The 72089-nt window shown below is 38.1% G+C and overlaps 2 protein-coding genes across 5 annotated transcripts; one reads left to right on the forward strand and one right to left on the reverse strand.

The window, feature by feature from the left end:
* Window positions 1–7161: 7161 nt before the first annotated feature.
* On the forward strand, window positions 7162–14072 carry F3 (coagulation factor III, tissue factor). The gene is made up of 6 exons (XM_050901025.1): window positions 7162–7234; window positions 8405–8519; window positions 10612–10796; window positions 11203–11384; window positions 11505–11664; window positions 12877–14072. Exons 1-6 carry the CDS (start codon window positions 7162–7164, stop codon window positions 13014–13016), a joined length of 855 nt encoding a protein of 284 aa, XP_050756982.1. The 3' UTR covers window positions 13017–14072.
* Window positions 14073–25630: 11558 nt separating this feature from the next.
* ABCD3 (ATP binding cassette subfamily D member 3) lies at window positions 25631–57377 on the reverse strand. 4 transcript variants are annotated; one of them, XM_050901293.1, is made up of 23 exons: window positions 57218–57377; window positions 42972–43008; window positions 40493–40591; window positions 38791–38879; window positions 37802–37871; window positions 36830–36927; window positions 36038–36161; window positions 34995–35051; window positions 33654–33796; window positions 33224–33293; window positions 32710–32779; window positions 32485–32582; window positions 32314–32405; window positions 31674–31762; window positions 31525–31597; window positions 30412–30475; window positions 29920–29997; window positions 29761–29826; window positions 29569–29658; window positions 29227–29346; window positions 28690–28794; window positions 27252–27308; window positions 25631–26484 (listed from the first exon to the last, which is right to left on the reverse strand). In XM_050901293.1, exons 1-23 carry the CDS (start codon window positions 57331–57333, stop codon window positions 26407–26409), a joined length of 1983 nt encoding a protein of 660 aa, XP_050757250.1. In that variant the 5' UTR covers window positions 57334–57377; the 3' UTR covers window positions 25631–26406. The 4 variants fall into 4 exon arrangements, with proteins under 4 accessions (XP_050757250.1, XP_050757252.1, XP_050757249.1 ...); XM_050901295.1 differs by having other exon boundaries at window positions 31525–31591; window positions 31668–31762; XM_050901292.1 differs by having other exon boundaries at window positions 40493–40594.
* Window positions 57378–72089: the final 14712 nt, after the last annotated feature.

Genomic DNA, 72089 nt, shown 5'->3' on the forward strand with positions numbered 1-72089 from the left:
TGCATTAGCCATTTAAGTCTTCTAATATTTTCTTTGTTCCCTTAAAATAAAATTTCAAGTCTGACACTGGGGGTACAAATGCATTAATTTCAGTAAATATTATGTCTGATTTACATTACCGTATCTTTTTTTTTAAATAATGTCACTTTACAGTGATATTTAATTATTCAGTAAATTGTGAGCAATTATGCCAAGTTAAATAGATAATACATGTAGTGTTTGGAGTCATCTGATACAACAGAAATGTTTCTTCCCATTGTGATTTTATTAAAGAACAAGATACCACTTTAGTTGTATTTTTCTGAACAATATACCATTATTTATTTTCAAAATCCCTAAACAAAAACCTTTCTTTAATCACATAGAGTAATTAATATTTTATGAAATACAATTCTAGCTACCACTGGCATGCTTCATTTTCTGAGGAAAAGAGAAACACAAGGATATTAAGTTCCAGTGATTATGCTTATATATGTGTTCAATGAATTAATTGCAATACAAATGTAGAAAGCTCAAAATAAAGACTGTACTGTGACAGATACATGACAATCATTACAAATCAGCCATTTCCCATTGTACAGAAAACTTGTAAAATTTTAGAGGCTGCCTCCAATCAAGGAGGCAATCAATGCTGAGTTGTAGTAAGCTATAGTAACATACAAACTGCAGTGTGCAACACCGCTTAACTAATGTTCTTTAGGAAGGAGAAAAATGCGGTGCTATGAAGGAATAGAAAGATGACTGAAAGGACACAGCAATCAACCATCTGAAGCTGGAGAAGCAAAGCCATATCTACCTAATGTCATTATTGGTGCACAAACTGTAATCGAAAGTACATGATAGTGAAAATGTTCTCTATAACTCCAGTGCTAAATGGGAAATTTTGATACATATTTAAAAGTCAAACCTATGTTTGAGAAGCTCATTGACTCTCCTTGGGTGTGATACACATAAGCAGATTTGAGAAGTGGATAAATCATTTCAGAATGAACTCTCCTGGGCTGTACAACAGATGAGCTACACTGGCATAGCAGGCTAATTCTGTCTGATTACTAAATCCAGAATTATTCTCCTATAGCTAAGCTGATCCATTTTCCAATTATCTTTGATCTACTCATCCCCAAATCAGCAATAAAGGCAGCATCAACAAAGTAATGTAATGTCAAAGAACAGAGATGCAGGATATTAAAGAAAGTCTTAATTTAATTTTGCTGGCTAGCTTTAGTACAGAATGTTTTTTTGCTGTATCAGATGACTCCAAAAGAGAAAGCTATATTACAAGAGGATTAAACATTATAATAGCCAAGTCAAACAGAGTACGGTTTACCTTTGCCTCTCTCACAGTTCCTAAGAATGGGTTTAATGACAGCCTAGGGACTAGATTTGTTCAAATTGAAGCTTTGTTTATTTTACCCATCTAATTGCCTAACCTTCAAGGCATGCTCATACCAAATATTTGTAAAGAACACTGAATTTGACTACCACTACCTTCACTGAGAGGTTATATATGCTACATCTAATATTAAAAAGTCAGCATTTTTTAACAATTGGTGAGGAAGGGAAATAATTTTTACTAACAGTTACAAATAACTGCCTGGTAAAATTAATTGATTTCAGTTACTTAATTAAAAAGTCATGAGCCAAGACTGGATTCAATAGGAAAAAAGATGCTACCATTAACGTACATATTTTGAAAAGGATAATAAATGCATCACACATCATTCTGTGAGTAAGAAATGGGAAAGCAGCCAGTGATTTGGAGTTAACACCAAAGCAATGTCGACAAGAATTTTCAGTGTGGGAAAGGCTCAAAGCCTCCCTCCCTGGGACACCTCCCCTGCCTCCCAAGCAGGCATCGTTTCTACACCGGATCCCAGAGCCAATCCAGACCCAAAAACTGCCACAAGATTTGTTCTTTTGCTAGTGTCTGTTTTTAAAGTATCCATATGATAAGTGAGGGGATGTGTGTATGACTAATGTGGTAACAAAACAAGTTTTGAAAGCAGAGTATCAGAAAACCACACAAAGATTTGCTTCAGGATCTCTAATATCAATGAGAAATTCATATTGTACATGTGATTCCCCTGCAAGAAATATCTTTTGCTGATTTCAATTTTTATATCAATTTTGCTTATTCATTATTTTTTTCAACAAGTGAAAGGAAGTCCCATTAATGTCAGACCTGGATTTAAATTTTAAACTAGTTCTATCCCAGTGCAACTTTGCTATTTCCAGTTAAGCTACATGTGATTTTATAAAATCACAAGGTAGTTTTAGAATCATAGAATAATTTATAGTAGTTTCGGTAATAAGAAAATCAGAGATGCACAAGGAATTTACCACACTGGGACTTTCATTGGTGTGGAGACTTCAGGAATAAACACAACTACTTTTAGGTATAAAAGTTGATTCTTCACTCCATTACACTAGTTTAATGACATTGCTTACCACAGGGGTCAGTAAAATTACACTAATTCAGTTTCTGTGCATCAAAAAGGGGACTTGGTAACCAATTTTACATCATTATACAAATCCTGATAATTACAAATACTGTTACACAAATTTTGTCAATATAGCCATTTTTATATAAGCTCTGTTTGAAGTCTCTTTACTTTTTCTAACTTGATGTTCATTGGTGTAATCACCACCTGCAATTCACATTACAATTAGGGAAGATGCAGCTGTTTAGCAGCTATAAAAACAGGCCAGCAATAATCAGAGCGCACTGCAGAATTGCTCAGTAACCGGAGTACCTTTTGACCAGCGCGTGTATTTAATGAACTCTCACACTAGTTCTCACATCCACCCTCCATACCTTGGTGCAGAACATTAGTACAAATGAGTTGCTCAGCTTTTAAAGATTTATGAAGTATCTATGTACTGAATTTAATTTTCTATATTTTTCCTTTATCTTCAATAGAGACTTCCCATAGATAGATATTTTTCTTTGCTTAAAAAAAAAAGAAAGCATAATCCTGTGATTATGACACAAGAACAGAATTTAGTATAAAATCAAGACATTGTACATTCCTGACTTTACCATAGACTTTCGGCATATCCATAGAAGAGCTGGGTGAAAACAGTTTCCTCCCTATGTATAGAATGGGTGCAAAACAACCCACAGGTTGTATATAATCTAAATTAATTGATGATTTTAAGGCATTCACATGCACAGGCAGAAAGTGTTGATGTACACTTGCTCTCATTTCAAGACTTTTGAAGGGTCTTTTCATTTTAGAAAGTTGGTTGGAACTGAAAAAGATTGAAAGAACAAAGACCTAAGCCAGGTACACACAGTGTATGTTATTGAATTTCTCAGCCTATTTAATAGCACTACATACAGATATATTATACCCGACAAAACTGTTTCACTTACCAAATATATTAATTATAGTACTGCTAAAACACAATGTTTAAAAGGCAGTGGTATTTGTGAGTCTGTGTATGCATTTGTAAAACAGTATTTGATACAGCAACTCTGCAAGATAAAAGCTAAGATATTTATAGAAGCAGGTAGCAAGTCAGAGATTGGTCCCTAAACTTCTGTTTTATCTAATTAAATATAATTAATTGTATAAGTAAATTAATTACCCAATCGTATGGGTCACTGAGACAAACTAAACAAAGATCTGAAAAGTCAAGTGAAAGGAGAAATATCAGGAGCAATTTCATTTTGGAAAAAGCTCCCAGGGATTTCAAATCTTAATCACACAAGTAAATTCTATACTATTGGGCATGAAAATATTGCTGGCTTTTATGTTAGCATGGAATGATGAATGTTTTATAACTCTACAAAATTTCAAAACATTAATAAGTGTTACAAAATTTTACCTATAATCTTGCAAAACTATCAGCGTAAGGAAACTGATCTGTTACCAATGTCACCCGAGGCATTCCACTTCAATGTCAACAATTATATATGCTAGTACAGAAAACACGATGTTGAAATTGCTTTGCTAAGCAGGAAATTATTTTGTAGCTCTCTCTAAGCTAACCAGTTTAGAGATCTGGCAGATCATACGATAAAGATAAATACATGCATCTCTTTCAAAACAACTGGAGTTTCACAGATTTAGTTTCACTTTTCTCCTTGCTTTTCCCATAATTAATGTGTGGATTGGTTCCACGCTATACGTACCAAGAAAAGAAAATCTGTAGAATTTGCTCATAATCTGGCAAACCTTCCCAATGGTGAATAACCTTGATTCCACTAAGTTCACCAGAGTGAAGAAGTCACAGAGCAGAAGAGGTCATCTCCTAACCTAAAGCATGCAGCCAGGCTTGTGCTCTTGCATGTCTCCCACATATTCTAAAAAGTCACAGTAATATCCTGGCCTTCATCAATAGAAATGTCCCATTTATTTCAATATTTAAATAGATTAATCTGACTTGGTTTAGATGCCTATACTAGGAAAATATGGATTTCACCTTAGGAATGAAATTTTTCTCTGCTGACTGTAAAATGAGCAGAGGATGACTAAATTGGTTAGAGACATGTACAAAGTCGATGCTTACATTTTGACATTCCACTATGGGAGCCAAATTCTAAATTTCTAGACAAATTGCCAGAGCTCTAAGTCAGCATAAAGCTTGCCTGCACGTAGCAACATATATTTGAAATAAGGGGGAAAATTTCTGTCTTAAAAGAGCTGTTGAAATACCACTGAAGTGGGCAGGAAATGTGACCAGAATGTCACAGTTAAGTCACTAGCTGCTGAGCAGACTTCCAGCTCAGAGGCATCAGCCCATGTCAGGCAGCACGGGATTCCTCTCCTCTCCCACACTGGTTGATGCCTGGAGTCAGGCAGTGCCGAGCAGTTCTCATTCTTCAGTCAAATCTGCACCAAGACTTGGTGAAAAAGGAGAAAGAAGAGCAGAGGCGGCAGCAGCAGCAGTTCCTCACCTCAGTGCTTCTCCCTTGTCCCTCACGCCCTTCCCCTGCCAACCTGATCTAGCTACACAGTCCCCTTGGCATGCTGTCTTTCCCCCCAGCTTTCAAATTTTCCCTTCAACTTCCTTCCCTCGGAATGGCTAGCTTGGTAAAGTTACTCTGTTTCCTCTAACCACACAATGCCCCCCAAGCCCTGCTTGACTGCTTGATCCATGCACATCCTTTTGCTCAGGCTTTGCTTCCCACCACTCTGGGAAACTGGTGGCCTCCTTCTCTCATGCCACAGCATGGAGCAGGAGATCTAAAAGCCTAGCATTAGTGAACACTGGAATATCTTGCTGGAAATTGCAATAAGGCAACACCGGTGAAGCTGGTTATTCTGGACAGGGTCTGGAGGGTTTCCCACCTATCTCAAGTATGGGAGGTCATGACAGAAAGGTGGGAGTGAGAAGGATGGGCAGGAGAAGGGGATACTGAGATCATCTCCATAAAAACTGGAAACCACTGCTGATGCGCTTTCCATCTTTTGTGACTGAACTACAAGGAAATTAACTGGAATTAGAGCCTAAAGGTGATTTAAAGTTTTATATAAGCACCTCTTTTCTTTAAACAAGTGAGTATTGTTTCTCTTTGTAAAGTCCTCTGGAAATTAGCTATGATCTTATAAGGTCACAATCTTGAAAATCTAGTCACACAAGCTTTTTGGCTGATGTAATGCTGACATACAGCTGCATAGAGACAGTGCTGAAATTTGGTCAAAAACGAGGCAGGAAAATTAGAAGGCGTATGGCTGGATTTTAATGAAGGTATGCGGATAATTTAAAAATCCAGGGTTTAGGTGCACCTCGGAACACACTATATGAATTCTAATGCAGACTCTGGTTGAAATGGATATTGTAGTTTGGTCCATATGTATTTATTCTGCATTGTGAGGCAGAACTGATTGCTTGCATCTACGTATGTGTCAATCATGAAAATTAAAGACAATTAAATATGAAACTTCCCCATTAGTTTTCTCCTACCTGTATTTTCCAGGTATAAAACATTGTACAAATCAGCATCAAAATAAAAAGAAGAGTCAGCTTAACACTGTAAAATGCATCTATGCCCCTTAATTACATAATAGGTGCTACTGTATAGTCTGTTTCCCACCTTCCCCGCAGAAGAATCATGAGCTAAGTGCGAACACAGCTCCCTCTAGAGCTTGAGTAGTAGGCGAAAACACAGTACGCAAATCCGCGGCTCCAAAAGCTTGGTTTAAGTGCTTAGAAAGGCAGCACCGTGAGAAAGAGCAATATATACACCAGAGAGGCCAAGGAGCCTGTCACAAAGGCTGCAGGCTGAGATTCAGAAAACCTTCTGTCAGAGACAGATTCTCTGTTACCTGTGAAAATGGCATACCTTTCCAATGTAATCTTGTAGGAAAAGGGTTAACAGGTCCCTGGTTTATGGGGGAGGTGAAGTACAAATCCCCGAACACTTGAACCTTATTTGCTGTCTAGTATGTCAGGTGAGCCTTGACAGGGTTCACGTATGCATGTGCATGGAGAGAGAGAATAGAGGATGTGAGCTAGCTGAACAGTTGTGTCAAACGTTTTGTGTGGTGAGGCAAGAACTGACATATTTAGCCCTTCGGAATTTACAGGATCTAAGTTAATTAACCCAACATCACTTCCGCAGGATCAGCTGCCCTCCAGGGCAGTCACTTCCGAGCCAGGGTGGTGCTAGCACCCCTCGCCCTCGACGAGCCAGCCAAAGGTCTGCAGGGGTTGAAGCTGGTTGTCAAGTGCTGCCGAGTTTCACCAATATTCCATCCTATGGCCCGGAAGCGAGGAGTGGTACAAGTGTATGGGGACACCGAGAGGGCGGGGGGACACCGAGAAGGCGGGGAGACACGGACCGCGGGCGTGTCCAGGTGTGCTTGCACATCCAGGTGGGCCTGCGCCCGGGGACACGGTGCCGGAGCTGGAGCCGCCCGGGGGACATGCCGCCCCTGCCCTCAGTGCCCCTCTCCTTACAGTGATGCCAGTTTCCTCGAAGATCCCCTCCGCCGCTTGCTCAACCCGGCGATGCCTAACCGCTTCCGCCAGCCCCGCTCCCGCTCCCCATGACCCCGTCCGGGCCGGTCACCCAGCCTCCGCCTCTCCCACTGCCTGCCTCGCCGGGCTGCCCCGCCCCTCCTCCCACAGATATAAGCCAGCGCCTCCCGCCCCGTCGGCAGCTCACCGCGCTCAGGCTCGACAGGACCCCGCCGGATCGCTCCCCCGAGGATGCTGCGCGCCGTCGCCGGAGGACGGACTCTGCTGCTGAGCGCCCTGCTGTGGCGCCTGGCCGCCGCCGCCGGTGGGTGACGGCGGGCGGGCAAGCCGGGAGGGCCGCTGGCTCGGGCGGACGGGACAGGCGGCGGGGCTCGGTCCCTCTGACAGAGAGACGCCAGAGCCCGAGGAGAGCCGCCCCGCGCCGGCGGCTGTGGCGGGAGCAGCGGCTGTCGCGCGCGGGGCGGTTGGGGGGCGGCGGCTGTCGCGCGGGGGCTGTCGCGCGGGGCCGTGGCGGGAGAGCGGCACTCGCCCGCGGGCTGTGGCGGGCCCCGGCACCGGCCCGGCTCTGCTTCAGCACCCGGACGGCGGAGCACTCGGGTCGCCAAGGGCTGGTTTCTTCTGGGGGGGTCGTTAATGACCATAGCCGGGTCGGTGCTGCGGAGCAGGGGGGAATCTCAGGGGTCGGCAGTCGCACGCAGCTGCTGTCCTGCAGTAACAAGGAGTGATCTGCAAGATTTCTTTCCCTTGTCCCCAGTTCCGAGCTTGTCGGAGAGGCAGAGAAGGTGGTATTTAGAAAATAATTAGGATATCGCTCAGTGAAACGCTTGATTTCCAGAGGTTACAGAGGTCGTGTGGGGTTTTCCACTCCAGCTTCCTTCCAGGCAGTTCCCCGAAGCAGCTGTGGTGTCCGCAGGGACAGCGGGGTCGCGGGTCACCACGGCCTCCCTTCCGCTTGTGCACGGGCCACGAGTTCATCTGGGGGTAGTCCCTCTCAGATGTAAGCGTGTAGGGCAACCACTGATTTTTAAAGACTTTATCTTCCCAAAATAAATAAATGGGGAAACTTGGAGCTAAAGCCTTCTGCAGCAGACACAGCCAGGGATGATTTTGAACTACACTGCATTTGTTTGGTGCTTGGACATTCTCATGAGTATCTTCAAGCTTTTGTAGCTTCTTCAGAGGTCTTAGATCAAAAAGGAAACATTAGACAGAACTCCTCATAAGTTACCTCAGCAACCTGGGAATTACAAGAGGGAAAATAATTTTCTTCTCGTATTTCTCGCTTCTGCCAGGACACATTCCTTTAGTAAGACCAACATGAGCCCAGAGGGCAGGACCAAGCCCTTTTCCCCAAAAGAACATTTCCAAGTAGCAATTAACAGCAACTGCTTCATTTAACTAAACGGTGACTGCAGGGAACCAGGAATTACATATAATATGACTGATGGCACTCTTCTCTTTTCTGTATTTAAAGGCAATCCAGAACTACCAACAGCAGTTAATATAACTTGGTCTTCAATCAATTTTAAAACTATACTACAGTGGCAACCAAAACCATCAGGTTACTTCTATACAGTAGAAGTACACGGGTAAGTAGATAACACCAAGGTGTGGCCATTAATGGCAGTTGAAGAAGATGCAAATAGACTGTGTTTGAATATTTCTGAGACTGAATATAACAGGAAAAGAGCCCAAACGTGAGGATTTAGGAAAATTGCCAGCCCAGCTGTTAATACTTCTTTGTTTCCAACTATAAGAATCTCTGATTCAGGCTTCGGGTTTTGCCCACTTCAGAAACAGAGAGTTGAGCTTTAGATCAGTATTTCAGTTCTGGGGTTCGGTGCAGGTGAGCTGCACTGGAGATCTAGGCCAGGATACTTTGAAGAAGTTGACACTCAATCTGACATACCATGTATTAGATAGAACTTCACCTTTTTATGTCTTTCAAGGTGTCTGGACTGAGTGTTTCGTCTTTAGTCTTGGGAGGTGTCTGATAAATATGAGTCTGCATTTTATTCTAATTGGTGAATCACCGTAAATGAATAATTTGTCTTGCTGGGTAATACTGAAAATTGCCTTTGTTCGTCTACCTCTGTCGAGACTTCCTCTGTCATCACGCTTCATGTAAACTATGAAATATTGTGGACATAAAAAGTAGCCAGCTTATGTGAAGTGGCTAACACTTCTTTCAATAATGCAGAAAAACTTCCATGAAGTTCAGTAATAAATCTGTGCTGTTCTTAGCTCCCATATTAATTCATAGACCATTATTAACATGCCCCAAAGGGAAACTGCATCATCAACTCTCCTACATATTAATGAAAATACAGTACTGTAGTCTCCTCTGTCTGTAAAACTGGCATAGAAATGAGAGCTCTCTCATGACTAATGGATGGAACACCAGTGCAACGGCCTAATGTGCTCTTCTATTCTTTAAGGGAGTGATTAAATTAATAGACTTAAAAGCACACACTTAGCAGAATGAATTTTATGAAATGTATGAATCTGGAGTTTCTTTCCAGCCATTTGTGCTTGCAAAAAATTGAAGTCTGTTTGCCCAAGATTCAGTACAGAATCAGGTATAGCTCTGATACAGAGGCACTTCTTTAAACAAGTCACTCTTATGGATGAAGTGTGCTTAAATGTTTGCTTTCTCATCTATGTACATTTACAGAGTATATTTGTTTGATCACAAAGATCAAATCTTCTCTGTCCCTATTCAGGGCATCTGTAGGACACTATCACTAACTGAGCTGTGACATCATAAGAAATCTGGTGAAGTGGGAAGGGAGTTCAGGCATCTTTTAAATAAAAGTTGACCTACTTGGAGGAAAACTCATTTGTTAATTTCCAGTCAGCACTCTTGCTCTCAGCTGAGATCACACAATTTTTCTTTTCCTTAGTTCACCACCAAGAACAGGGAAAAGAATTGAAGCAGTAATATCTAATCTGTTTTTCCATTCCTTCTTATTAGGAAGTAAAATGGGGAATTAACACTTTTTTCCTGGTTTCATTAGGAAGGTCCTCAAGTAAATGGACCTGCTTTCTATCATTTAAAAATCAAGAGAATTGCATAGGTCATGTTTTTTTCAATATTTTTCAATTGTAATTCTGCAATGAAAATTGCTGCTTCTGTCTGATTCTTAGTGACATTTGCACCTGCATAGATGCAAACACAAGTGACATACATGAGGAGACATTGTTGTCACATTAAACAATTAATATTGGTGTCAACAGAGCTTCCTAGGACAACTGATGTTTCTTAAGGCAATAGTTTTCAGATGCATCAGGGATAACACTTTCAAGTGATTTATGCATCTTCCATTTTTTAAAATAAGTCAACTGCAGAATAATCCAAAATCAGAACTACTTATGGTTTCTATTCAATTCATATAAAATATATGAATTTTTAATTCACATATGTATCCAATAACATATTTCTATAATTAATACGGCTCATATTTGATTTACTTGATTCTACTTTGAATTGTGAAATATAGCTGTACAGGATAGTGGTTTTTGAGGTTTTTTCTTCTCCTTTTCAGCCTAGTACACCTGCAAGACTGTTCCACTGGATGAGGGAAATCTATAGAGTTTGAGGGGAAAAAACGTTTTTTAACATATCTAGATATGTAAAAATCTGGTTGGAAAGTGTTGACGCTTCTTTCTTCCTCTTTTCAGACAGACATCTGACACCAAAAAAAAATGCATACTGACAGCAGAAACAGAGTGTGATGTTACTGATGTGCTCAGGAATGTAAGAGAGACCTATACAGCACACATACTGTCTGTAACATCCTCAGGGATGGATAACTTTGAAGAACCACCTTTTGCAGTCTCTGAAAAATTTACACCTTATAGTCAGAGTAAGTAGGATTGCCAATTAAATCTTATCATAAACTTCCTTTCAAGATTACTTCCATTGACTTAAACAAGGTTTAGATTGGGCCTGAAGGTTTTTTCTATAGATTCTTACAGTAGCCATACTGATATCTGAGAAGAAGACATTCAGGCATAAAGCTTTCCCTGTTGTAGGGGAGTGTGTAAAATTTTAGTTACCATTTGTTTCTCACTGCAGTGAGTAGACCGTTTTATTAACATTGTGTACTAGATGAGGATACTTGTTAATAATCCAGAATTTCACTGTACCACTTTGGCTCTGTAAACTCATAATAGATTTGAGGAGGGAAGGGAGCAGAGGGAGGAAGAAAAAAGGGCATGTTGTGTAGAAAAGATTATGCCAGTTTTTTAATTCTAAAAATGCTTGTTTAGCGGTTCTCGGAAAACCGGAGATACAGAATTACACACAAAAAGGTTCCAAACTGAATGTTGTGTTCCAAGATCCACTTACACCATATACATTTCCCAATGGAAGCTTTCAAAGTATTCGAGATATTTTCCAACATGACCTGGAATACAAACTCTATTACTGGAAAGATCAAAGTTCTGGAAAGGTAAGGTCTGACTACTTTTTACATATTCTGTAGCTTTATTATAGCTACACAATTTCTGCTGCCTTAAGAGCTAACACTTTTGCAGAGAATGCTTTCTTGAAATATTTTTTTCCTTTACAGAAAGATGCAACAACAAAAAGCCATAAATTTGAAGTAAGCGCTGACAGCACAAAGAACTATTGCTTCTACGTACAGGGAATCATTCCCTCCCGCAGAGAAAACCGTAATGGTCAAGAAAGCATGGTGCTTTGTACCAGTGTAGGAAGAAATCTCTTAGATGGTAGGTATCTGGTGAAGTTTGTCATACAGTCTTTAGCATTCTAACAAAAAGACACTTCAATTCTGAATATATTTTTATACCTCTTTAAATTGTGATGCCTAAGTTACAAAATAAACTATTTGCTGTGTGAGAGGACACAGAGTGAACATGGAAACTCATGGGAAGAACTCACATTAAGTAAGGGTCCATGATCTTTAGCTAGCTGAGGTTGGTTTTAGGGTTTTGCTAAACTGTTTTGATTAGTTTTAAGTTGTCTGAGTTGATGACTGGTCACTGAGGTTTCAGATCTCATCACTAGCCTTCAGCTTCATTTTTTTGTTTTCTGATTGTTGTCCTCAGATCCCTCCAATAACAGGTCCCATAGTAAGTGCTTGAAGGATTAGCTCTAAAACATAGGAGTGCTGGAAACCTACGTAACAGGCATTTCCATTGACTTGTAGTTTGAGCTGAACTTCAGTTATTATCTCAAAAGCAAATTATGAGACTAAGACTTTCTTTACTGTTACATTACAAGGTCAGAGGTTGGCAGATTAACTTCTTTACCGGTAAATAAGTTAATGTTAGCAGTAACTTCTTTACTGGTAAATAAGTTAATGAGTGTTTGGTGAATCAGCCAGTCTAATTCCAGACAAACAATCTGGATAACACTTTATTCAATATGAAGTCATCAATATTAATTAAATAATATCACATTGCTGTACTCTATCTTCTCCACTAGATAAGAACATTTGCACTCTAAGTAGAAAAGCTCTTCTAAAATTGGCAAATTAACTTTCTTATCTAGATACATATTTTTGTTTATCACAACAGTTGAATTCTACTAAATTACAACTTGAATAGAAATCTCTTCTGTTGGTGTTTTCTAGCTTCTAACCTAGAATAAATTTCCACTTGGACTTAGTTTCACAGAAATAATGCAAGGGTAGGGGGAATGGTTTAACTTATTCTTGTGGTGGTAGTATGGTATTTTAGTGTACTAACTAAACTAGATTAAAACCTAGCGTGAACCAGGTGAAATAAAGCTTTACCTCAGTCCAACAAACTCACGTTAAAATGAATTCAGTTCACACTGAGGTGGTCACTCCATTTCTGTGATACTGTAAAATACAGACAGCATTTTTTAGTTCAGTGGAGTGGGTTCTAAAAGTTTGCAGCACTGTGATATTGTGGCTTCTGATAACTGAATCTTGGATTTTTTTTCCTCCCCTACAGAATATGGAGCAGAAGTCTTTATCATCATAGCAGTGATAGCAATCGCAGCCATCACTCTTGCCATTGTCCTATCAGTGATCCTGTGTAAACGCAAGAAAGCAAAAGCTGCAAGAGAAAAGGATCTACTTAATGGTGTCTAAGGAAAAACTATTGTGGACGCTAGTGGCAGTTCCAAAGCAAAAAAACCCAAACCAAAACAAAAAACATAAATTGGGTAATTGGGTGGAGCCTTTTAGCTTCTCTGATACAGGAATTTTGAAGCCCAAACTTTATGTGGATTCAAAAATCCGTTAGACAGTCATAGATGAAAAATCCAGACACCAGGAAGCCCCTGTGTCACTAGTGGCCAGAGGCTGGAAGAGCGTTCTGGTGATCTGTTACAATAGCCTAACCCTGCTCATACACTCTTCCCAAGCTCCTTCTATTGTCCTGTCTGAAACAGGATTCTGAACTAGATGTACCTTTGACTTGACCAGGTACGGACATTCTGAAAGTATGGCCTTACTGAGCCAGAAGATTTATAGTACTTGTGAGGGGAAAAAAACACTACTTTTGAAAAATATGTGTCCTTTACCTAACTAAAAGGAACATTTTTCTGTTTCTATGAAACAAAAGCTGTATTTATCTGACTTTCTTTTAATATTTCTTTTAACTGGTGAAATGATCGTTAGTTCAGATGTGACAAAGATGCTACTACTATTTCTGCACTTCTTGGATAAGATTAACTTGGTCTGTTTATCTTTGGATATAGACAATCAAAGGTAAACAAACTGAAACTACTATACCGGCAACTTGTAAGGAACACTCTTGAAGTAGGTAGCTGCTATCCATCTGGAAAGCATATCCAGATTACACTACACCTAGAGTTATACAGACAGGGTAGTCTGATGGTTCCAAGTAAGTGTTAGAACAAATACTTTGCAGTTTTTGAGTCAGTAGTAACTCACTTCATGCAAGCACTGAGTAGGTAGCAGTATTTACTGCATTTTGAATATTATTTTTAATTAAACGGTGAATTAATAGTTTATACGGTATAGATTCAAATCATCTTGGTGATGGGATTTGGAGGTACCTGTTGCTTTGACTATTTTAATATTTATTTTATAAATGAGAATCTAATTTTTATACTGGTGATATCTGTATTTATAACGGTAATTTATACTTTTCTAGTGAAATAAAGGTGACTGGGAAAATTAGACTTTCTTTTCCTTTTTTAAATTAAGCACAGTATTCATTCCAGAACTAAAGTTAAAAATGCATTTAGGAAACTTATCTTAGGACTGCAGTGTAGGCAAGCTGCCAGAAGTCTAACCAGGACCCTGCAAAACAGACTATCAGGGCACCTACTGTCCGTACGGATAAAAATATGAGAAGCCATAGTGTATGAACTGATGAAAGGTTTTGAAGAGTCCCGAGTTGCTTTTCAGCTGTCCGTTTATGTGAGCAATTATTCAGTGTTTGCAATCACAGCTTCTCATTCTAATGGAAAGCATACTAGACATCTCTTTGGAGGTATCACATAGGGATTCCCACGGTGGTGCCTGTGCCGCTTGTGGTACTAGTGTTCATCCAAGGCATTATAGGGCCTGGCCCAGAGACGAGAACTGCTGCAACTAATATTGGTATCTACTGCTGCTGCTAACGACAGTGATAGGTGCGCACACACACACACAAAAAATAAGGGAATTGGAAAAAAAATGCATCTTGTGATTGGCACTAATTGGCTGTATATCTCAAAGCTTTAAAAGAAAATTTACATTGCATTTATGAGAGGGAATAACATCAGATAAAATGAATGTTGCAATCTACCAATTTTTACAGAATTGTATTTTATGTTTTTCATCCCTACTGTATTATAGATACCTTCTTTGTGTGGATTAAGAGTCCTGTGAACATGAGTGTGGTTTATGGGGGTTTTCTTTTTTCTTTAATTCCCTTTTTTACAGGGGGAAGAAAACAAACACCAACACCACCCCCAAAAAAAACCCCGTTTACTTAATATTGTGCAATAAATGCTTATGCATTTTCTGCTGATGCATAAGCTTTGTATGGAGGAGGAATCTTACAACAGCAATCAAAAATATGAGAGAGATGTGGGAGTAAATTTAAAAATATTCCAAAATTGTCATCATTACTTCCCTTCCCTGTGCTGTTCTGCTTTCTCAGCTTCACTCAGTGCCAAGCTCAGAAAAGGGAAGCGCTCCTAGGAAAAGGAAAGTCTGTAGGATACAGCATAGCATTTATTAAACTAGACCATGCGTTGATTTTCATAAGCTACATCGAATGATGTTATAAATCATGCTTCATTACTTAAGAGATTTTTGGTGTGTTCTGAATATGAAGGTTGTTTTTAGGACAGGACAGGACACCCATAGAAATGCAAACAAGCGCCTTAAATGGCATAAGAGTGACCCACTACTGCACAAGTTCTGGAAACCTGAAGCACTTCTGTTCCCTAGCTGCAGTATGTTATCATCCAACACTGCTGAGTAACCAGAGTCACGGGGCTCACAGATCCTATTTCAAAGAGGTTTTTTGCTGTTTGTGGAGACAGTTGAGAAAGGGGCTTTTCTATTGCAAACTTCCGGAAGTATTATCCCTTGGGCCAGTGTACTGAGCCCACGCAAAATGTTTTATGCAGAGATTTAACTTTCTCAGAGTATCAGGGTGGGCAAAAGGAGTTGTTGAATAAAGGTATTGTCACTAGGAAGAAAGACTAGATCCTATCTACAACACACATGTGGTCACTTCAGCACTGTACCCATTTAAGATGGAGCCAGCCACCCAGGGACTCGATGTGAGAAAGGGAAGGCTTTTCCTACATGCCCAAGTTCGCTGACTTATCTTCTGAGCAGGTTTCTGTAAGCAAGCGTGTTCCTACTGATGTTCCTGATTCCCCTGTTCTGCTTTGCTCCTTGTTATCTGTTGCGGAAAAAGGTATCTAACTATTTCAAGTGGAGAAAAACATTTGCACAGTTCCCTGACACAGTGCTTCTGTTCTCTCCTTATACAGATGAACGTGTAACATTGCATACTGTAATAAGCCACTTTCATTTTATAGTACTGCTTTAAAATCACGGTCTTCTTCACGTGAGTGAATGAAGGCTGATGTTGTTATGGTACTTTTCTGCCAGCCCTAACAGCCTCATTACAGACAATAAAATTACTGCCATTACTTAAAATGAAGAAGTGTCCAGGACTTCATAAATGTATGTATGATAGATATGGCAGCAAACAGCTTAGCTAATCTATTTCCAGCAGACTCAGCTTTCCACTGTGAGAAGGCTGCTGCTGAGAGGCATGTAATGATAAGAATGTGATTATAAGCTTAACTTGGATCACTAGTTATGTGGCAACTCAGGACAAAGACCTTCTGCATTAAGTAAGTGAGAATAAACAGCTGTGATAGTTCTTGGTTCAGTTTTGTAATGCTGATTATTTTGCACGTTAGTAGTGATTGCTACACAATTTCAGAACCTTGTAATACACAGGAATGAGTGGGCTTTTGGCAGTACCAGACCCAAGAGTCAATTGAGTAGTCTTCTAATTATGCAGTATTTATCCACATACAAACAACCACGCTTCCTCTAGTCTATGTTTGTCACTGAGGAAGAGAGAAGACCTGGTACTCATGTTTGAGAAAGACAGGAAAAACAAAAAAGAACAATCTGCTAGACAGGACAGAAGCAGGAACTGGCCAGCTAAAAATCTTTCCACAACCATTGGATTTGGTTTTATTCACCATGGCATACGCTCTCTCACACAGTATTGCCCATTCCCTTAACAAAGGGAACCTGTCACAGAAAGCTGCTCTTCCCTTATTTGCCAGTGTGTGTCCTCCAGTGCTCTACAGCAGGACACTTACAAAAGCTCAGGGCACAATGACCAGGACAGATGTGCTGCAAATCTCCTCTTTCCACCTTATGATGAGAAATATTCCCACTAGTGAGATCCTTCTGCTGCTTCTGGCACAGGCTCTCATTCAGCCTATACAGCCCATTTCAGTATCCCCCACAAGGACCCAGAAGGAACATCTTCCCCTGTAATTCCTCAGCCTCTAACTGTAGCTGAATTAGGCAAGTGCATAGGAAGATTTGCCTCAGGGGTGATTTCTTCCAGTAAAACCTGCCAGTACCTGGGAATAAAGACACAGCCATGTTGACTGTTTCCAGGGCTTTTACAGCCAGGTCCTCTCTATGTCCAATTGCAGGGATCATGCCTGATTCTCATCTTGTCAAAATTTGTGCCCTATTAGTGACACACTTCAGTGATTTGCTCCTGTAAGCAGCTCACAACGTTTCTGCTCCTTGCCTCCCCTGGCTCCTTTGTTGATGTTTCCATTCCTCTCCCCCATCCCCTATTCATTTCCATTACCTGTTCTTTCCCAGAGATGAACCCACTGTGTCATTCCTGCAAACAGCTGGTTAGGATCTCATTTAAATGAAAATACAGCACCTGAATAAATATATATCCCTTAATCAACAATCAAGAATCTATTAATAGCATGACAGCACTTTTTTTTACTCTCTACAGATTCCCTTGGTCACTGTAATTGGATCAATAACTTCCAGAATATTTGCTAGCACTGCTATGAGTGCCTTTCTCAGTGCACCTAATTACCTTTAAATATTAATGGTTTTAGTGGCTCGTTTAGCTAGCAACAAAGTTATTAATCTGAACTCAAAGAATATTCACAGTTCCAGATCTCAGTTATCCTCACTGATGCATTTTCTTCTATTTTTATTTTCAAATTTTCTACCTTATTACTTCAAGAAATATTTAAATAGCAAAGTACTCAGACATTGTTATATTCACAAAACTATTTCATCAAAAGAGGTTTAATTAAAAACCTCCTTCCTCTGAATAAATATTTTCCCAATGAGATCATATGATAATTTTTAAATTAGTTCTTCAGTAATCACATAATTCAATTAAAAAGCTAGTGTAATGAAAGAGCTAGAATGACAAAAGAGATTTTAAAACCTATTCCAATAAAAAGTACTCATTATTCCAGGAAAAAAGGCGTTGTGTTTGTTTTTTTCGTTTTTAAAAGAGTGCATCCTTGATTAACACAGGTTTTCCCTCTGCTGCCTTCATAATTTACCATCCGTTCACACCAAATATGTACGTCTCCACAGAGATGATACTCAACCTGATTTCCCATCTTTCCACTTTATTCATAACATGATCATTTGCTTCCATAAAGCATCAAGGGTGCAACCCTGTCACCGCTGCAGCTGTCACTATAGTAGTGGAACCACGAGCACCACAGATCTGTTCCTTCTTTGCTCTTCGCGCTGCTATGTCAGAACAGTAACACTACATATACAACTTACACTCTGTGAGCCATCCCTATAATATTAATCCTGCAACTGCATGTCTGGTATTAAGTTTTGTGTGCCTAGAAAAGGTGACCCCCAGTGGCAAAAAAAGGCATAATCAGTATGTTAACAATCCAAATTTTCTTAAATGGCTAGTACACTGATATCCAGTTTGAATCCAGATTTCACCAAATTTGAAGGAAAAGGGCACGTGAAATTTGTTAGATCTTCTCTTTCCTAATAACGAAGAGCAACAGATTGAACAGCTCAATGAGATCTAATAGGAAGGGTGGGAGCAGCGCTCTCTCCCCCTGAACCCCCCCTCTGCCTTCCATTCAGTCCGTGCTTCCCTCTGCCAGGTTCTCCAGGGATCTTGGGTTATAACATACCCTGTCTTGTCCAGTTTTCAAGCACTGCTGGAAACAAGGCCCCAGTTAACAATCCAGCAGGTAGCAACAAGTACTTATTTACCCATGGTTTGCACAATGGTGTTAAAGTCTGCACAAAACCATACTCCCTTCTCCTGACAAAGTTCTCCTTTAGTCTCAGAAAACTCAGGAGTGCTCAGAATTAGGAGATTTTCACATTGCATGTTAAGCTTCTTACCACACTTTCTTTCCTCGGTATGCTTCAAACAGAAAACAGATTCCTCTTGCTGCCCTTTTAGAGGAATGGACTGAGAACCTCAGAGAAGGGACTGAAGTCTTCTAGGAGCACTGGAAAAATGTGTTACTACTGTGCATGTCATAATTTGAGCTGTAAAAGCCCTGTAAGTTATGTTGAAGTACACGCTATGTTTGGAACTGTGATAATACGCTCTCTGTCCAGCGGCAAGGAAGAGAAAGGCACAGGGAGGAATAGCTGGAACGCAGCCATGTTTGTAACCGGGGCTATTTGGGGCTTTACTTGCTTTGAGTTCTGCTGAGCTTGTCTCAAAAAGCAACCCCAAAAAAGTCTTTTGAGGGACTGACCTTCCACTCTAGAGGCAGTGACAGGCACAAGAAGTCAAAACAGGTCCCAGCTGAGGGGCTGCTCTTCTGTACTGAGTCTCTCAAGCAGGTCACTACGCTATGTAACAACCTCGGGGACAATAAAATACATGGTATACACAGGAACTACTACTGTCTATCAGACAGAGCTACTCAAGTACCTTCTATCCCACCCGCATGATGCACCCCAGTGCCTCAGAGGAAGTTTACAGACGTAACACCCTAAGCATGAAGAGATTTTTGTGAGCATTGAAACACTAACCTCAAGCAGCCTTTCCAAAATTCTCTACTTAGGGCTATTATAAATACAACTATTCTAATAAGAAAACTTTAAATTTTTTAATTCTCTAGTTAGCATTTGTAGGTTAAAAAAAGAAAAGAATGTCAATGTGTAGATTTGACCTTGGCCCTTAATTCCCTACTAAGCTTAAAAAAAAATTTGCTAATGGTTCCTGGCTTTCCAGAGAAGTCCTGTTGCAATATGTAAGATTGCATCTGAGTTTTAAGAAGCCTCCAGCACACATGCCTTTCCTTTTAATCATTATTTTCCCAAATACATCAGCCCCTTTATAGATACTTCATTATCTTTCAGTGTTTTACCGTCACATTAGCAACTTCTGACACATCTGTTTTTAGCTCTGTTGCTTTTGTGCCAATACATTCCTGCAGTAGAATACCACAATAAAGTAAAAAAATAAAGGCTAGCTTATTTTGGGGAGCATCTTCACACTACTTACCTCGTCATGATTCACAACGACTAAAATCAGTCAAATGGTTTTTCGTGCCTGCTTGCACTAAACTGCTCAGTCTAAGGAAACGAAGGGTATATTTGGTTACACAGAAGAATGTCTCTTCAATTGCATACATGGAGTGTCTTTTCCAGAGCAGTATTCCCCAAACTTTCTATAATCAAGCTTAAAGAATTAGCTTTCATTTGTGCCAAACTCTAAAGTTATTTTAATGCAGAAAACTTGCTCAGTCATGTAGGTAGTGTTGCCTATTTCTACCCAAGTAAACCAATCTCAGCAGTCTTAGTTTTGTCTAGACAGCATTGACCTCATTTTTCCAGTTCTGTTCTATTTTGGAGCAGCATCATGTGTGGATGCCGCTTGTTTCCCAGAATGAGGGATGGGTGGGGAATAAGGATGTTGGTTTGTGGACAAGCAGAGTGGGGAACGGGGCTCGGCACTATGGCACAAGAGCTCCTTTTGCCAGTAAAAGCAATTGTATTGAATCTTTACAGTTCAGACTTGCCAAAGGTTGCTAAGAGTGAGGTTTCTAACCAGTGCGAGAGAGATTGTGATTGTTAAGCCTGGTTTGCGAAAGATACGTTCCACAGAAGTGGAGTGTCCAAGTTCTCCTTCTCTCCTATTTTAAAATGCCAGTTCGATGATTATTCTTGCACTGTTGCATTCATTGCAGGATTACTGGCAAAATGTCTTTAGTTTACAAAGTCAATCCCCATGGAATTTCACCAGATGTTTAGGCATATTATTTCTATTTAAACCCTGAACTTGTCATATTTTTCAAATTACTCCCTTAAGACAGCTTCTGTCTGTGAAGTTCCAGGCTACTTGTCATCTGGCTCTGCTTTTGCATACAAGGAAAGAAAATGATGCAGCAGTTCAAAGATGGCTGAGCAACTTCGAAGATAACGTTCTTCTAAGGTTTTAACGTAAGAGACAAATTGCTGTCACAGTAACCTAGCTTGGCTACATTTCTGTTTCAAGATGAAACCAGTTTCATCTTATGTTTGAATGCATGTGACAGGATGGGTTTCATCAGAACATATAAACAAACATAACATAGGAACCTGTAACATGCACAGCCATTCTAAACTTCCAGGTGAAGTTTAAGGCATCATTAATAAAAATCTGACTGTATCCAGAGCACTAGCAAGAGCCTGGAACCACAACGTGCGATGGGAAAACCAGCCGACCAACCTCCTCCCAAAACAGCTGCACATCACTCACTCATAAAACCAAGAAACCTCTTTCCATGCTCATGAAAGGGACTGGCACAAACCAACTGGTATCTACACCTAATAAAGAAGCAAATACATTATACATAGAAATAAGTGTTTTGAACAGCAGCTTTATAAGCAGAAATTTGAACTTGCACACTGTTCATTTTCTTCTTAACAGATAAAAGTTGTAGTTTATTTTTTCTATAAAACTAAGTAACCTTTTCCCCCTACTATTTTTCACAGTTGAATTTCAGGTGATGATTATCATGGACATCTCATAGTATCTATGACAGTTATATATAAATTTTAATAATGGATTTTTAATTCCTATCTTGATGATAGGCCATCTTAATGTTTTTTCACATTTCTAGACCACTTCAGAACACCAAGGATTAGGTGATGCACTAGTATCTGTTGAGTGTGCAGAGAGCTGAATCCTATGGAAGAATCACTAAATTAGTTCTCTCCAGTCCTAAGCCACAGGATATTTCTTTATAGATTTAAGAAACATGAAGATTGAGTTCCCTGTTCTACAGAAGCATAAGTCACTTAAGTTTCAATACTAGATGCAATCCAATTAAAAAGTCTGTCAAGTAAGTGTCATGGTAGCACTCCATGCCGCTTTGTTTCTCACTAGTCATCTTCTCTAGTATACCAGAGCTAATGAAGTGGCAATACATCCAGAATTTTCTTATAGTACAAGTCACTTTCAAGTGATGCTAAAGTAATCTTACATTTGGGCTGTCCAGCCAGGTGTGTCCACTCCACCCTATCCGTGCCAAGTGGCACATATATTTGGGCAAGAAACATCCCTGCAACATGGGTACTGGCTAGGATGTAGCTTACACTGCCACCTTTTCCCAGAAGAATTACAAGGGTCAGTGGTAGGTTGGATTTTTGTGCGCGTTTCCTGCTGGGGGCTTGTTGGTAAGAAAAATATATCTGTTATGCAGTGAAACGCGCTTTGCACTTGGGATGGAAGATGACAAGGTTTACAGTGATGTTCTGTTCACCTTGCAGTTTATTCTAGTTTCATGCTAGTCCCGTAGAAAGCACCACCACCTCCCAAACAAATATAGTCTTTGTCAAGAAAGCTTAATTTTTGCTGAGAGGGGATAGCTGTCTGGAGCTTTAGTAAACATTGAGAAATACTGGACCAAGGTTACTGAACATTCTCAAAAGATGGTGGATTGATCCTTGAAAAGGAGTTTGAATTTGTTGCTCCATGGTTTCAGTTCTACCATTCCAGGAACTGATGTCTTCCCTCTACACAAGGAAGAATTAAAGTGTTGAGGCATACAAACCAAGCATTTGGAATGAACTGGGTAGCTGAGAGCCCAGAGTTGAACAAGAAACAGACTTCACACTACTCTAAATATTAAAGTATTAAACATCCTATCCACAACACAGAAGTTCCTTTTTTTTTTTCTCTCCAGCTCATCAGCTAAGTTGAATGACACAGATTTTTAGACTGCATCCTTGGTTGAGGAATTTCCTTTCAAAAGGGAGCTCTACCCTTTAAGAATGCTACACAATGCACTTGTTGCACAACTAATCTCAGCTAAGAGAAGGAAAAATTAGTACTAATTAGCATTAGAAAACACTGATCACAAGAGAAGACCCTTAAAATCAGTTCATTCAAGCATATCTTGGTTTCACTTTTACACTACTGAGTTTCAAGTATCCTGATAGCTGGTATGTCTACCACAACAAAGGAAAAACATTAAAAATCACAAATACAGTAAAGGTGGAGAGCGATTATCCTATTTTCTTCAAAGTACAAAGATTAAGCAGCACTCAAAAGAATTACCACGTTAAGTACTGATATTATGTTAACCTTATTCAGGCCCACACCCTTCTAAAAATCAATAAACTTGAAGGAAAAAGAAGTGGCCAGTGGACAAAGGAGGAAGAGGAGAGGTCAGAATCAGTGCAGACTTAAAACAGATTAATGCACCTATAATCCAATTGCTCTAAGTACACATCTTCAAGTACTCAGCTCATGTTTTTTTGTTAAGCCTACAACTGGATGGCATCATCTGGCTGATTCTAGGGTGAATTTCAGACAGTACTACGGACTTTATAAACTGAACACAAGTCAATCAGCTCACTAAGTAACTTGAGATTTGTTGAGTATGCAATCACTGTATTGTTACAAAATTCCTAATCACATCATAAAGAAACATAAAAAGTCTAGATATATTTTATCTTTAGATTTATTATTATTTCAGAGGCACTTAATGTCTTACATTTATATAGCGCCATTTCCCCCTCCAAAACACTTTACAGTATTTACATACAGGAATGTTTCCCATCACTGTTGAAATGCAGCCATCTGACTATTACCGGTACCATCTTCAAAGCACCAACAGTTTGAGACTGAAAATATTCATCAGTACTTTGTCTTACTAAGATATTTCAGAATTCCAATTTACAAACTTCCAACTTGTGCTATTAAAAAGATGTAACAGCTAAAATACAGTATCACAGTGCAATTCTGCAACAGAACTGAGACTTGGATCATTTTCATTAGATTTTTTACAATCTTTCATTAGACCAAGTCTATCTCAAAATACTTTAATGTAAGGCCTTTTAAGAATATCATTCTAAAACACCATTCTTTTTTATACTTTCTTTATAAGCCTCTCTTACAATCAAGCGCAGAACAGTATTTTTTCTTTCCTTCCAGTATATTTAGAAACACCAAGTCCTGGCCCTAAGGAGATACTAGCATCCTCAGTTTCAACGAACTTCATGGCATCTAAAGGCAAACCTATTCCTCCTTGGTTATGGAGTTGGATTTTTAATTTCTTTTTTTGTTTTTAGTTTGTAAAATAAATCTGAGATTACACAAAATTCTGTTATTAACCAATTGAATTGTAAAGTACCTTGGGATTGGCTGCTGGGGTGCTATGTAAGTGTGCTGTGTGTGGTTTTGCTTGTCAGTGTTAAAAATACATTAAAGTATCCCAAGTTCACTACTCCACTGCAAAGTCTGCCCTAGTCACAAAGATAATAGCAACTTTCTCATTTTAGAGATTTTTTTTTTCTTTTTTTCTCTTAAAGGCTACTAAAACATCCCTTCCAAGAGAAGAAGTTGCATTTGTGCTGAGAACTTTCACAAAAACCCCCAAAACAAACACACACACCCCCCCCCCAACAAACTACCTGGCGTCCCTACTGTCATGGTTACAATTAAAAAGACTACCACCTCACATACAGCATGCTGCTACCTGCTACGTTATGGCTGATGTGAGAATCTGAATGAACAGAAAAAAATTAGTAAAATGAGATATCTATTTGCCTTCTTGTGGACCAAGCACAAAAATTTATTCCAGTACCTTATTCTCTTGAATACGCTACAGTTCAGAGAGGCTTTTTTGATTTTCATTGATGCATTATACTATGAATCCACTGTGGTCACTAGATTCTTATACCAGGATAGCTTTTTGCATTTGAGTACTATGAAAGAATAGTAGTACTGACAGGTATGGGCAAGAACTATGATACAAGGAAAAATACTAACAGGTAGCAATTTCAACATGAAAGATGATGACTAATCAAATTGGGTAAAACATAACAGACAGCAGTGCATCCAAGTACATACCCATTTTATAAAAAGTTGGTTTTGTTTTTAATCTAAAACCTTGATAAAAGATGCACAGAGAACAGATTTATTGCATATTTTATGCATGCCTTCATGTAGTGCATTCCTGTGTTATACCTTATATGGAACACTAAAAAACTACTAGACCTTCACTGTACAACAGGTATTGTAAATTTTTGTTTTAAAGCCTAAACAGCAATTCAGTTGGAGTTATACCTTCCTATTCCCTGATCACAAAAATCACCTTGCTGCATTTATGTTTGTCAAAGTCACACGGCAACCACAGTAATCATTTGTATGGAAAAAATGGTTACAGTAAACTCTTTAAAGAGTTTGGTTTCTTCAAGGGGATTTGGCAGCTGGAACAAGAAAACCAGCAGAGACTAGAGATCCTTAGGCAACAGCGAGAATCACTGGTGAATAATTTGTATCAGAAATCAAGAAACCTCATGACACATAAGAGAATAAACGTGAAGGATGAAAGCATCATTTTAGGCTTCACAGCCTAGAAGACCAAACAGGAAGTACCATTATCACTTACTTTCAAACTCAGATCTGAAGGGCAGCTAAAACCATAAGGAGATCTGATTTTTTGAAGAGGGAGAAAAGGAGTAACTTGGAAAAAGCAACTGCTATATTACAGGACTGAACACACACAGGACAGACAATAGTCTGCTATTTCACAGATTAACATTTTTGAGTCCATTCTAACCCCTACTGATTTCAAGAGAAGAATGACTGGACCCACATTCTGTTCTCTGTTTCTACTTGTAGGAGCCATTCATTTCTTCAGAGCTGAAAACATGCACAAGATTGATGTTCCTTGTATCGAACACATTTCTTTCCCCCGCCCTTTTTTTTTTTTTGTCAGTCCTTTCCTGCCTCAACCTCCTCTCAACTCTTCATTACCATAGTATTTCTCTGACAGAAAACGGCCAGCTAGGGTGGGGGATAGATGAAGCTCTTGCTAAACTGGGAGAGAAAGTAATGCTGAGCAGCAGAGAGAATTGCATGGACAGACAGATGTTAAAGAGAATCCAAAACCCGGCAAAGAACAAACTTAATTTTTTTACCAGAAGGAATTAGTTTTGTCTTTTAGGTTCAGTCCATCCTTCATCAGCAAGGGCATATTGGCTACATCACAAGGCTTGGTCACAGAAAAGGCTCTTTCATTTAACAGGGCACAGATCTGAAGATGGGAGAATGTCCTGCACCGTGTGAGATAACTCAGAAATATGCATAGAACAGAGCAAAAATCCAAGACTGCTTTGCAGGAACAAGAGAGGTAGCAACCCTAATTTTAACAGGGCTTTTCACTGAAGGGAAAGAAGGTCTACAAAAGTCAAATCAGCTGATTTCAAATGGTTTGCATCCCAGGATGAATCAGGTTACACTGATTTAAGCCCAATTTAATTTAGGCAGGTTTTTAAACCACAAGAATAAGGACATTCTTAGTACATATCAATAATTAAACCAACATATACACAATTAGCAATATCCTACATAATAGTAAACGCTTAACAGCTTGTTTTGGGTTATCCTAGTTAATTTGTTTAAAAAACAAGCTGAGTAGTTTTATTGTACAATGTCTGCCATTCTACACGCTTCCTGTAACCATCAGTCTCTGTAGCCGTTCATTTCATGACTTTAAGATCCAAATTCAACTGTGTCTTCAGTTATTTTCTTGAACTCGTAGTTTCCTCTGCCATCCATATGCAAGTAAAACTGAAATAAAAGAACATACATTATCAACCACCTAAAAATTACTAGGTCTATAAATGCCTAAATAAATTATATTTTGAAGTAGTTTTAATGCAAAATCTTAAACTCAGCTAGCCAGAGGGTAAGCTTCTCCCACCTCATGTTTCATTAAATTCAACTGCCTCTGGAAAAAAGTTAAACTGTTTTTTTTCCATATCATCCATCAGTCTGCTAATGGTCAAACCTAGACTTAACACTGCTATCTTGGGTTTTGTGACAATATACTTAAGGTACACATTCATCCCTGTGTATTAATTCAGTATTTTTCCCACACATACAGTCTGTTTGCATAAAAAGTAATAACAATAGTAAAATCTTAGTTTGGAAAAAAAGAAGTCCATGTATTAGAGATGAATTTTTTTAATGCATAGATATATTAGGTATCTTGAACGCAAAAATTCCATGCTGTTTACTGGGTTCTGGTTCAAGAGTTTTTTTGAGGCTCAGAAAGAAGACTTAAGTATCTAGTGAGCCCTTCATATTTTTGAGGCTACTTTTACAGATACATTTAAGGATTTTTGGTTACCTTTCCATTCATAACTGGAAGGGTAAGAACATTTCAAATAGTGCAACTGGATTATGAAAGTAAAACCTTTTTAAAAAAAACAGAACATGACCTATTAGGATGTAAAATGAGAACACCTTGAATTGTAAAGTCAATTTAATAGAAAGTCAAACAACAAAACCCCTACCACCTACAGATATCCTTAGCAAAAGCAAGGACTACATACATCGTGATGTTTCCAGAGTGACTTTCTGTGGGAGACAGTGAAGAGAGTGATGCCAACCTACATGAAGAAAATACACACAATAAAGCAGTTAATTTTTCTCATGGGGCAGTTGTTAATTTATTTTTCAGCATGATATCAGCTGAAGAGCTTAAATTCATAAACACAAACTTCCAGACTCTATTATTAACAGTATTTATATGTAGCCTTAATACAAGATTTTGGAGGGAAAAAAAAGCAGGAGGGATTTATCTTTTTTAATTGATTTCACTATTCTTTTACTTCTAATGATTTGGCAAACCGTAGAATGAACCGGGCAAAGGAGGTAAAGTAGGACGCAGGTAACACAACAAACCTGGTGACTAAAAGAAGTCTACTTTAACAGCAAAAAAACCAAAATCACAAAAGCTATCAATGAATTATAAACTTAGTGTGACAATTTAAAGGTGAATAATCTTCATTTCCCTGCAACTCAGTTAATTATGCATCCCTAACAGTAGCACCAATTAAAGGAGAAAATGGCTTTGATGATAAAACAGGGTAACATTTTTTCTTTCTGCAAGGACAGCTTAACCAGGAATTCTATTTTTCAGTAACATGCATTAGCCACTTGGCAACAGTAACTCAAACAAAAGTACAAATGAACATTCAAGTTAACAGAACAACAACTCTATGCAAAACAGACTTCGAAAATTGTCAGGGTATTGATATTAATGTGGTAAAATTAGTTCAAGAAATAACGTCCGTTCTTCTGCAGAGTCCTCACCTAGCGTCAATTTACTACTACAGAAGGCTCCTTAAGTTCCCACTTCAAGTTACAAGCACATGTTTCCATGGATGCACAGTTTTGCTCCACTACCATTCTGAGAATACTGCTACTCAGTAATTACTGTTATATCAAGCCCATTCTTTCCCAGGCTAGGGTTGTGAAATTGAATCTTACTGATATTTCACATTGCACTACGTAGAATCCAAAATGGCGAGTATAAGAGGGAAAGGAAAAAGAAAACTATATTTAATATCATCATGTTTTCCTGGAGTGCTTGGCTTTTCATATCTCAAAATAGATGGAAATGTTCATTTCCAGCCTTTCACTGCTGTTGCCCTGGCCAAAAGAAACCTCACGAACTACAAAAAAGTATAAAATTTCAGATTATTTGATCTTCACTTGACATTCTAAGAGTTTATGTGGAAAAGTAAGGTTACTTAGCAGTTAGTAAGAGTTCTCTGATATACAGAGGCCACATGTACATCTAAATTATCCTAAAACTACAAAAACAATTATCAAATTCTAGTGTGCATAAAGGGTCCTTGCATGCCCTTCTAAGCCTTTTTTTTTTTTATTTTTAATGTGCACTAGGCATAAAGAAGAGCGCACCTTGTATCATTTTAAGTTTCCTCTTAACATACAGAGATATAATTCTAGAAACAAAGAGCTTACCTTTCGGCAGTGGCTGTAAATGTAGCCTTCTACATCAACGCTAACAGCACTGGTGCACTCATCCAGAATTGCAAACTGGGGCTTATGATAGAATAACCTTGCCATCTGGAATGCAAACCAAAAAACTACTGTGGATACAGAACTACAACCAATAATGCACTGTTAGAAGTTAAACTAAGAATTAGTGTCCAAAAATTTACTGTGGCAAGGGAATTTCTTTTAAGTTGGCACCCACTGAAGCCTGAAAATCTGAGAGCTGTACGTTATCTTTACTTTTTTTTTGAAAAACAATTATTTTAGAACTTCTGTTTATATAATCAAAATGTAAGGCGTGGTAAGAGGTCAACATTTCCTATTAAATTTTGAGTACAATAAACACTATTTTAGGTTGTTTTCTCAGTATTCAGGTATTTCACATTTTGGGGGTTTCTTCTAAGTAAAATATTAATATTTAGTAAAGAAAAATCACTTACAATTCAGATTACGTTTTCAACCTATGTCCTGTATTTGTTAAGTATTTACGCTTTTGAGACATACCGCCATTCTCTGTTTTTCTCCCCCGCTGAGTACATCCATCCAATCCTGAACACTATCCCAGCCTCCTTCACGTTCCAAGATTTGACCCAGCTGGACATTATTCAAGTACTCCTTCAGCACCTTTTATTGAAACAGGAATGACGAATAGAGCTTAAGCGAACTTAAAGAAATGATTGAAAAAGGTTATAAAGGGTTATACTATTATACTGGTGTACTATCAACCCTGATAAATATTAAAAACAAACTGAATGCAGTGTTTTTAATAGCAGTTTCAGTATTTTTAAATCTGAAGCATTACTCATCTTAAGCAAGATAAAGGGTTAATGAACTAATTATCACTACCTGGTCAGAAATCCCTTTCTTTCTCTGATCTTCTAAAGTATCTGGATATATAACTTGATCTCTTAGCGTTCCAAGAGTCATATATGGTCTCTGAGATACAGTTAGAAACAAAAAGACATGTCAAATATTTCTAAACATAGTCAAAGTAGGAAGAAAGAGAACACTATTTTCAATTAAAGTACTTTGCCTCACCTGGGGAACATAGAACAACTTTCCTCTTACAGGTTTTGTTAAACGCCCACCAAACAAAGGCCACAACTGCAACAAGAAAAAGGTTTAAACTTGACCAAAAAAGTCCAATTGCAACAGTGCTTTGGATTCTCCCCCGTTTATTTTAAAAAGTTCCCTTACCTCACCAAGAACGCGAAAAAGTGAGCTCTTCCCACAGCCATTTGGCCCACAAATCAGTACATTTGCACCAGATCGAACCTAGAAACGCAAAGCCAACACATTAAAAGGGTAGTGAGTAAGTATTGTTGAAAGCTTCTACAAACAGTAAGACAAGCTGGTATCCTCGTAGGCTTGTACATAGTACTTTCTGACACTACAACGAGTAATTTCCACCAATAATTAACGTTTTTTTCCAACTAGTTTAGCACCAACTGCAGCTGGAAGAAAACACACTTGTAACAATAAAAACATTTTTTGGGAAGATAGCTTATTGCCCCCTTTTTTTTTTTTAAAGTAACACGATGATTAATTTTGTTCAGATTTAAGCATACTATATAAGTACCTCTCATTTTTGTTTGCACATTTTTTTATAAATCAAATTACCTCTGAAATTATCATCTTCACTTTAAAATTTTATATGAATATCATTTTCTATGATATTAAAAAACTTACCTCAAAGTTAAGGTCTTGAATCAAAACATCTCCATTAGGTGTCACCAACGGAACATGATCAAACCTATTTGTATTGCAACATTAAAAAAAAATAGAGCAGTTGCCTAAAAGCAGCTAATACTGCATGCTTACTCAGAGATTTAAGGAAGAGGGGAAGACTTCAGCAGTAGTTCATTCAGTACACTGTCCCAGTTTCCAACTATTAACAGCTAAGGAAGTTCTTGAACCAAAAGTGGTACCTTAGCATTTAACAAACATCTACAGATTTTTTTTTTTCCCTTCATATATTTGTTTTCTGAATCCTCCTAAGCCTTTGGTCTCCAAAACATCTTGTGGATATATACCTACATTTAAGGATGCACTTCATTTTAAACCTGCTAGTGAAAGTGTATTCCATTAGTTCTAGGATACACAATGAATGACTTCTCTGCTCACCTCCCCCTTGCCTTTTTTTTTTGTTTTTAAAATAAAATAATAAAAAAAAGCTCTATCATCTCCTTTCCCTGTTCCTCCCCCCTTTCCCCTCTATTCCACTATCTGCTTTCCACATCGACCAGACTGAGGCTATTTAATCTCTTAACTGGCTTTACTTTATGCCTTTAAGCAGTACTACTATGTCAATACTATGTTCCTCAGACTGCAAAGAACTGAGGAATTGATTGCTACTTGAGTACATCAATGAACTGTCCAAGCATACAGAAATACAAGCAAATATTTTGAAACTGAATACAGACTTGCCCCTGATTTTTACAGTTGAATTATATAATGGAATAAAATTTGTAACCAACATATTTCTAAGAAGAAACTTGATAAAGTGTTAACAGAATGGTCTGGGAAGTCATACTCCAAAGGACAGCAGGAAATGTTACCAAAAAGGCTAAGTCCAGACAGCATATTATGTCTTCTGCTAACATGAGAGGACAAGGATTGACTTACAGAATAGAAATGCTGAGTGGGAGTGAGGTGGAATTATTTGTAAATAAACTATAGTACAACAGGAATTGCATATTGTAATAACATGTATTAAAACTTCTATTAATAGCGGTAGAGGGAAAGACTTAAAAGCCAGACTACGTTAAAAATATTGAAGTTGCAGAAACTTTGTAAACATACTTGATAAGGTTATCAGTGTTGATAATTTCTCCAGATCCAGGTATCAAAGGCAAAGCTTCCTTTTTATCTGCATCTTAAATTAAGAAAAAAGTATTAGAGACTGGAACACTACAGAGAGATGCACATATTACATATTATGTCACATGTACCTTTTTCTTGTGATACCATAGTACGCTGATATTTGCCACTATTCAAGTCCTTCAGAACCTGCATTAATTCTGTAATTCGAGCTGTGAAACTAAAAAAAAACAACAAAACCCAAAAAACAAACTATAAGTAATTAATCGTTAGAAGTTTTAGAAATGCATAGAAGCTCTGAGTACTCTATTAAACTGACAAAATGACAAAGTTACTCAACCCAGCATAGAAAGAGAATGTTTACATTTTAGCATTGCACTGAGGTTGTCCAATATTCACAGTATTTACAAGAACCGTTTCCTGTAATAGCCAAATATTTGGTAACTTTTCTTCTTAAGATGTAAAAAAAAAAGTTTGGTAAATAATCAATACATAATTGACTTATAAGCATTTGACAATGTCTTTTCAATTAAACATTCAAACTGTATGCGGCTACTATTCAGATATGAAGTTACTAGTGGACATAATTAGCACGTCTTCAGATATGTTTTCAGCATAAAATGTTTTTAATTTCTAGATTTTTAGGGTGCTGCAATGAACAAAGCACACAAGCTCATTTTAATTGTACAGTCAGTTTCTTAAAATGAGATGAGAAACAGCAACAACATAACTTTAAGAAAGATTATTTTAAAAAACTACTATTAAGCTTACCCAGCCAATCTTGTCATTTCACGGCCTGCTAGGACTATTCTGCCCAAAGCTTGAGACATTCTCAGTAACATTCTTCCACTTTGGTAGTAATCCTAGAGTAGAAGAAAGTTTCCTTTTGTGGACTAACAAAATTTAAATCCAGGAAATTGTTTTAAATTCTGTTCTATTTACCTCCAAAAGTTCTGCATGAGTACTATTCTGATGACGAGGATCAGCCAGGTTCAAAAATGGACGACTAACAACCAGGTAGCCAACCACAGTGGCAAGGTCTGCAGTTTAAGAGCAAATATTAAGCTACACATTAATTGAAGCAATAAGAAAAAAAGAGAATTCTCATGTAAAGAGTTTAGCACTTTGTTATTTATAGCAAGCCATTAGCGCTGGACAAACACTTACATTTGGCAATGATAGTATCAATGAAACCCATAGAGAACCGGAACAGGATAAAATTATGCAAGTGTTCAACCTGGTAAGTTACAGAAGAAAAAAGGTCAAACTATATCAGTACCTGTTTTACTATCTTTTATTATTTTACAGACATTTGATTCCAAACATAGTTACTTTTCAGTAAGTCACCTCAACACGCCTGTAACTGTGACAAGCACTGCACAAGTGTCCCTGCTGGCAAAGACTTGCACTCTAGATCAAAACAACCTACACTTGAAACTAAGCAGTGAGAGAATAGTAATTGTGGTGGGTAAAAATGAGGTAAGTGGCAAGAGAAAGACCATTCTATCAGAAACTTGTGTTCTGTTTATAGCCTACTGATTTATTTTTAAATCTAATGACTGTAGCAGCATAAACACCAAGCCACTATAATTCAATTTATATTAATATATGTCAAGAATCACCATGATAAAATTAATTGAAGTTTTGCTTAAAATGTTTTAAAAGATAAAAGAAGTCTTACCAGTTTACGGAAGGTTTTGTGAATAGTCTGTTTTTCTCTCAAGTTTCCATTATAAAAAGCAATTTCTTCACTAAAAAAAAAAAAACAACAAACCCACAAAGAATGCAACTTCATTTTGTTAAAGACAGTCTTTGAAAAAGTCAGCCATAAAACACAGGAATATAGCTCTTTCAGTTACCTTATGAAATAAGAGTTAGTACTTTTTCACAACAGCAGAACATAAGCTTATTATACCCCAGCTACAGTTTGTCTTTTGAATTAAGAATATAATGCACATACAAATTATTTAATAATAATCTGCATAAAGACGCAAACACTTTGCTCACAACTGATAGCATCAGACTTTCAAAATATATTTTAACATACAACTTCCATTTACACCACAGTATTACTCTGTCACTTACATCTTGCCATCCAAGTAAATCTATACCTGTTTGTAATAAGCCGTGAGTTGACGTATCTGTACTCCCCTTCATATTTTTGTTCTATAATAGTCATCTTGCCAATTGGTCTCCTTAAACGTGTAAGGAAAAACCCCGAAATAATCAAGTATGCCATCATGCTAGCTGGACCCTGTGAATATCAAAAAAGAATAAAAGCTTGCCATCTAGATGGTCTCAAATTGCAAAATCTGTATCCAAAATGCCCAGAAAGCATGACTCCCTTGATTCTCACCTCCCATGTGTCTACGTTACCAATTCAATTATTCTTGCAATTCCCATCACGTTCCTTTCTTTTGTGTTGTAGATACTGCTTTACTGATTTTACTAATTCTCTGTCCCCAGATGCCCTTCCCATCCCAGCCTTCTACTCAAGTTTTTATCATCACCCAGTACGATCTCTGTGTTCTACTGTCCTAGCTTATTTCACCAATAATTTCCTGGTTCTTTCTCATTTCCTCTCCTTCATTTGTACCCCCTTCTTTTTCTCTATATTTGCTACATTGTCATAGCAGTCAATATTTCAATCCCGTTCCCTTCTTTGATCCATACATCTCCAACATATTTCCTGCTTCTCTCAAGCAGTCCTGGTAGGGATCTCTTATTCTTCTGGATCCTAAGCTTCAATAGACCAGGGCTCCCAAACAGCATGCTTAAATATTACTGAAGTGTGGTATGGCATAAAACGAAAGGCATAAACTGAATTTGCCATAAACTGCCTGTAATAACTAAGTATTACAGAGAGCAATGCAAAGACATTTGAGACTGAAAAAATTACCTAGGTTCAGCTAAACGTTATTGCAGTCTGTTTCGACAAAATCTACATTGTGTCCCAGAGCTACTTCTTGTCAAACCCTGAACATTTTGATAATGCATCATTTTACTAAGCTGAAGAATTATTCCTGAAATTATTCAGCTTATTGAGGGGGGAATATAATGGTCATACAGCTCAATGCAAGGAATGGCTCCCCTTTATAGAGGCTGCAAAGAAACAGAAAACTTATTTTCTCCCTTAAACGGAAGTCACGCAAGATATAAGCGGCCAGAAGGGTATTGTACTAAATGGGATTCCCAAGTAACTGCTTTCTTGTTTCTTCAAATTGTTGATTGAATGCCTGCAAATTCTATTTTTTATTTTGCTTGCCTCAAGATAGAGAGCAATAAAGCATACAAAACATTAAGTGTAAAAGCATATTTTCAGTATATCCCTTCAAATAATGGATGAATCTATAATTAATGTCTAGAGTTTTCCTCAGACTCCAAACAGGTACAAGGCTATAACCAAAGAAGGGAAAATTTGCTTATAACTCTAAAAAACCCACTCAATTTACCTGAGCTCCTATTGCACTTGTTAGCTTGAAGATATACAAAACTATATCCAAGAAGGGCTGTAAGAGAAGCATAGGAAAAAAGCATTAGAATACCAACATAAAACAAATATAAAATGGTCCAGAAACCACCAGCCACCCCAAGAACAGTTATAGCTCTGCGTTAAAAGCACAATACTGGTTAACCTATTATACAAACTAAAAGCTAAAACAAAAGGAATCTCAGCCACATGACATTTTCCTGAAAACATTCACTCAAGAACTGAATGTAAAAGCATCATGATCTTCAGATAAAGTACATACCGTATAGAAAAGTACTTCACTATTTTAGGTCTGTAATAACACTCTGTTCACTAAGTAAAGTTGGACTAGACCCCATGATTACTTAACTGAAGTAATTGTGAGAAATACCAAGCAGAAGGATAATGCCATATAGTTGGCTATCTACCTGACAGAAGCAATATTCCAATTTGCAAGCATCCTGTTCCATACACTCTCTCTCAAAGCTAGAGCAGCTGAACTACAGGTTTTGTAGCCAGGAGTTTTTGAACACATCAACTTGTATTTTGCTTTATACTTCTGCTTGTAGGAACAACATAGCATCAAAAAAAAAATTTAGTCTAAAAATTTCAACAGTATTCTACTTCATTACCTAAAACCCCTAAAATTTACACCAGAAACAGAGGAAAATGCTTATTCAACCACACCTCCCTACCCAAAATAATATTCATAACTAAAAGCTAGCCATTGGTTTTCTTCTGAAACCTAACTAGCTGAGAAAGCGTACTCATCACTGTTCAACTGCAAAAGAATGCAGTAAGTTCTTTAAAAGAAAATTTAATACAAATTATAACAACCCACAACAGTGCTTTAGCAGAGGTCATGGAAACCACAGAGAGTAGGAAACAATATAATAACATAAACAATTTTTCTTAGCACCATACTCCAAGCAATACACATATAAAAGCAAGCAATTATTTTGAGCTCTGACATCACATCCTAAACATCCATAGCTATTACTCAAAGTTCCCTCTGAAAAGACTTACCTTGCTAAGGTTCGAGTACAGGTCCACTACACTGTTACAGAATTTTTCCACATCCTGTGTAAGGAGTTGATCTGGATTAGCTATTCTGTTGTCCAGATTTCCCATTTTGTAATACGTATAAGCTCTGAAACAAAACAATAGCTAAGTGGCAGAAAAAAATTCATTACCTGGTATCTCAAATAATTGTAACCCCTCTGATTCCTACAATTGAGATGGAAAGTAGTGCAAAAATTAAATGACTGTATGGAGTCAACATAGCTTGTGCTTCTGCCTGACCAGATCCACATTAAATCCTGCAGAACTGTTTAGGCTCCAGGATGTCTTAGCTGAAGCTCAGGCCCATGCTGCTCTATGCACTGCTGCCGCACTTAGAATTAGAAAACCCTCACAAACACTGCATCAGCACACCTGACAACCAAAATTCAGTGCAGAAGGACATAAGCAGCTACTCAGGTTCATGCATCCAATTCAGTCTGCAGGATTATTAGCAGTATATGAAAGCAACTGAAGTACTTTGGAAGCTGACCCAGTAATGGAAGCAGTACAGTGCATTATTTTTTTTTTTCCCCCCAATTGAGCCAACTTTGCTGTCTTTGTATCTGTGCCATATACAACCTGGATAAGCCACTTATCCTTAACTGCAAGTTAATTGCAACCAAAAGCCTTTTCTAAACAGCATACCTAACCTATTAAGCACCTTGCTACCTTCTTACTATGTTCTTAAAATGATTTGGGTTGATTTTAATCAATTTAGTTTTTAAAACCTTTAGACATTAACAAGGTGTTACTTACTTAAGATATTCCTCATAGAGGTATCTGGTAAGTCTTACTCGGAAGCAAAGTTTCAATTCATTTAGACCATACTTCAGGAAGTTATTCACTAAAGAGATCTAAAATAAGAGACAGTATTTCAACATTTAGCTAACAAGATTTAATATACTTAGATCAGTTTGCAGCATAAACTGTGCAAACACTTTAGAACAGGTGAATTTTCCCCTTGAAGTCAATAATACCATTAACACACCTAAGACCAACCATATAGCATCTGCAGGACCACTGACTAGGTTTTTGTCTACATTTTTGAACACTCCAGTTCCCAGCGGATCTCACCACATCAAAAGATTTCATATAAAACTATGCTCACATAGCATATCTTCAGCTCTTCTGATAAGCTCTAGAAAAGAGCCACCATTTTATAACCACTACCTTAAATTTATCAATTCACTTTTAAATCTATTGTAAACCAGGTACATTATCTATTAGGTAGTAACAATTATTTCTATCTAGTGCAGGTCAGAGATGTTGACAAGCTGAAGGAAAGTTAAAGGGTAGAAAAAAGCATAACAAATCTCAGAAGAAGCTGTAAGAAATATAAAAATTAAAGACTAAAAAGAAATCTTCATCTTCAATGGTGTCAAAAGAATTCCAAACCTACAATATTGAAACATCACCCGATCCATATGACGTTATTATACAGTACTACAGATGGCACGTTAAGCTATCCGTCAAAATTGCCATCAACAAAACCAACTTGCAAACCTAAACATATCTGTCAGAAAAATAGTTGCAATCAATAAGGAAACATGCTGATAAAGTCTCCCACATTTTGGAGCCAGAAAATTATATGTGTCTTAATACAGACTTGCATGTAAACCAACTAATTTCCATAGGTTTTAAGACACTCATTTGAGATCTTTTGCTCAAATTCTTAATTTACATTTAAAATATATTCTACTAAAAGGCTGGCACAAGAAAAGCACTTACAGCAGGCATTGCGGCGATGAAGTTGAACAAGTATTTCTTGAAATCTTTTCTGCTGCGGCCAATGATAGCACTGTAAATGACCATCAGCTAAGAGTTAGTTACAAGAGAAACAAGAAAGTATAAACTAGCATGTCTTAAGCGGATAAATTCTCAGTGGACCACACAGAGGGAAAAAAAAAAATCGTGGAAATCTGTAGTATCAGCTGTAGGACCAAGTATGACAGACTTAACTTACTAACTCTGTAAGTTAAGTAGTAAGTGACAGACTAAGCAGTTATCTCCCTTCTGCTCCTGCAGTAACTGCCTGCATTAAGGGCTCAGAAATTCATGGTCACAGAATACCAGTTCCTTTCCTTCTTTGCTTTCACAGATTCTCACAGGAGAGAAACAAAGCAGTCCTTCCATTCTACGAAGCACTAAAAGTCTCTCCTGAAATACAATATCATTTTGAATTCACACTTCAAGACAAATTCTGACTTGCTTCAATTAGCAACAAGAGCAACAAGACTAATCAGAGGACTAGAAAACACTTTCTAAAACAATAAGACTGAAAGCATTGTGTTTATCAATCTAAAGAGCAAACAGCTCAGTAGGAAGAAGTAACAGTCCTAATATCCAAGCAACATGTTTGAGTCAATGACATGGAACCACTATGCCACTATTCTGAAGTGCCCTCTCAGACGTTCAGATCAACGTAAGATTTAGAGTCTTCAACATACAAAATGTGACCAAAAGAACTGAAAATCATTTAATAAGTAAACTTTGGTTAAAAAAATAAAATTGTGTCCAACAGCAGAAAAACAGTTGATAAAAAAATAATTTCTTTTAAAAAAAAAAATACGGATCCCCCCCAAATTGCAACTATACCAGTTTTTCAACTGTTTTATATAAATAAGCAAGCTTTAAAATGTCTGAATATGTGTTCTGACAGACTACTTTCCTTGTTAAACACAAGAAAGAATGTTTAAAGATAACAAGTTTATAGATACCTTTCAATGACTGTTCCATTTTGAATCATCCAAATATCACAATATGTGCGGACTACCAGCATCACAGCAATAAGCAGCAAATAACCTGTCTAGTACAAAACCAGAAGTGTAACAGTTAAACAATGGATGAAATTCACCACTTCTTTCTAGTAAGTGGTCTAACCATATCTAGCAGAAAAGTATTACCCTGCTGCCCCCAGCTAATGTAATATTTGCTCACTTTGCAGGAAACACATTAGCATACAATATTGTTAATAAAATACTGATTACATTTTCATGAGAAATTTTGTCTTTTTAAAAGCTGTATTTGGTTGATACATATACTGGACACATCCTATAAGATGGAGGATTGCAGGGATAAAGAAGTTACTGCTATTCTGAGACACCTTTCTGCCATAAGCATAGGGTCATATAGGTTGCAAGGGACCTCTGAAGGTCACCTACTCCAACTCCCCACTCAAAACAGGGCCATCAGTAACCAGTCAGACCTTGTACCATTGACCAAAAACCTTTAAGCCAGTTTTAAGCCAGCCCAGCCAGTTTTCCATCCACCTCATTGTCCACTCATCCAGCCAATTTAGTTTGGCTATCAGGGTACTAGGGGAGACCTTAGTCTCAAGGCCTCACTGAAATCAAAGTATTCAGCATCCTCTGTTCTTCCCTTATCCACACAGCCAGTCATTTCATCACTGAAAGCAATCAAGTTAGTAAGGCATGATCTGCCATTCGTAAATCCAGGCTGGCCATTTGCAATCACCTTTTTGTCCTTCATGTGGCTGGAGTTAGCTTCCAGGAGGATTTGCTCACAGCCTTACTGGGAATAGTGAGGCTGACCAGCCTGTAGCTTCCAGTATACTTGTTTTCGAAGATCGGAGTGATGTTTGGTTTTTTGGGGGATTATTAGTAACCTCTTCTGATGGCCATAACCTTTTGAAGTTGATGGAGGCCGGCTCTGTCAGCACTCTCAGAGGCATTCCCATCCATGCTTCTACCTTCCATATACTTCCTTTTTGTGAATGAGCCGTCAAAGGTCCCTGTTCATCCAGGTTAGCTGGCTGCCATGCTTGCTCTACGTTCTGCACATTGGAATTCATTGCTCTTGTGCCTGATGTATGTTGAAGTTCTAACATATTACAGTTCATCACTTAAGTTCTGAGCTCAACTAATGCACTTTTAAAAAAAACTTAAGTGTTCTGGAAAGCATGAGAAAGATGCTGAGGCAAACAATGTTATCTTGCTAAATTCTAGTCTGCCTAGCTTTCCTGAAATGATGCTAACAGACTTTTTGACAAATTCACTTTCTAATAAGAGTTGGCCTAGATATAAGTTACAGAAGCAAAATTATGGATGAACAGCATGCTATTTAAAGATAGGAAGCATTTGCACAGAGAAGCGTACTACCTTGCATCAAATCAAGCAAAACCCAGATGCCCTTTTAAAAAGATATGCTACAGACAGTAGTTATTAGCTGACAGTAAATGGCTTGTCTTGTAATTGAAACCAGAATGCAACTTTTTAGTGATTTAACAACTGAACGTACATGTAGATTTTTATATTAATATGTTGCTACTTTAAAACATGTAGTACTATTTAGTCCTATTCAAGTAAAGTATATGCTTTTGTTTAAATTCTGGTGTAATTATGAAAGAAAACTTGACTCCAAAAATGCTCATTTTTATTTGTTACTGCAGGCAATGCTTACCTCTTTACAAAGTGTTCTAGGGACCATTATTTTCAGGATTCGACATATTCTTGCAATAAACACTCTGTCCACCATTGCTCGCTCCTTCTTTCCCTCTTTCTGCTGCACATAGAACAAGCAAAACAAGAAAAGTGATATTTTTTTGGCAATGTATTATTTAAACGTTGATTTGATATTCTCCCTATCCAAGTTATTTACAGCTACCTTCCTTCTGCAGCATTTGCAATATTTCCCTCCAAATTAAGACTTGCTCACACAAGTTAAATGGAAATGTAAGAATCGGGAGTGTATGCCCTCACAGCTAACAGAAATCCTAAGTAAGAGAACTAAGCTATCAAACCAAATTGCAATAGGAAGTAGCTGCCATGATACAAAATATTATTTATTTCAAATCTATGTTAAAAGTGACACACAAACAATGCAGACCACAGCATTAAAACATCCAATTACAAGTTATAATGCAATCTGCCATCTCTTAACATTGCTTGTCTCTAGAAGACACCATCAGCCAGTATTTTTAAAGATGCCTTCCCTCACTTGTCTAGACCATCAATGGTTTACACTCCTTGACTGCACAGCCCAAACTTGTTTCAAGCGAAGCCAGAATTTGTTATTCCTTTACTTCTAAAAAACAGTGCAACACAATCCTAGTGAGCTAAATCTACCAGACTTAAAAACCCTTCTATACCAAAACACCTTTTATTTGGGTCAGTTGCATTTGGTTACTCCATATAACCCTATCTTCGGTCCTGACTAACCTGAATACTTTTTAACAAGCTAATGGTCCAGGTATCTTTTCTTTCTTTCCTTTGTTTTCTTTCTTTCCTTTCACAGTTGTGACACTAGGATTCAGTCCTGAAAACAGACTAAAAGGGCATACATGTGTGCTTAAAACAAGTCCTGTCTAATCAACCTAATCCTGCTATCTTTGCTAGCCAAGACTCATGTGAAGCAAAAGTTATCAATGCCTATAGTAATACTACAACATACTCAGACAGGAAACCTGAAAGAAAAAACTAGGCAGACAGGATAGGGAAGACAAAGAAAGTAGCCTGTGATTCACCATTAATCAGCTCAGACAATCCTGTCAAGCACTCTATTTTTTTTATTTCCAAGGATGATTAAGCCACAGAAACTTGCACAAAGAGCCTAACTTAATCTCTTCACTTACTGTTTGCAATGTGATGGGCAACACAATTGCAAGCTCTGAGCCCCAGCAAACACAAATTTACTCCGAATGCTCTGTGAATAAGCCTACACCTGTTTTTCATGGGATGAAGTCAACTATAGTTCTGCCCTTTTCAAAGAACTATGTGAACGCAAATGACGGATAAAAATTCTAGCTATATGGTAGGTGATAAAAATATTTTAATTAAAAAGTATTTACACAAAAATCCAAGCGATCCCAACAACTAAAGACTACTGTCCAGGCCTAATGAAGCATGACCCTACACGTTATTGCTTTTCTGTAATAGAAATGACAAACACAACGTCTGATGTGCAAAATTTCTGGGAGTACCTAACTAAACGTATTTGATGTCTGAGCTGAACCTGTTCTTCCTCTCTATTCATCTCTTCCCCATTTCCACTTCTGTGTTGCACTTACATTAATTCCAATATCTTCTTTCCCAAACGTTTTTTTCCTTAGACTGTTAACTCCTCATTCAGTATAATTATATCCAAGATGGATAGGAATAAGAGAAAGCTAGTTAAGACTTTTACAAATAGGTATAGCTATGAGAAATACAAGTGTTTATGACAGATAGCTTATAGCCAGACCTTGACTGCACGAACATGATGCTTACATACACTTTTATATTTATCCAGTGCAAGCCTTTTTTTTAAGTTTTCAGCAAAGATGGAAGTACATGGAATAGTCATCTCTTCATACCATCATATGACCCAATATTTCTAATCACGGGCTCTGCCCTTTGGGCTAATGGTCATATTTTATTTGAACATGAAACAAAAAACTTGACTTAAAGGGATATAATATATCCTTTTCAAATAAATGAATTAACAGACACACAAAAGACCAGGGAAATGCCAAACCTCCTACCAGAAGTTTGAAGTACTATTTGGAAATTGTCAGACTCTACATCTTGTTCCATACTTTCTTCTTTTAAATAAAATCCAAATACAAGTCATACCAAATCTACAGGCAGCTGTTTGTTGCTATGCATACAGCCAAACTTACAACACTAGTCCTTAAACACTCATAAGGCACAGAGATGAAAAAGCACATGGTACACATCAAGCACATATCATTATGCAGTCAAACTTCAACCACATGTGATTAACCTGATTCTTCCATTTGTTTCACCAATGCAAGTCTGAAAGTATCGTTCACACCACAGCCATCATTCTGTCCAAAATAAAACTACAATTATGTGACTTAAAGTTAAAAAAAAACCCAAAACCAAAACCAAACAGTATTATTTAAAATTATTAAAAATATATTACATGAAGAAAGAATTACCTCATTGTTCTGCAATGGTTGTTTTCCACTTCTTTTACTGTAGAGGGAAAAAATAAAATATCTTACTTGTTATTAACACACTTTTCTTTGTCTTGATCTCTACACAGAAGAGACAAAAAGGAAAGCTTGGGATTATATCCCTGTCTCTTTCTTTCAAAGCAGTACAATGTCTTCACAGCAGGGCTACCTTTTATGTCAAACTTGTGTGCTGTTTTTATACTATTTCAATGAAACCTTACTCCTTCCAGCATTCAGTTTCATGTAAGAAAACGAAGCCTCCCTCTTTCATCTCTGAGTTTTGCTTTATCTTGGCTTCTGTATCACAAACTCCTAGTGTTTTTATGTTTCTCACATATACTTTGCAAGCATGGCTACATGGTTCCACTGACCACAAATGAAAACTACATGAACGCAGATTCAGCAATCCAAGCAACCCAACTTTGATGTTTCACACCATCTACATAAGCCAAACAGATTTGTTTTGCATTATAGTTGACTTTCAAATAACACATTTTACTATATATAAAGATTATTTGTTCATAAACATGCGCTGCAGGGGAAAAAAGTCAGATCCTGTGAAACCAAGTTCCTGCAATGGTGTGCATTGGAAGGGGAGCTAGTTTTTATTCTGTTCTTTTTCCTTCCCCTGCATTTTACAGAACAGTTAGAGGAAAAATATTTATCAACTAGTGCTGAACAAACATTCAAAAGTACAATGCTGTTGTTCTTCCTCTCCTTTTAAGAAAGGCAAGCTGACATATAAGACAGTTATAGTTTGTCTGTCTTCCTTTCTGAACATTCAAGTATCAGATAAGCACATGAAGCTGTTGGGAGAGCTTATGCATTCATACAGTTTAAAAGTGACAGCTAACCATACTAAATTGTAACCTACCATTTCTCAACCATCATACTAAAACATTGAGAGCAGGCTGACTTAAAAGTACAATATTCATACACTTTCAAGACAGCACCTAGGAAATTACAGGGAAGCAGAAACTATGAAAGGCACTGCTCCGTCTGCTTACAACATCAAAACAACTGCAGACTGCCACACAACCAGTTATCCTGCAACTTTATCAACAGCATCATTTCACACTTGTGCTTTAAAGCTCTGCGAAGAACATACCTAGGATGAAAGCATGCCTATTTTAATTTATGATGATTAGAAAGATCTATGAATGTCACTGACCAATGAAGAGAAATAACTCTATTATTATGGAAGGAAGAGGCAAGGTAACAGTATATGAGAAAAGAAGGGAAGGAGAAGACCATGAATGAGAAGGGAGAGATGCCAGTTTAACAAGAACTTAATTAAAGGTAAGCCTGAGAGAAGATAAAAATCTTGTAAGACTACTTGTGCAAAAGACAGAACAAAGAACAGGAAGGGCAGCAGAGCGCAGATTGGGGGAGAAAACTTAAAAGTTCAGAAGAGGTACAACACTTAATCAGGCCATGATGGAAGTATGTCTGCGGAAATGGTAACAGTGTGCAAAGTCTAAGAAACAATCTAGTTAGAGACTATATCCTGGTGATGTAGGAGCAATGTATTGCTGGTACAAGAAACTTCTCAATACATTTGTAATTTTTCAAAGTACAAAAGATTGACCTATTTTTTTAAAAAGTGTCCTTAAGTATGGATCAGTCCAGTCACACCTGGTTTAGGACTAGGAGAAAAGTAGTATTCTTAGGTGTGAATAAGTAGTTATCAAACTATGTGGGTATTTCCCTAGATGATTCATGACTTGCCGTAATGCAAAATGAAAGTATGCTGCTGTTCCAGATATGCTATAATAACTCCTAGCTTTCTGCTTCAAGGCCTGTCAATGTTTGAAGTCACAACACTCCTAATACACAACTATTTCAGCTTTAAAAGGATCAGAAGTGAATACATTAAAATAGTAATATATTAAGAGGCCCAGAATTATTCTGGCAGTTGAATACCTTTGATGTATTTATTGATACATTTTTTCCTACAGTAGCTGTTGAGAGAAATTCAGCAGCTGAAACTACTGAACTGAGCTGAAACTGATTATCCATTAATGAGAAAGAACTGTTCAGAAATAGTGATCTTATAATTAACTGTGAACTCACACTTAATTAGAATTTATATTTGTAAACTTTAAGATAAAAATTAAGTATTTGTAAATTCAAAGCCTAATGAAAAAAGAGCTTTAACATTGTTTTGTTCTCTTTTTCAAAAAAATTCATGCAAGCTCAAAAAAAGACTAATACTTCAATAAGAAAGGAAACAATCTTATATATGAAGCATGGATTATCTAGAAGCAGAAAAATAAATGTGGCCACATAGCTCCAAAAACATTGCTCTTGCTATTAAAAATAATAATAACCCATAACCATTTTACTTGCAACAAAAGACTGTGCCATAGTTTTGCCTGGAATAAAACTTCTACAGGCTGATTACTGCAGAACTTTTCCTTCTCAAGAGTCTCATTTTTTCAGTCCGATACCTACTGGCATACTCCAGACTCCATTATACTACTGTAGAACTTTTTTGTGAGAATTGTGGTTGCATTCTCATTGAATTTGTAGACTAAATAACACCCTCAATTAGTCAGCAAGAATACAACAAGACTATCTGGTTACAGCAGAGAGCTCTAATATTTGGAATAGATTCAAGCTCTCTATTATTCCAGACCTCCCATTTACTTAATGCTGGAGCATCACAAGCCTTATTGGTGAAGGAAGGTAAGTGCTACATGCTGTCCAAATTCTCGACTGCAAATAACTCCTCTGGTATAGGGGCCATCGTTGAGCAGCACAGTGTAAGGACTGCTTGGAACAGAAACATAAGGCTGCCTTTTACTGCAATGTGAACTTTAGCGATTGCCCTATCCACACATATCGCTCTCCAGTTTGAGTTAAACTGTGCTTTTTATTATCATAGGAGTGCCTTGAAGCTCAAGCGCTACTGATGCTTGACTTGGTAATGTGGTAGGGTAACAGCTATGATACAGCTCAGGTTAGTACAATTCATCACATGCTTATTCAATCAATATTACTACAACTCAGGCAGCTACAATCAAATTGCAGAAGAACTCTACTTTTGATCTTTAGCATAGTTACTTTCACTTCACCATAAGGTACTCACAATGAAACCCTTCCCTGAGTGCACGTATTGAGGCTGAAGCTGGACCGGCTGGGACAATGAAAGATCCCAAAGTAAAAACAACTTCCAGACAGTTTGAATGGGAGTAGCACCGGATTCAGCAGTGATGTGAAACGCGTCCCATAGGGAACACATTTCTGTTCCTCTCTACCTCGAAGTCAGAACTGTGTAGCAACTGTTCACCATTCATTTCTCCCCTTTTCCTTCTATATCAGGGAGCCCTGAGATTTTTCTCCTGCCCTTCCCTGGATTTGGATTGCTTTTTTACTTCCAGCCATCAGTTCCCCTGAGGCATTAGATTTTATCAAAAAGAATTCAATAGTTACGTTACAGATACTAAGAGAATACAGGACCTTGCTTTAGGTACGGTCCACCAAAAAAAGGTACGGTGACAAAATAAGACTACAAGAACAAGTATTCAAAAGACCACTTCACAGCAAGAAAAAAAGTATGGCATACACCATAAAACAATATCATTCAGGAAAGTAAATTATTACATTTTTGAACTTAGGAATGCCTAACTGCAGCTTAAAAATAATAATGTGATTTTAAACTGAACCATGACAGTTTACATATGGAGAGAATATTTTGAAAGCATGAGTCAAGCACAAATTATATAGTAACATTTACTCAAAACTACACAAAAACTTTTATATTGAACTGCTCTATTTTATTTCTCTGAAATAATAAAACTTGTAGAAATACAAAAGCTAGCTTTCTTCCAAGCTCTTACTGTGCCAACAGAATACAGAGTTGTGTAGCAGAATTACTTAACTTACTATAATTCATCTCCAACGTCTGCTTGCTTTTCAGTTTTTCCACATGGAAGATGCTTGACTGAAACTAAGTTTACTGCCAGGGAGTTATGAAAAAAGACCTGCCAATACAGTAATGAAATAACAGACTTCATTAAGTAGTAAGTAGATGATGGGCAGACTCTGACTTTTGAGCTTCCTTCATGCCCTCGCACACAAGAAGGGGTGGTGATAGTGAGGTTTTTGAAAAGGGTTACCCAGACAATATATAGAAAAAAGATAAGAAAAATTATGGTACTAAAATATTTCTAACACTGAGCCAAATCTATTGATTTGGATAGGAATAGTTTTGGATAAGGATATGAACACAGAATATTCCAAGATGAAACAACACTTAAAAAAGTGTTTCTGCATAGTTTCTTTAAAATTTCTATGGAAGCATTAAAAATCTTAATTATACACATCTCTCTGCCTGTATTCAGCAGGTACTACTACTACACTAGTGAAGTCTTTCTCCAAACTGCCACAGTCTCAGGCTTAAATTTTAAAGCAATCAATAAGTCAAATTCTGCTTTCAAAGGCAGAACTCATCCATAGATCACCATGGTTGATGCAGCAACCCCTCTGCAGCAATGCAGATCACAAAGCCAAGAACAAATCATGTAGAATAAGACACAAAGTACTTTTGATTCAGATGATCTATCTACGGAATAAGCTTCCAGAATACCTAGATTAAGTAATTCTGTAAAAATCTTCCCCTATACTGGGGATGGAGAGAAAAGGAGCTTCTATAAAGACTTAGTTCTATTAAAATAATAATTAAAAAACCCACAACTTTCATCTGCTTCACGTGACCATCTATGGCAACAAGATATAAAGATCAGCCTGAGTTTAATCTATATAAATTTTCATGGTATTTCCTCTGACTGCTACCTTCATGCTAAACAAACCAAAGCATTCTTTCAAAATGATCCTCTATGCTCATCATGTTTAAAGTCAGACTCAAATCAAACTAACACTTCAGTGACTACAACAGGCGTACATGAAAAGCCACTTTTAACTACAGCAATGTCTTAGACACTCCTTATCAAGGTTACCATTTATGATAGGGAGTACTATGATCAGTTTTGGACCCCCAGTACAAAAAAAAAAATATTTATAAACTTGAGCAGGTTCAGCAAAGGGCTATCACAATGATCAGGAGGGTGGAGCACTAGCCCTATAAGGAGAAGCTGAGGGAAGAGGGCTTGATCATCCTGGAGAAAAAGCAGCATTGAGAGAACCTAACAGCAGCTTTCCATTACCTAAGAGGCCACTGAGGAGACAGTCAGACTCTTTACAGGGGCACACAGCAGAAGAGAGATAACAGACATGAACTGAATGGGGGAGGTTCTAACTGGATATAAGGAAAAAAAATTTTAAAAAAAATAGTTTAAAAAAATCACTATTACAATAACAGAGCATTGTAATAAGTTGTCCAAAGACTGTGGAATCTGTCATTGGACGTTTTCAAGATCTGACTGCACAAAGCCCTCAACGACCCAGTCTGAAGCCAATGTGGATCCTCCTTCGAGCAGACATTTCGATTAAGTGACCTCTTGAGATGCCTTCTATCCTAAATCTTTCTATGATTTTACTTTTTTTTTTTTTTTTAAAAAAAACCATGAACAGGTGTCCTGGTTTCAGCTGGGATAGAGTTAATTTTCTTCTTAGTAGCTGGTACAGTGCTGTGTTTTGGATGTAGTGTAAGAATAATGTTGATAACACACTGATGTTTTCAGTTGTTGCTAAGTAGGGCTTATCCTAAGTTAAGGAGTTTTCAGTTTCCCATGCTCTGCCAGCAAGCAGGTGCACAAGAAGCTGGGAGGGAGCATAGCCAGGACAGCTGACCCAAGTTAGCCAAAGGGGTATTCCATACCACAGAATGTCATGCCCAGTATACAAATGGGGAGGAGTTGGCTGGGAGGGGTGGATCACTGCTCGGGCATCAGTCAGCAGGTGGTGAGCAATTGCATTGTGCATCACTTCTCTTTTCTTGGGTGTTATTTCTCTCTTTGTTTTGTTATGTTCCTTTTCATTACAGTTATTATATTATTATTAGTTAGTACTACATTTTATTTTACTTTAGTTATCAACGTGCTCTTATCTCATCCCATGAGTTTTACTTTTTTTTTTCCCCCGACCCTCCTCCCCATCCCACTGGGAGCGGGGAGAGGCGAGTGGCTGCATGGTGCTTAGTTGCTGGCTGGGGTTAAACCATGACAACAGGCTAGAGATATAATGGGACATGTGTCACCTGAAGAAGTTTCAGGAAAAGCAGCAACTCAGGTGTAGCCTGCTACCCGTTATTTAACTGCACAGATCTATTACAGCAAACATACATGCAACAAGCAAAGAAAGGTATCAGCAGTACTGGGATGACACAACTACACCAAACTTTTCATTTATACATGCATGGTAACTGAATACCAACTCGCTAAAGATAAGTAAATAGGCAAGTACTTACCCAATAGACAGTAGGCAGTACAACAAAACACCTTTCCCCAACATCGAGAAACATGGCCATCCAAAACAAGCAAGATGTTTTAAAGAAACTAACAAAGAGTTTCAGGACTCTGTACAGGCATTTGGCAGCTGATCGTACTTCGAGGGCAGCAGTGTAGCACAGGGGGGAGGCAGAAAACTTCATGACAATACCATGCAATTTCAGTCTCCAAATAAGTGTTGGTCACAGCACTCAGTCTTTAGGTTTAACTCTATTTCCGTACTGGTGAAGCTATTCTCTCTAAAGAAACATGCAACAATGGTGGTTACTCAAAAAGGATCATTCTCAATGGCACTGAAGAAGAAAGTGGTTTGAGAAACTGGGAAAAGCCTTCAAGAGGCCGTTGAGTCTAGTTACTGACAGGTCTCAGGAATACTAGTTCTGTGGTATTTACTAGGAAACAGGAAAAAGTTAAATGATTACTGTCTCTAGAAATACCTGTCTCCTTCCAGAACAAAGTTCAGTGGAAGCAATCTACACCGAGCTAAGCATAACAGGGAATTGCAGATGAAGAGAGAAATAAGCAAGACTTCCAGTTTAATGACAGGTGAAGAGGAAATAAGGGTTTGAAAATGTTATGTTGTGCTTAACTGCAAAAAAGCTACAAATTTTCAGGTCATGCTACCTTCCTTCTGTAGAGTACGATGACTAGCTTCTGCCGAACACAGTGCAAAGGAAGAATATCTGTTTTAGGGTTAAGTGGAGCTTTTCAAACAGTTGTTACCTCTAAGCAACCTTTCTATTTGTATTTTGCAGACCTTACATTCTAGAATGGCACTGGGCAATTTTCATAGCTTTTAAAAAAACCACAAAATAAACAACTTTGTAATAGTTCATGATTATTTGTGCAGTTTTCACGTTAGTTTTGCAGTCAAGATACTACTGAGACATTGTAAAGACAGAATACAATTCAAATGACTAAAGATGGAATGCAACAGCATACCTTGTTACAGTGTGAAGAAGTAACAGCTATAATGAGAAAAGTATAGTGTCGCTCGTAGCACACTCATTGGTAGACATAGCTTCATATCGCATACCCCACACAGAGGCATAGAGAGCAACAGTACAGTTATTTCAGGTCAAGGGCAGCAACCTTACTCAGAAGCCTGGGCACAGTCCAAAACCATGCCCGTTTATGCAGTACACCCTGAGCACACACAGAAACCAAGGGCATAATTTTCTTGGCTCTAGGTTGGTGACTAGTTGCAGCATAACCAAAAATAATACGAGGGGAATGCATTCAGGCAACCAAGAAGGGGACTCTGAGAAGGTCACAGACAGCTATGTCACTGCAAGCAGGCTGCATTGCTAAAGCTCAAAAAGTTGCTACAAACATTTGAGAAGGCAACAAAGCAGAACTGTTGTAAAGGAAATTCTAAGTTTCAGTAGAAGTCTACATCTCGATAACAAAGTAACATGTAAAGAAAAACCTTAGAGCTATTAGTTTTTCCGTAAGCTTGTGCTCTGGCCTGAGCTGTGGCTGTAGCTCTCCCTCATGGATAACAGCAGAAACAGACTTCTAGCTAGTTCCCTGCAAAGTGAAAAAGAAAATAGTTTCACACTGTTACACACACTTACACTAGATCTTGGCTTAGACAGCAATCATTTTATGCAACCTAATAAGAGAGAAACCACTAATTAACTACCGAGGCCCAAAACAAAGGCAGTCTGAATACTAGGAGTAGGACTGAGTCATCTGGTTTCTCCTGTCTCCATACCCTCCAGCTGCAGACAGGTTTTCTGAGCCCCAGGCAGGTTTTTCTACAAGATTAGATTTTAGATGCATTTTCTAGTAATCCTATCTGTATGTTTTGTCTTTTTTGTTTTGGTTTGGTTTTTTAAATGCTAGTGCACTTACAGCAAGTCGTGGACTGAACAGTCACATTCACATTCTGGATAAACCTACTTTAATGTAGCTGTGTAGAGATTTTTTTTTTTTTTTTGACACCTGCCACCTTTTCGCAAAGCAGCACAGGTTCCCTTTAAAGCTTTTACATACATGGAAGCAGTCTATTAATCTGCAGCAATATAATTTCACCCTTCTTGTCAAACAGTCATGGGGGACTCAACTAGAACAAGTCCCTTCATGCAAAGTACACTAGCAAGGCTCACCCAAACATCTTCAGAACCTGAAGAAGCGAGGCAAACTAACAAGAGAGAATAAACATCCTAAATATACAAAAATGGAATAAAAATGCATGACTTGCTTCAAATTACAACTGCCGCTTGCTATGTTTAAACTTCTGCGTTATATTTGAAAGCTCCTCCAAATGTTTGAACACGTGTCTATCACTTCTGAACGTACTTGTATCAATCAATGCCAAACTGTAGGTTCATGGGCAGTCCAGCTGATGACATAAGCAGAACATCTACTTCCATTCTGTCAAAAGAAAAAGGCTGAGAAGCCAAATGACAGGCAAGTGCATACGTTGTGTGTCACCTAAGATGAACTCTGTAAAACCTTATTTGATATACACCATGTCAACAACTCTGTTGACCTCTCTCAACTCAAATGAGCCTTTCTCCTTGCTTTAGGCATGTCTAACCTCTAAAGCCCCAAGCACACATTCTTCCTCCCTCATGCATTTTTCTTCTCTACAGGAGGGATGCCAAACACTTGGGTTTCAGTAGTTCAATTTATACAAAATTAGATGTCCATATCTTAGCATCCTCTTGGATTCTAATGGACACGGCTGGGTGATAGGAAAGGCCAGCACGTCTAGGAGCAGATTCTGAAATCTTTTCTTTTGTCACCTTCCCATATACTACAAATTCCTTCCTATTAACTCCATTCTGTTTATTCTCTTTCCCTAATGACGCAGTTCCAAACTCTTTACCCTAATTACCTTCTATTACTCCTTTCAGTCCCTTCTTCCAGCAGAAAGCTGTATGAGTTAAAAATCTTCTTTCTGAAAGTAATCCAAGTTCATTCTCCATGTGTGTATTTTAAACTACATGGATATTCAGGAACAATTCTCAATAGAGGGATAACAGACAATATCCAGCTCCTTTATGTAACACACCTTAAGGTTTTATTTCTGAAGCAATCAAATCCTAAGCAAATATTGTGCTGCTTCTTGTTTGAGGCAGTAATGTTTAATATTCAAGACAAAGCCCATAAAACAGACACAGGATTAGATTTTTGTGGATGAAAGGTAACATATAACTTCATTTTATTTTACACATGTTGTACATTATGGACTTTTTTCCTTTTACAATCCTATACTGTATAACCCTATTTCAGCATTTACCATCTTTTTGAGTGTTTACATTTAATATGGGTTTAGTGTCTTTGTTTGAAGAACTACAATGTTTAGGTGAACCAAAGCAGAAGTGTAAAGGTTGGAGGGCAAGGGGGTGAAGAGGGGCTCAGCATTTCAACAGTTTTGGCCATTTTTTTTAATATGGCACAAATATGAACTACAATCCCCACTCATGCATTGTCAGTAAGGTTAAGATCATTTGCATTCAACTAACATAGTAATTCACAACAACAAACTGCTATCCCCTAGTAACAGCAGCTGTTAAAAGAGAAACATTTGTTGTGTTTGCACACAACCAGACAGTACTTGTATTACAGCACAAAACATCATTTAGGAAAATAGTAAAGATTAGTTCTAAGTTTTATTTCAATACTTTTTATTACTTGGAAAAAAAGAAAAATCCATTCCAAAAATCAGTCTTTTCAGACCTTGCTCAGCGACAAAGTCTTGGGCGTTAAACTTTTTTCTTGATTTTAACTGACAGGGGACAAAGTATAAAGAATACTGACCTGACTTCCACTGGTTTTCCTTCATTCTGCCACTCTATAAATCTTTCTCCAATACTCAATAGTGGAAAAAATAGAACCACTGGTCTTTAAAACAGATTTTATGAGTTATTTCCCTAAATGGAAGCAACATTTTCAACTGTCAAGACACTGATCATCAATGCTGGAGTCACTTCTGTTTGCAGAAACAGCTCATGATGGATTAAAGTCATGATTGTTTTTTCCTGTATCTTATACCCAGGATAATGTAGTTTCTCAAACAAGACTTCTTATGATTCTAAAAAAACCCAAATACTACAACTGAAGTCATAATTGCACTTACATATAACAACTTCCCCCCCTCCCAAGAAGAAATGAAGCTTTTCCAAGGAAAGACTTGTTGAGGAAAGCAACTCGAATAGAGAAACAGCGCATTTTTCTTTCCGTGCTTTACTCCAAGGAAGTAATATGGAACACTAACAAGTTACTATAAGCAAACAGTTCTATGTTGTTCTATTTTGGAGGATTTTAGGAAGTTGTGGTTAAAATATATTGTAAACTGCAAGTGATACTACCTCTCAGTTCTGCAGAACTGATGAGCGATGTAATAGCTCTTACAGAAGAACATGTGTGACTAATCCAGCTAGCACTAATTAAGTGATCTTTGACCTACTAAGGTAGGTTAGCATAACACATACAGCTTAATTATTCATACATTACTACTTGATATGAGTTGCACTGGACCTTGCCCCTATTGTCTGACAGCAAAAAAGTAGGTCAAAGTTGCCTCTTCTTTCCTTCCTGCTATCATTTCTATAACTGATTATTCTATATCAAAATTAACAGACACAATATAAGAAGTCTGTATAAGATAACTTTTTTGTTACACATTCAAACACATTTGATTTGCTAAAAGATTTTTAAATTTTTTTTTAAATTTGTGTGTTATTGTACTTTTCAACTTTGGCCAGCATTGATAGTGAACTATTGCTGACATTCCAGCAAAACTTAAAAGCAGCACACAAAATAAAACAGAAAACAGACAGTTATTCCAGGAAAACATGATATAATAGCATATCTTATTTTGAACATAAAGTATGTAGAAGCATAAACACTTAAGTGTGTATTCTTAAATAAACTATGCTAGGAAGGAAGAAGTTTTGCAGGTAGAGCTTACAGTTGCACCAGAACACTTCCATGGTTCACTTGAATGTGAAGGCCAGTGTTTTGCTGTTTATATTCAAATCTGCACTCACCTTTGCCCTTACGAAGCTCAAAACTAGAATTTCACCTTCTAGAATTCAGGAAGCTGAAATTCATCTCACACTAACATGACACAACATTTTCAGGCATTATATACCAAGGTTAACAAAGGAATTCACAAATATAAACCTAAATCACCACTATCGCTCACACACTTTACTCAGTTAACCTCAAGCAGCAGCTACACTTCCAGCCCTCTTCCAGACTATCTAGATTGTCAAGTGAAATTCTTCTCCATAGGAATAAGTAAACAAATTTAGGACAGCCGTACCCTCCCAACTTCTCCCTCTTCCCAAAGAGGCAGAGAGAAATATAACACAGAAATTAGAGGGTACACTAGGCCCTTGAGATTTTTACATTACTGCACAAAGGTTTACCATTTGTTATTATCCGTCAGCATCATATACCACCACAAGTGTGATAGAATATGTAAAGATCTGGCACAATGACAATGGTTTCCAAAAGTATGCTATAATTTACATTAGCAACAAAGCATTAAGAAATGAAGATACATGAACTAATGAGACTAAAGGAGGATGAGGCAATGGTAATAACCGGATGCTTTTGTCTAGGCTGGTGGTATAGGCAATGTCGCTTACCTACTGCCTAGTCTTGATAGGTAGCATTCTGTAAGGCTCCTCACAGGGAATCATGGAGAAAAGAACAAAGACCAGTGGGCAAAAATCATCCTCAAAAATAGCATTCAAGTAACAGCACAGCTATTATTGAAACAACTGAATGTTGGATGTTACGAGTTTGGAATCTATGGCCACAATACAGTACCAGTAGTAAATAAGACCTAAGCTGTGGAGGGACTCAAAAGCGTAAAGCAACACGTATGCACAAGTGGAACAATCAAGTCTGCAAGCATGGTACTTATTTTAGCAACTGTGTTTCTAATAGATTTGAGAATGCAAAATGGCTTGAGAGAGGAAGACGACAGAAGTAAAGGACAAGGTATCAGAAAGACTGCAGTACAGATAGAGGAAAAGGGACAGATCAGGTCAGGCTCTCACAACTCCATTCAACTGCTGAATTAGCTGGAACATAATTCCTAAGTTATCTCCACTCTCCAACTCTCACTAATCTTGTAATAGCGTTTGGTCCTCCTAACACATACGAATGCCTCAGATTTTTAAAACTGTACCCAGCAAAATCAAAGATTCATACAGGAAGGACACATTCCAAATATAGTCTTCAGCATTAAGGCTAATGCTCACTTTCAGTATATTGACTCTCAAGCTAATAGATGCATTGCCATTGTCAAGTTCTGCAGATCAACATCAGAAGATTTGCAAGCAAAATACTTTATGGGGACAACCCAGGACCCACATCATATTTATTTAAGGGATAAGGAGATTACTCTGGACAAGTTCTAGCCTGCTCCTGTCAACTGAATGCTATTAGTAGTCGGAATATACTAAATGCACTTCAAAACTATGCTGGACTTGCATCTACATTTGAAGATGTGCTCCGATCTGAATGTAATCTAGTTTGTGGGCTCCAAAAGCACTCCTCAATAAAGGCAGAGCAAGGTAAGCGTGGACAATTGTCAGATTCACTTTAAAAGAATACTCTTGATCTGAATTAAAATGTAGATGCTCCCAGAACATCTGCATGGCCTAGTCTTTCTTACAAACAGGATATATTAAGTGTGAAAATCTTGCACTACAGTGTCAGTAACCCTCCCAGCTCACCATTTCTATGCCCTTCTATACAGCTTTTCTCCTTTTTTACAACAGTATTTCACTAAGTTAAGCAGAGATACCTGAAAAATATCATCCCTCCCTACGATTTTGATAGAAGAATAATTCTCAGCAATAGTTTGCAATCTTGTTGTTTCTACTCTCATGCAAACAATGTAAGGTAGCAAATGCATGAATTGTCAGAAATTGATACGCTGGTGACATGTTATATGACAAAATTACCTAACTTCATGAAGCTCTTAAAGATATCATGTGTATGAAAGGAATTAGGTAAAATAAAACTGGATTGTTGCTTAATCACAGGTATGTTATTACTTAAGTCTGTTGAGTAAGTCCATTTCACCATCAAGATCTAGCACCAGGGTAAGTTTGTAGTGACTACACAATATCTAACTGTACTACCGTAACGTACCAGGTCTTTAGCATATGGTCAATAATCTACAGCCACAAATACACCAAAATCGTGAAAGGACTGAGTCTGAGGTATATTCTTCATCTGCCACACTTTATGGTACCTAAGCGCTTCATAGGAGATTAACAAATACACACCCTAGCACACGTATACCAGTAAGGCATCCTCACAGGCAACATAACCAGATACTACCTCTTTAAAATTGTTATCCCTGTACCCTACTGCCTCACGGCAGCATTAAAACAACAGCTGGGGTCCATTATTTGCCTATGCAGATAGGGCATCCTAGGACATCCCTAGAAGTCAACTGTTCATTAATATGAGTTCACAGTCAGGAAAATGGAGAAAACGAATATAATTTGAGTAACAAGGTGCTGGCGGTTGGATACTCGCAAAAGCGGCATCGACTGCACCTCAGGCGAGGCGGGAGAGGGAAGCAGCCTGACCCCTCTCCGCAGGAGCCACCTCCCCGGGAGGAAGGTGTCGGCAGCAGCGCCCCGGAACAGCAGGGACGCGGGCTGCCCCTCCGTCAGGCCGACACCCGATGAGGGCGACCACAGCTCTCGCTCGCCTCGGCCTCCCAGCGCTCGCACTGCGGCTCGACCCCGGCGCCCCTCCCGCCCGCGCACCCCAGGCCTGGCCCCTGGCCGCCGGCCCCGCCGCTCGCTTCCCCCGGCCCTCCCCGCTCACCCGTGCTGGGCTGCCGCCCGCCTCTTGTTGAGCAGGCAGAGGAGAGCGCAGGCGGCGGCGGTAGCCCCGGCGATGGCGGAATGGCGCACGGTGAGGTACTTGCTGTAGGCGGCCATGGTGCGAGCGCAGCCGCGGAGCCCAGCCGAACCGAGCGGAGCCGAGGCCAGCCGAGCAGGCGCGGGGAATGCCGGGACGGGGGCGGGCCCGCCCGGCCTCTCCTCCGCCGGCGGGACGGCCCGCACCGAGCGGCGGCGGGCTTTGCCTGGCGAGCGGCGGCGCGGGCAGGTTGTGCAACGAGGGCAGCGGTAATTAACGCTCCTTCCCCATCTCCTGTGCCGGTGGGCGCGCCCCCGCGGCGGGGAGCGGGTGAAAGGGAAGGGGCGGTTTCCTCCTGTGCTAGCGAGGCCGGGCTTGCCGCCGGCTGTCCTCGCCTGGAGGCCGGGCTGAGGAGCCTGGCGGCTGGGCCTCCCCCTGCGCCCCGCGGCCGGGTGGCGCCTCGGCCTCAGCCTACGTTTTTATTTTCTCAAGCATCCTCGGCTTGGCACCTCCTGCCGTGTGGGGCTCCGGTCATTCGCTTCCACGGGTGGTCTTTGTGCAGGTGTGCGGTGTAATTCCTGAGTGTGAATTATGCGTGCCATATAAATGTGGAGATAATACGAAATAAACCTTTAAGAGAGACTTTGATGTAAGTTTTGCCACGCTGTCTTTTTTTTTTTTTAGCGGCATGAGAGGAGCTGCCAAGATTGACTTTCAGACAGAGGGTGGAATGAGTTGTCACCTGTGTAAGTCCAGGAAAACAATGCCTAGCACAGGCAGGGCCACACCAGGTACAGTGGGAGATACCAGCCAGCCTTCTCCCACAAAACCTGTTATACTCGCGCAGGTGCTTTTTCCAGCAGAGTTAATAACAGTTTGCCAAGTCGAGCTATACCAGCAAAAACACCATGCCAGCATAACTGTATTTACACTGGATCTTCCCCTGTGGTCATATCCCTCAGAAAGACACCTGATAATGTATATGAAGTGGCTGTACTTTCTACAGGAACTGGTCAGTTATATATTTAAACCCTGTATTGGTGCAATGGTTAACACTGAAATGACAAAACAATTTCTCTGGTCAAACTTAAATGCAGATCAAAATGCGGTTAGAATCAATGTATCTGTTTTTAGTCTAAAAAAGGTTTTCATACAGGCTTTTAAAAACATTTGAATACCTTTAAATGTTGTGCTTTTGTTATTGTAGTGTAAGAGTGTGTGCATAGGTCAGTCCATTTATCAAGTATTCCTATTTCTTTCAAATATGTCTGCCTGGAGTAGCAGGGCTGAAGCTACAGTTTGATGAGAAGTAATCTCTGTTTCTTCATTGTGAATCACCACATGTATTTTTCCTTCTCACTCCCTCTCAACTTCCTTGGTATCATCAGGCATTTTGGGGCAAGTTTATGTTTTGATGTAAAAGCTGGAGTCTCAAAACATCAAATTGTTCACATTTTCTAGAGCACTAGAGTCAGGACTACTGAATCTAGTTCTCTGGCACTTGTTCTGTGACCTTGGACAAATCAGTAATCTCCCTGCTTTAAAATATCTGCTGTACATTGGTATTTTGGGAAAAAAAAAATCATAAACTATTTAAAGTGTTCTGATCCTCAGGAAAATATACGGCTGAATCACACAGCATTAATAAATTAATCTTGTTTTATAAGATGAATGTTTGTAAAAATATCTTGTTTTTTAAAATCTTAGATACTTTGGCAGTAGGTAAATGTGAGAACCTAAAAAGAGGTAGTTTCTTCATCAAAGTAAACTTCTTACATTCAAGTCATTTCAAAAATGAAAATTTCTACAAGTTTTCAGGTTTACTGAATCTCTAAAGTACAGTTTTGCTGCTACTTTTAATCTCAATGTGCAGAGATCAAGAGCGCTATGATATTGCTATGCATTTCTTTATAAGTCCTCTTCCCTCCTTAAGCTTAGGTTGGTTGTACCCTTCCACAGAACTAGCTATCTAATATAGCCTAGCTTTGTTTACATACAGTGCCCATCTGTTTGGGCCATGCTGACCTTTGTTGTTTGCATGACTGCATGACTTGCATTCTGCTATGTTTGTCTTCTGCAGTGTCCTTATCCCACTTTTTGAGGCTAGCCAATACCATGTCCTATTACATATTTTATTTCTCTTCTAACTTGTCCTTAAATAATTTCACATACACCTATCGTCTTCTGAGAAACTGGTCTCATGCGTCCAGTCCTCCACTGTTTCTTCTACTGCCTCCACTCTTGAATGTTGCCTTTTTCAGAATAACTTTGTTAGCATGATTGATAAATGGGCACTTAGTTCAAAACATGAGGTTTTTATTGATCCATTATTTCATCAGTTTCCAACAACACTCATGGCTAAGCATATCGTTGATAAAATTACCCGCACTGATCAAATGCTTTTGTGACAAAAGCTCCCTCTTCTGCAATTTGAGATCTGCTGCATTTCAGTACTTCATACGTTGCAGCCATTTTGTTTTCTTGGTATTCTTGGTAAAAGTAAACTGTGAGAGTTTTCCAAGGTAGCAAATAACAGCAACATTAATTCAAATGTATCTCAAATGTAAAAGCTAGAGGTGGAAAGGTAGCTTGGAAGAAAACAAAGCAGAGTACCATGCTTGTCACCTGTATTAATAGTAGTGCGTGTAGTTTCTCTGAAGAAGCAAGATCAAATTGACAACTGTGCTTTTAATATGGTCCACGGTATGGTTCAAACTTCTTACTAGCTATGTAAGAACATCCATAGAAAGCAAGCTATTTAAACTAGAAAGCGCACTCTGGAAGACTGAAGCCTGTAGGAAGAAAAATGCATATTTCCTGTTAAAGCCTTAAATCCCTATAATGGACATCAGGAGACCTCATAACAGCAAGTGTTAGGCTATGGTCCCATGTCTGAAGTGTTAAGCAGCAGTATCTGCCTAAGCAGTTCTTCAATTTCACAATTAAAAAAAAAAGTCTGCTTAATAAAGAGCAGTAATAAAATTGCTAAACAGTTCAGATTCTCAAGTCATGTCCTCAGTCAATCTTGATTTTAGCCAGTTGACTTTTAAGGAGTCAAAGTCAGGAATATAAGAAATTGTTATGGAGTGAATATTTTGTCCCACTAATAGTTATGTGAATACATTTTTTTTAAATGAAGTCTAGGTTAACAAATAAGATGCTCTGATTTGGTTTCTCTCAGAACAGGAAGAACCTGTATTATTTGCTGTTGGCACTTGGCATACTACACCCAACTATATTCTGAGAACAACATATCATCTAATAATTAAATGAAAAATCATGTTGTTTATTGTAGGTCCAATGTAACATATATTAATATCAGGGAGAGCAATTTACAAATGTTGTGAAAGAAGAATGGCAGAAGAATGAGATTAATTTAGGTTGAGGTAAGCTGTAAGATGCAAACTGTACCATGTATCTTAGTTAAGTTTGAAGGTAATTTGTATAGTGCTGGTCTCCATTCCGTAGACTTGCACTTGCTTAATTTTTAAGTCCATATAAATTCCGTAAGATTGTTCACTTGTTTAATGTTAAGTACTATGATATGTGAAAACTTAATAACTAGTGAAGCAAGAAGGACAGTTCCAGGGATTGATGTGGTCTCTTTTGTGAAATCTGTATTATCTCTTAGCTGTAGAATTTGGCATGATTTGCAGGGAAATTAATGAACTGCTCTATTAATGCAGTCATCAGCGTTAAGTGATAAGGTTGTGTCATTCTACTTAAGTGCTATACCAGAGTATTAGTTTGTTGCGCGATTTCTAACAGAAGGAAATTATACATGTAAAGTTGAGCTACATTTAATTATGTATCAGTTCATATGTATATGTGTGTGTATGAATAATGATACGGACTATTCCCAATGACAGCCTCATCAATACAGCTAATATCAACCAAATGGAATCATTATATGTTTAGCCACTTCATACAACTTGAAACTCTAGTGTGGGTGAAGTGGTGTGGATATGGTATCAGCCACTCAAAACCCATAAGCCTCCACCTCCATGAAACATACGCTGATTATAACACAGGTTTGATCTTCAGAGTGGGGCCTACAGGGTGAAATTGAAATGGACGTAAACTTTCTTTGATCTGCAGAACAGAGAGAGAAGACACGCTTCCATTTCTTTGTACCTCCTGTTTTCTCTTCTTGTTCTTGCCCTTTTCTTACCCCCCTCCTGCATGCCCCTCAGATGATTGGGATGTTACAGGAACTTAATATGTGGGAAGGCAGTCTTTCTGAGCAGAAAGTAAAATTTGGGAATAATGTGGGGAAAAGAAGATAAAGGGTGTGTAGAACAAAAAATGCTTAGAGAGTGTAGGATGTACAGAGCATTGGCTTTTAAATATATTGATGCTTGTAGACTTTCTTTGCCATTACTGCCTTACTTCCCCACTGTATGGGAAAAGGAGTACTTGTCCTAATCTTTATTAATTGACACCATAACCCACAAGAGCTTAATTGCTACACACAAGTCTACTTTCTGCATTTCCCTGATTTCTGACCATATTTTTTGCTCTATATGCCTGTTTTTTTAATGTGAGTGTGATCTATCCTCTATAAAAACAACTCTTACCTCTACTTAATACCTCATGCCTTCCCAAAATACAAGACAGATCATTTTTTTATAAGCACAGCTCTTAAATTGAAAAGTCCAAGTAAAAATGTGAAAGTACATAGGAATTACTGTTATTAGACCAGACTCAGAAATTATCTGGTCTCCTGTCTGTACGTGGATAGTATCAGATACTCCAAGAGACAGTATAGATCCCATACAAGATCTAATTTTTGTCATTAAGTATTATAATTACTCATATTCTGCTGGTCCAGAAAATGCACCTAGTATTTCAGATGGGAGCAAACCACTGATTTGTAGTAAGAATTCTGTTTTATTTTACTTAGTGTTTTCATTTGCTTTTCCTGTTAGTTGGCTTCTGGTTTTGACTGTTTTACAGAAAGATGTCTTCACTGAGCTGTCCGTATTGATGCTTACAATGCTGATACTCCTTTCGTGAGTCAATATTGTTGGACAATCTGTGTGAAATAAATACAGAATTAGATTTTTCCTCCAAAATGCAGTACTCTGCATTTCTTAACAGTCAGTGTCAGTTAGCATTTTGCGCTTCACTTGCCTACCTTGTTTGGACTAGGTGAGTGGGTAGAAAAATGGTAACTGAAACTAAATGTTCCTGTTTAGCTTGTTCAGTTTTTTCCTGAAGTGAATCACAGCTCAGTTTGATCTTGACACCTTTTGGTGATCTGAAAGCCGAGGTATTTCATTGTTCAACGTTTATTTCTAGCTTATCTCAAATACTGTATTGTTTTATTAGCTACATAAAATAGAAGACCAGAAGTCATCGATGTTAACTTCCTGTCGTACTTAGAATAATGCTTCATTGAAAAACTGTTCCCCTTTTCATCAAAAATGAAAACTGAAGGAAGTTTTTACAGAACATTTTACTGAAAAGGCATTCATGAACAGTATAATGGATCTTTGCAAAGTCAAGATGTCAAGTTTGATATCTGAATTCAGTAATTTAAACAAAGGCATTTAAAATAGGTTTACAACTAATTCCTGTTTCCTAGGTAGAGCTGTAATTCTTTTCTTGATTGCCCCACTTGATTCCCTTATAAGTAGTGCTTTTCAGCTGTTTATATCTTTGCTGATTTATAATGATGCAAACTGGAAGTTGGTAGAAACTTTCTGCCTCAGCTTGGATATTAATTTATTTAATAAAAGATGTCATGCTGGTGTGGTCCAATTATTTCTGAGAATGAAGCAATGGAAAAATAAATTACTTTCAATATATTAAGAAAATGTAACAAGCTTTTAGGTCATTGTGCTTTATTGCCATGCTTTGCAATGCAGACTCAAATTTGGCAGAGACTAGTTTTACAAGAGAGACATAACTTTTGAAAAGCTGTGTCATCATCGCTGTTTATGCTATGGTTCCTTATTCCAGGTGATGAAGCTTGAATTGTTATAACCGCTCAAAAAGGAATCATATCCCTCTCTCATATTTGGTCAAGAGGTATCAGACATTAGGTTTAAACCATAACAACTTCATCAGACCCATCTTTCTGTTTTCTAGGAGCTGTGGCCACAAATACATATTACAATGATGTGTTCTTTAAACAAAGTATAATTTGTTTTTAACATCGGTAATGTAGAAAGGATGCTAATAGAAGAAGGATTTTAATACATTCTGTGTGCAGATCTATTTGCTTAGTTAATCACTGTGAAAGATTAGTAGTGAGGGTCCAGTTTTTTAGCCTGCAGAACTCTTCTCCCTGTTGGCATACTCCTGGAAACTGCTGTCTCCTACTTCCTCTCACTACGGGACTTTTAAACTATTTAGTATTCAGTACTTTTTACACATTAAACTTCTATCCTTGGCAAGTACAGTATTTCTCAGTCATTGTTTTGAGTCAATATAGTTCAGATCTTTTTTTTTAGAATTAAAATAGAATTAGAATTTCTCCTTTGTATGCAATACTTTGCATGTATTAACACTCAGACTCAATTACCATTTTGCTACACGCTCACCAGCTGAAGAAAGATAGAAGGTGGAGGAGCAATGTGGTAACTTGAAGTGGGTTTCTAAGATTGAAGTCCTATCTCCACCCATTGTTTCACAAGTTGGTAATTATTATAGCAGCCCTTCTGATTAACCATGTCAGACATTGAACATTCTAGTAGCCTAATGGTCTGCTCTTACACACTAATAACAGGTTATATATGATATCCATGTAGCATTATTGAATAAGTTTTTCACTTGTTCCTTCACACTGCCAAATTATTGGCTTTTGAAAAAGATTTGTATGCCTTCTGTAACAATTCTTGGCTTTGGGCTACCAACAGGGCTGGAGATTCCATCATTCAGTATGTTCAGGTCCCTCGCAGCTCCTGCTGCTAAACAAACTGCATCACCCTGTAAAGCAACCATGCATCATCAGTTTCCTTACAGATCATATTGTCCAAGTCTCTGCAACCTTCCTCCTTATAGACTAAGCGATCAGCTGTTGATCAAGTACTATGCAAGCTCAAAGGCTTTTCCTGCAGTGGGTGTTTTATACCAAAATGCAGCTAGACATGGGGACTGAACATAGGTAGCAGTTTCTGGCTTTAAGAATGATTCCACTGATATGAACGCAGAGGGATAAAACCAGATAAGGGATGAAAGGAATGCATTAGGATGAGGCAAGATTGAGAGTGGAAGAGAAATAAATGGCTTGACAAGAAATCAGGTAAGAAGGGCTACAGAAACTGGAGTGGCTTAGCAAGACAGTATTTAGGAAAGGAGGCTGAGCCACCTTGGGTCAGGAAGCCAGTGGCAGGAGGACCTAGAGACCAGTTGAGCAAGGAGATTAGACAGGCTGAACAACGATTCTGGTATGGGAGGGAATTAAATGATTAGGCAAGAAAAGCAGACTGGATGTGTGTTGCAAAACAGGAGGGTGAAACTCCGAACTACTGAGCAAAAGAGAAAGGAGGGATTTAGAGCTAATTGACTGGAGAAGAAAAAGGTTTAAAGGCGGCAACTTAAATCTAATGAAAAGGTGTGAGATGGAGCTGGCTGGACCAGGAGCCTGTAGTACCTGAGCTAGCAATTTATGGTGGAGGAAATGGGGGAAAAGTGGTATGAGAACCATTTGACAGGGAGTTCAAGTGCAGTTCTTAGAATCATAGAATCATTTACGTTGGAAAAGACCTTTAAGGTCATCGAGTCCAACTGTAAACCTAGCACTGCCAAGTCCACTACTAAACCATGTCCCTAAGTGCCACATCTACGTGTTTTTTAAATACCTCCGAGGATGGTGACTGAGCCACTTCCCTGGGCAGCCTGTTCCAATGCTTGACAACCCCTTCTGTGAAGGTTTTTCTCCTAATATCCAATCTAAACCTCCCCTGGCACAATTTGAGGCCGTTTCCTCTTGTCCTATCACTTGTTACCTGGGAGAAGAGACTGACACCCACCTCGCTACAACCTCCTTTCAGGTAGTTGTAGAGAGTGATAAGGTCTCCCCTGAGCCTCCTTTTCTGCAGGCTAAACAACCCCAGTTCACTTCTTGCATGAGCCTGTACTGGATTAGGATTGTATAGGTAAGTAGGCTGTTGCCTGCAGGCCTGCTCTGTCATATATTACAAAAATTTTGAGACACAGCATGTGAGGCAGGTGATAAGGGGAAGAAAAATGACAGTTCTATAGCTAAGGCAGATAAATGCTGGTAAGATGATCTGAACTACCACTTTAACTTTGTCACAGAATCACTGTAGGATACTGCCCCAGGATAAGTTATCTAACACAAAGTTGGCCTATAATTGCATTTTTCCCCATTTTCAGAATATTTATCATGAGATATATCAGAGAGGTATTTGCAGAAGTGTTCTGTGCTACTAAGTAGTTGCAGTTAGGTGGAGCTTTCTTTAAACATAGTATTTTTTAAAATACTTAGCATTTAATAATATATTTTTAAATTTTGCATCGTATTTTGATGGTGTTCATTAAAGTCTAGTGCTAGATACTGATTACAAATGAATTTAATATTACAAATGAATACTAAATAACTGTCTACTCACTGAATGAGGCAGCAATACTGTGGTAAAAACATATGAAGCCGTATAATTAAAGGTTGCAGCCTGACACAGCCTTAATTCAGGTTTCTTGGGCAGTTTTAGACCACTTTTGTGGCAGACTTATTGGGGACTATTCCAGAAGACAGACGTGCAGAATCCAGCTGCTTTACTTAGCAACATTTTCTGCAAAAAGGTGTTTTACTAGTGCAGGCACTGACTTCCGGTAGTTGTCATTGAGATGTTGGTTTAGATCTGTAATCTTTGGATCCAAAAATCTTCCAATAGATAGGATCTAGTTGCCTTCTTCCTCTCTCAAAGCATATGAATTTACTCACAGTTTTGAAAGGAAATGCACTGGTAACAGAGTAGAAAGCAACAAGGAAAGGTGCGAGTCGTGAATGGCTGATACTTGTCTAGTGATAAGAAAATAGAGAATGCAGTGGAACTGTGCAGAAGGTACAGAAGTGGTGGATCTTTAAATTTGATTGAGGAAACCAAGAGAGACTTTAGATCTCTGTTGATTAAAGATCATAGAATCATAAAAAACAGGGCTGGAGGGTACCTTCAGGATCATCCAGATGGTCTTCAGCAAAGATGGTATAGAATGAAAGGAATGAAAAAAGCCAGGGAAACAAGGTTATTAACATAGTAAGCCTCTTAGTTGCATGGAACAAGCAGGAAGAGATACATTCCTAATATATTGTAGAATAGGTAACAAAATGTGTAATTTAATGAGTAAGATTCAGAAACGTGAAACAAGTAGGCTTTTGTTAAATAAGCATAGGATCAATAACAGCAGAGGAGGAGGCAGAAAGTAGACTCCTGAAGAATGTGAAGAAAACAGTAAAGTTTTAAAGAAATATGAAGCTCTTCTCCATGAGTATACATAGAAAGAGACTGCTGGTGTTCTACTTTTTTTTTTTTTTAAGAAAGGATGTTATTACTACATGTTATTACTATTACTACTACTTACTAATATTACATATTGCTATTAATATCTGCTACTAATAATTTTTGCTACTAATTTATCAATATTACATCTTGCTTCTACTAATAGTTTGTGATACTACTGATAAATAGTACATTTAAAGCCAGATCACTAGGAGAAGTCATTTAGATTGCTAGTACTCAAGACAGTGCTTGCAGTTAAACATCTTTTAACTTGTTCAGTATGCAAAGATCCTGCTTACGGGGCTTTCTAGTATAGCCCATGTCCACTGGAAATTAAAATTTGAAACTGAATTAATCAGGGAATATAATGTACGTAACTGTCCAAATGTGATATCCATCAGGACTGTTGCCCTCGTGCTATATAGGCCAATGTTTTACATGTTTTAGAAAAAAATGGTGAAACTTTCTGTAGGTATGTAAATATACATATGTGTGCATGTGTATATATAAATATACAGATACATATGCACACTTTTTCCTTTTTTGGTACAGAAAATAAATTAATCTTTCTTTCATAGGAAAAAATAAATAGTGAAGTTTTATCCCATTCTAGCAGAAGGAAAAAAAAACATACTACTCTTCACCCTTAATGCATAAAGTTGTATGTCTCTAACCAACATGAGAAAATTCTCTGTTCCTTCCTACATAGAGCTACACCCTAAGCCACAGCTGAAAGCTCATCCTCTCTGCCTGCCAGCTAAGGCACAGTTTATAAGGTAGGGCAGGATTCTTTGCTCCAGCTCAGCAAGACTGAACCCACACACTCCATCTTAATGCAGAATATATAAATAGAAGATACACAGTTTAACTATTAAGTAAATAATCGTCCAAATTACATCATTCCAAGTCAAATGTCAACTGCCAATTGCCCTGTTATCTCAAATAAGGTGAGAGTGAGTTTTTACCACAAGTAAAGACATGTTTCCATGTTATTATCATAGCTTAGTTAATGCACTGAATGTTCACACGCTAGTTTATCTCACACTAACTTGATGGGAATAGCATAAACAGGCAGCAGAAGTAACCAAATACTAAGTATGGACCAAACCTTTAATAGTTGTGTGTGGTAACTAAGAAAGAAGAAATATAAACTTAATCCTAATTCTTTTCCTAAACTTTGTTGTGCCATACATTTGACCTTCAGAAACACCTGTGCCCTAATCTTTAAGCTTATTATATATTTCTTCTTGTAATCTGAAATTGTAAATCGTAGGGCTTGACTCACATGACTGCCAGGGTAAATGAGAAGCAGAGCAGTTATGTTGTCCGGCTTGTATTGTTGAAATACCTTTCAGTCCAAGAAGCCCTGTAGTCCTGCAGAAGAGGAGGATGAATAAAATTGCTAAAAGCAGGCAAGAAATCAAGACACGGAAGTACTGAGGAGTTCTTGCAGGCACATGTTGCAGAGTTTACTTCAGGCACCACTGAAATTGCCATTTCTCAGATGGATGTTCAACAGGCTCATCTTCTGTGCCGTCTCGCAGCTTAAAGCGATTGTTCCAGTTACAGAGGGACCTTCACATCTTAAGAAACATATGTCTCTACTTTTTCCAAGATCTTCTCAGGAAGGAAAATCTAAAGCTTTTGTTTGTAATGGAAATAAGGCTTATGTAGCAATGTAGCACAACCATAGCCTGTGCTCTCTCTGCTGCTGGGAAGAGAATATCTGTAAGGAAGAGATTACATGCCTGAATAAGGTAGGATCTTAGGGAAAGCTGAGCACAGCTCCTACCTTGGATGAAGAAGGGAAGCAAAGTAGTAATTGAAATCTCAAAAGAAAAGGTTAAAACAAGCGAGAAGAGTCTAGGGAAGGAGGAAAGAAAAAAGGGGGCAGGTTCCTACAAATGTAATTTAAAGTCATAATGGTTGTTCCTTAGAAGTTCTAGAGGTGGATAATGGGACCTCCCATTCACAGTAGCAAGTCTTAGACTCCATGTTTATTCAGTTCAGTTGTGGTCACATAAGCAGTACCTCATAGGTTCAATAAAATTTAACTGATCTTCCAAACTTTTGGATAATGATCCAAACTAACTTTAAGGTTCTTCTCCAAAAATTCTAGATTCATCATCTTCCTTTTGAATTGAAAATGCAATCCCACAGGGAACATAGCGCTAACATTTTAGGATATTTCCACTTGTGCTCTTGGAATTTGCTGTTTTCAGAATTCCATCACTGAACTAAAACAAAATACAAATTGCAAAAGAACTAATAGAAAAGTGGAGCAAACGTGAGAGTAAGGACTGAAGTGCTCTAAGGTTTGCTTTAAAGCTACATAGTCATCTCCAACGGCAAGAAATACTTTGACTAACACCCAACAAAAACACAATAGCTCTAGTTTTCCTCCCAGATACTAATTAATAAAAACAGTGTTCTGAAAAAGAACTCAAAATAACTATAGGTGGTAGTGAATTCTTGGGTCAGGAAGCCAAACTGGCTCTTTACATATTCAGTTTGGTTGTGGGTTTTGTTTGTTTGTTTGCTTTTCCAAGGCAATATTAATGCAAACAAGAACCTAGTAGTAGCACAAAACTCTCAATCAACCCCTAGTAGCACAACTCTCAATCACAAAAGCAGAAATTTCACAGTGCTTGTGGCCATTCACTGTACAGCCATTCCAATATAGATACCTTATTTGACGATTCTTACCTTTTGAAGGTAACATTCAGCTTCTTCCTAGCTGGCTGTAATAAATTAACACATCCAACCAGTCTTTAGTTGATAGGATCATCTGGGAAATATCTGATCCACCACAGGTAAGGCTGGGCTGACAGCTTATGGAAGACTCAACAACATTTCCTGAAGGAGAGTTTGTTCAAGAGTAACACTGGAGAGAGTGGTGCTATGCACGATATGCTGTATAGGTCTGGGTTTCTCCCCACAGAAGTTTTCTAGTCAATTGGAGGCTAAAACACAAGTAGTGTAAAGCTAATAAATTCACATTCTAGGGTCATATTTGCAAAAAGACACAATTAATTAATCTTCAGAATAACAGTATAAGTACAATATAGACCTGGAAGAGACATGGGTCAAGTCCAGTTCTTGTTATTGGAGGCACTGTATCGCCTCGTTTCTTTTGTTTAGATTCACCATTGAAGATTTTGTTCCCATGTTCCAATTGGAAATCTGTTCTAGAAACTCACTCCTCTGGGTTAGGATCTTTCTCCTAAATTCTAATCTTAATTTATAAATTGACAGTTTATACTGGTTTGTTCTTCATCATCTTTGCCCTTTCACTTCAGCAGATCTCCCTCCTCAGTGTTTACCTGGTTAACATATTTGTATGCAACAATCACGTCTAATCTCAGCCTTTGTTTTTCTTCCCTTAGTCACCTCAGTAGTTATTTCTGCACATGTGCCGGTGATGTGTGTCTTTTCTGCATACTGATTTACTTGAATATTCCCTTTTAAAGTCTTATCAGTGTCACTCCTGTTTCTGCAGGAAATACCTCAGGCGGTAAGTAAATCCTGATGTTTTTACAACTGTATCACACTTATCATCCTGTATAAACTAGATCAACCTGTTCTGCTATTTCCAAATATTGTGTTTTTCTTATAGCACATTCTTTGTTATTATTCTTCAGAAGTATGATGTTATAGTTTGTACTGTAGAATTCCATTCTGTTTCATGCCTCCATTTCTTGGGATCAACCAGTTTTTTCTGCATAATATTAATGATACCTTGTAATTTTTTTGTCAACAGAGCACTGGTAACATTTATGTCAGGTCACTAATGACTATATTAAGATCTAATAGCTTTCTTCTAGCTGGATTCACTGTTCAAAAAAATCATTCAGTACCTTACCACTTTTAGCCAGTTCCTTGCCTGTATTATAATCCTTATAAAAATTATCAGCTTTGCCAGCTTCATTAATAAATTTCTGAGTGGCACCATAATGTGTTTTATGAGTATTCACTTGAATAAAGTTTGTCACATTGTCTTTGCCTAGAAAATCAAGTTATTTTTGGGAAAAAAACCCAAACAGCTAAGTCCGATACAATCTTGTCTACTTTTACATCTGATTATTCACCACTTCACTATTAGCTTTAAGTTATTGCAGACAACTCAGGTCAAATTCTGAGACCTTTCAGACATGAATCACTTCTGTCTTCTCCCTCCTTTATACAGTCAGATACTGTATTGCCTGTTCTCCAATCATATACCACCCTGACTTTATATATTTATTTGAAATATTTCCCACAGAACCGATCCCACAGTCTTCTTATTCTAGTTTGTTTCAGGATTTTGGGATGAAGATTTTCAGCCCATCCAATCTGAGTTTTTCTTCTTCAAACACGTATCTCCCAATTCTATATTTTATTTGTATTAATCGTACTAGCCATGGGTTGAGTATATTTGAATCAATTTTAGGATAGTAAGGAAAACTCCCTTCCCTTCAAACCACTTTCCCACGGATAAGGTAAAACTTGCTAGAGTAGCCAATGTGATACTTAACCACAGAAAGAGACATGAAACTAAACCTCTAAACTATCCTCTGCTCCACCACTGTTAGAGAGTGTGGCCACTCACCATGGAAAAGTCACAGCCAGTTAACAGCAGCTGAAAGAGCAGTTGAGAGTCGTGCAATTATCAAGTATGCCACAGGACGGTGCCATAAGGTTAGATTTGCAAATCACTCAGCTGCCGCTTACATTCACGTTATAAAAAAAGCAAATGCTAAAGGAAATAATCCACACAAATATTATACACTTAATGGTGGGCAATGTCTGTATTTGCTGTAATCTTGGCAGATAATTTAAATCCTACAGTTAGGTTTGTTATTTTCTTGATCTGTATTCATCTCATCTTCATTCCCAAATCTCATGTATGTATTAGAGGTGGCTCTGTCTGTGGACTAACGACAGTCAAAGAAAACATCTGTGCAGTAGGGGCTTATCACTGGTGAAACAGCATAGCCCTCTTTGCCTTCATAACTTTGATTTTATGGAATATCTGTAAAACACATTGTGCAGAAATAATATTAGTAGTGCAACTACGGAGCTAATAATCTACAGATCTCTTCATTTTTCATTTTATTTACCAAAGGTGTATTTAATGAGCATATTCCTTCTGCTGTCACAGTAGTTAAACCAGTCCAAGTCACTGTTGGTCTACCTGAGGTAATGTTTCGGTAGTTATGGGAGCAATAAAGAAGCATATTTGTACAAGACACCTGAGAAAGAGGTATTCCATTCCTTTCCTGTGGTATGTTAAGCTTCTTTACATAAAGAAAAAAAATAGTTCCTAAGAATGCCTATATAACTGAAATAGTTGATGTGAGTACCCAGAGAGTGATCTGTAAAATAAA

This window comes from Gymnogyps californianus, chromosome 8, assembly GCF_018139145.2.
Source record: "Gymnogyps californianus isolate 813 chromosome 8, ASM1813914v2, whole genome shotgun sequence".
Classification (NCBI taxonomy): domain Eukaryota; kingdom Metazoa; phylum Chordata; class Aves; order Accipitriformes; family Cathartidae; genus Gymnogyps; species Gymnogyps californianus.

Bases quoted from the DNA above. Each gene is read 5' to 3' on its own strand.
- F3 (XM_050901025.1), top strand. From the start codon at position 7,162: ATGCTGCGCGCCGTCGCCGGAGGACGGACTCTGCTGCTGAGCGCCCTG. The intron at 7,235-8,404 runs GTGGGTGACGGC...CTGTATTTAAAG, and splicing joins GCGCCTGGCCGCCGCCGCCG to GCAATCCAGAACTACCAACA. The intron at 11,665-12,876 runs GTAGGTATCTGG...CCTCCCCTACAG, and splicing joins AGGAAGAAATCTCTTAGATG to AATATGGAGCAGAAGTCTTT.
- ABCD3 (XM_050901292.1), bottom strand. From the start codon at position 57,333: ATGGCCGCCTACAGCAAGTACCTCACCGTGCGCCATTCCGCCATCGCC. The intron at 29,347-29,568 runs GTAGTGATAATT...TTTCAATAAAAG, and splicing joins AGAAAGGGATTTCTGACCAG to GTGCTGAAGGAGTACTTGAA. The intron at 26,485-27,251 runs GTATGTAGTCCT...CTTTTATTTCAG, and splicing joins CACTCTGGAAACATCACGAT to TTTTACTTGCATATGGATGG.